Here is a 62,432-nt window from a genome sequence, read left to right as displayed (position 1 = left end):
ATCCATTCCATCAGCATGAATTGATTGCTGATTGCATTCCCCATCCATTTTGGATTGCTTCTCTCATAACAATGTTTAGGTTATTTCCTTTATAAGTTTTAATTAATGTCAATAAGGAAATGCAGTCATGTATCCTAATAACTAAAAACTTGCTGAAAATTAGATTAGGGCTTCAAATTGCTTGTTTTAAAAAAAAAATTTTGGGCCCACTTTGGATTTTGGGACTTCTGGGGATATTTCCTAAGTGTTTAAGAACAACTTATTTAGAACAGCTGCTTCTCTGTGTTGTAGCTGCACACAATTTTAAACCATTTAGCCATATTCCAAAAAAGGTTGCAAGAATCAAAGTCAGGAACCCACGGAAGAAAAGTGTATTCTTTAAATACTACGCCAAAGTTCAAGGTGAAACAGTTTGTGCATGAAATAGACTAGAAGGAAAGCATCAACGTTTCTTATAACAAACAATGCAGTATTCTAACCTGCGCTACATGCACATTTTAAATGTTTGGATATGGAAATTCCCAACACAACACATGCACAACACATGAAGGTTTAAGGATAAAGTAATAAAATAACATACACACACATTTTTTATTTTACAAACACAACAAATATGTGATAGAAAAGTGAAATCAGTAAATAAACATTGATGCGGATGTAATAGCGAACAATTCACATAGTACTTTTCTATACACTGTAGAAAAATACTTGGAAGTCATATTAAAAGTCAGATTGATCAGTAATAATAAAGACATACTAGGGGATTCGAACTCATGAGCTTACTATTGCCAGATGCAATGCCTAACCACCACACTACCGTCTAGACTGAATAGTATATATGTTAGATAGAATACATTGAGCCAAAACATTATACAACATATCTACAATCAAGAAACCAGGATCTTTACACACCAGAAACATGTAAATATATTTGTTAATTATGTAATTAAAAAAATCACATACACTACCCACAATTGGTATCGATTTCCAAAATATGCATGTTGTGTTTTATACGCTAAAATAAACACACTCGCTCTCTAAATACACCTGTGTCTGACGGTGGCCTCGCAGTGCGTACTCACCGGCAGATAATTCTGTAATCAGATTTCTCTTTAAAAACGCCTTTGTTGCACTTCAGTGTTGTTGGGAGTTTCAATGGCTTGGGTGAGTACAAGTCAGACAGACAAATGCTGTTTATAGGTGTTTAGACTAATACCTTATACAACCTGAAGTATGTTTTATTTGCTTCAAAAGCATTGCAATGTGTTTTATTGTTTGATACACCAGTGATAATGTCTCTTTTAGCTTCTCTACTTGCTGACGAAAGGGGTTTACATTACCTTTTCTACAGTGGTTTTTGGATGATAGGAGTAAAGTCATTTAAATTAATTTGAATTCTCAACATTTTTGCACTGTGTATACTTTGAAGAGGGACTGCATCAAGACTGAATTATTTATTGTTTGCTTTATTTTGTGTCTCCTATTTTTGTCTCGATTTGTTACCTGCTCCCCCTCCCTAACAGATTAGAGTTGTCAAAGACATTAACTATTAATGATATATTGATGAAACGGGCTTGCCTGTGTTTGTGTCAGTGCCGTAACTAGACATTTTAGCGCCCTGGGTAAGACAGGGCGCAGGCGCCCCCCATCTAAGTGGGAGTGGCATTTGACAAGTGGGTGTGACCAACCTAATGTGTGGGTGTGGCTAGCACTTTACTGAAAGAATTCTTATATATATATATATATATATACATACATACACACACAGTGGTGGGATTCCAATAAATTAACAACCAGCTCTCTGGCCTAATGCTCATTTAAGGTATGCAAAAAATATATAGCAATGGGTATTCTATAGGTATTTATGTAGAGGACAAAGTATATATTTATTTTACATAAACTATACTGGGCATGAATGTAAGGGGGGGGGGGTTCACATATACTTACTCTCTCTCACTATATATTTCTTTATATAATATATATATATATATATATATATTTATTTGTAGTATATGTAGACTTGAATATCTGCACGTAAACAGTTATGATGAGAATAACTCTTGCTGTGGGAAACAAGAAAGATATAGTAACAAATAGATATATAGAACACGGAAACCATCTAACTGATCCCACTGCCTCCGTTCACCAGCAATGTGACATATGAAAGGTTTGTATAGGACATAACATCCACACATGTACAATAAGTTATAACCATATACAAGTGCAATGAAATCTGTGTATCCATGTATTACATTGTGCACTGGATGGACAGTGGTTGGTATGATACAAAGATGCTAAAATGATTTGAACTAAAAGTGCAACTAAGTACATGTGAGCGACATGCATTCTTATGAAAGTGATCAACGGGTATTTAATATTATGTTTTATGACTTCTGCGATTAAATTGGAGCAGCCATGATGGCTGTCCCTCACATAATGCAGACAATAAACCGAAATATAATAAAAGCAAAAAGTAACCATGTAAAATGGTAAAATAGAGAGAACAGATCACCCTCTACAGAATATCCAGCTAACACTTTTATCATGACTTAATACAGTTTCGGCATCGAGAGAGAGAGATATTAACTTACAACAGTGATGCTTATGCCCTTAAGTTCCGAGAGAGAGATTGATTAACTTAGAACAGTGATGCTTCAGCCCTTAACTTCCGCAGTGGAACTGACAGGAAGTTCGGCATTTGGAACGTTCCAAATGCCGAACTTCCTGTCAGTGGAACTGCGGAACTTACGGCTATCGGCTTCCTCCACATGTCATCTTGGACACCCTGCGCATTGTGCAGAGTGACCTTGAGCCAATGTGCAACATCCCGACAGCAGTACCGCCTTTGACCCAACTTTTGGCGGTACTGCATTTTTGTGCGTCTGGATCATTCCAGACCAAAGTGGGGGTTGCGGCAGGTATGTCCCAGGCCAACTTCAGCCGCGTGCTGAAGGTTGTGCTAAAGGCGTTCCTGTCGCGGCTCTCACAGTTTATTCATCTGCCACTCGATGAGGAGTTCCTTGTGAAGATTAAGCAGCAGTTTGCCACCATAGCTGGCTTTCCCCACATCATAGGGGCAGTATATGGAACGTATGTGGCTTTGGTTCCGTTAAGTGGAGATGCTTCTGTTTTTTTGAACAGGAAGCATTTCCACTCCATAAACGTACAGGCTATATGTGACCCGTCTCTCCAGATTCGTAACCTGGTTGCCAAATGGGGTGGGAGTACCAATGGCTCCTTTGCGTTTAGGCAATCGGGGATGTGGCGCAGATTACAACAGAGGCAAGGAGGTGCACTCAATTTATTGCTATGTTTCTTTGAATCATCAAATTCAAAGTTACTGTACCCTAAATGTTATCTTTGTCCTCAGATTTTCAGTTTCAACATTGTCATATAGTGCATGTGCCTTTTATTTATAGTTGTTTTTTTTTAAATTGACCATGTTTCTAAATGTGCCTGGTAATGTAAGCATCTTTCATAAACAGACCTAACATTTAAGGTTACATGATGTTTGTAAAGTGTTAGTAAACTTTACAAGGCCATGTAAGTAAGTCACGTTGTTTGGAAATGTCTCTTTAGAAAATGGTCCATAATATTTGTTTGCCTTTAATTTTTAAAAGGTCGCCAGTTTACAATGTTTGGTTTCTTTTTGGTAATATTCCTCACTTACCTGTCAATTTGTTGTGGATATAATGTAGTAGACATATTTGACAATGAAAGGCTTGTTGGACGGTGTTGATTTGTTAATGTTAAACTGTATTAATATTTGTTTCTTATGTCTTTTCTCTCATCCTACATAGGAGACAATGCGTATCCCTTATGCCCTTGGCTCCTCACTCCGATGTTGAGCCCACCCACAGAGCGTGAGGTTGCATACAACTCGGCTCATGCAGCCACCAGATCGGTCATAGAACGGGCTTTTGGTGTATTAAAGGCACGATTTCGTTGCCTTGACCGGTCTGGTGGTGCCCTTATGTATGGGCCGAGTAAAGTATGTGACATCATAGCTCTGTGTGTGGTGTTTCACAATATTGCCATACGAAGGGGGGCTCCAGGGGTGGTGGACGAGGTTGCTGGGATGGACGAGGAGGGGGATTCGGAAGCCAGACGTCGGGAATCAGAGCAAGGGTCCAACTTCAGGCAGTATGTGGTGGACAGATATTTTTGAGGTAAATCCCACTTATTAGTACTGTTTCCTTTAAGACACCAATGCTCTCCGCTGTAATAATGAGCAAGCTCCCAAAAAAAAACAAATATATATTTGAACCCAAGAAATGCCTTTCTAAATATACATGTGGTGATGTCCTAATGAAATGGTTTCCATTTGGCCTGCTTGTAAAATCTATGGCAACCTCTAAGTGTCATTGAAAATATTGTATGAATTCTTCTTAAATGCATCTAAGTTTTGGGTCAATTATTTGTCAACCAACCTCCCAAATGTTGTTGATTCCAACTACTTCTTTTTGCAGTGGTGTTTTGAATCAAGCACAGGATGCAAATCAGTGATGCATTTCCTGGATGAGTTTTTGGTGGCGGGGCCAACAAAGTCAGATCAGTGTAAGAATTGGTGAGAGTTGGAGAAGGTACTTAAGTATTTTGAGTATTGGAGCTTTAGGGTCAGACATGTCAGGGGCAGGGGCAACCTGAAAAAAATATGTTAATACAGTATGTTCTTGAGGAGGATGAACTGTATCTATCATTATTTATTCAAAACAATAATTCACAAGTGGCTCATTATATACCGCTCTATATCTTTGAAAGTTTACCCCACATTTCTAGTCACTGGGCCTGATTCATTAAGGAAAGCAAAGCAAAAAAAATAGTAAAGTTGCTCGTGGACAAACCATGTTACAATACAACAGAAGCAAATTAGTTTATTATTTTGCACATACGTTAAACACTGGCTGCTTTTTCATGTAGCACGCAAATACTTGATAGCTTTATTTTTACACTGAAATTTAAAGTTGATCTAGGGCATGCCCTAATCCAAAAATCTGTCTTAAGTTTACCTCCCCCTCCTTGCAACATTGTTTTGCCAAGGTGCAAATGTAGTCATTTTCTTTTCTTTCTTTCCTTAATGAATCAGGCCCACTGACTTTAAAATATAGTAGAGATGTGTGCAGACCCCCATGTTTCGATTTCTGCTCTAACGCCATCTTCATGTTTTGGTCAAAACTCCTCATGTGCTTTGGTTTTGGATCTGTATTTAACTAAAAATTGAGAAAAACAGGTAAAATCATGTGATTTTCAGCGGGATTTTGTTCCTATATTAATATTTATAGCATTAACATTAAATAACAGTCATTTACCGTCTGTCTTCTAAAGATTTTTTCACAACTGTCAATTTTCACCAATTGTGGCCAAAGACTACAGTGAGCTGGCTGGCTAAAATTAGTGACAGAGCAGAGGCACAAATACATGGCAGTTTAAAAAAAGATGCTATCCATATAAAACATCCTGGCAGAGCAGTGTGGAATTCCATGTTGTTATTACTTCTTTCAGTTGGTGGCCTTGCAGGACATTTTTCTTGAAGCTGCTGCAATGATCTACATGTAAGCACTGAATGCCAAAAATGCCCACAAATTGTATGGGCCACAGATTGCATCTCTTGCACTGACCTCCTATTTTTTAAGAAATTCAGAGCAACCAAGTTTTTTGTGGAAAGCATGCTACAATCCTTATAAAGTATAGTGGTAGATTTAATGCAAATCCAAGCATCATAATTCATGGAAGCCATAAGGGAACTCAGGAATCAGATATCACAAACTACCAACCAAGTCACTGTAAAGGAGCAACACCTAGGTGAACATATGCAAGATATCTTTACTCCAAAATAACAAGTTGCCTCATTACACAAGAGGCAAAAACATGCTAATTAAAAGTGATGATTGGAGAACAGATTGCGTTGTAATAACCTACGTCTAGTTGGTGTTCATGAAATTGTCAAAGGCCCGGCTCCCCTTCAGTACCTTACGATAGACCTTCATAATATTTTCAATATTTTGGTGGACACGTGGGTCCTCGAAATTGAATGAGCTCATTGGCTAGGTGTATTGCTGGACAACACTGAAGTGAAACCACAGACCGCCATCTTCAAATTGATGACTGATGTCCACAGTCTTTATCGACTGCCACTAAACAAATTGGTAAAATGACGTGGATGGACAACTATATCCTACTATTTCAAGACTACTCTTCGGAGATCTCCAGTGTATGCAAAAAGATGTCGCCTGTCTGCACAAACCTTGTACAAATGGGTCGGAAATTTGCACTCTTATACATGGTGAGACTGCGCATCTTCAACAGCAAGGACTTTAAGGAATTTTATTCTGCAGATGATACTTAGGCCTTCCTCGACGAAGAGAAATCTGAGAGGGATGCTTTATCTCTGAATGTGTGATACCTACTTGATTTCCAAAAGAAAATTGTACAGTGTTATATTTCTTTGTGTATCTGCAGTTGGAACAATTACCAATTGATGCTCATTCCTTCTAGAGACTATTTTACAGATGTTCTTTTTTTTGTCCCTTCAACTGACATATTGGTGCTGGCAGTATTATGGCAGTAGCAGTGTTTAGTTACCTGACTTTTTCTCCATCCATGGTACTGCTATTGACTGCACCTGTTAATTTGTAGTTCAAGTCCATATTAAACACTGATCCTTTTCCTATTTCTGACAAAAATTTTCATTTATGTAGCCGATCTGATCTCATACTGTTTGAATTTTTCGCTAATGTATTATTTACATTAACTATGTTGTATTACATATTGTGGTTCTCTACTGTTATTGCTTTAAAATGTTATAATTCTTTCATACACGCAATATATGTGTTATTTTTATTGTGGTCAGGACTAGACCATTCTTTAAACTTTTATTGAAGCCTTATTATCTAGTTCAGACAACAATGTTATTTCCATTTAATTTTGCTTCTCCCTTTCGTCCTCTCCCTATCCTACATTTTTCTATTCCCTGACGCTATTTCTTACTGGAATCTTTTTCATTCCTGTGCGGAGCTATGTCTATTGTTTAAGAACTGGGTGCTCGATGGGCTGGGGAGGGTAAATGGATCGTAAACTTTAATTTCATATTGATTATGATTTAGATCTGAGACATAACTTGAAATTTCTCTCGTCGAATGTTCGGGATGTCAATTCTGCGGTTAAACAGTCAAAAATTTTAACTTATATCAATTAACTGAGTTCTGATGTCCCTTTACTCCAAGAAACCCACCTCAATAATTCAAGCATGAAAAATGGAGTATGTTCAAACATACACATCTAAATCCAGGGGAGTGGCTATATTGATACGCAAAGGTATACCAATTGAAATCCACAGCAAACACATTGAGCTGGAAGGGTGCTATGTTATTTTAGAAGTTTCAATCTCAAGATCTAAATATACTTTATGTAATCTCTATGCCCCTAACAAGTATCATAATGCCTTGGTTTTAGAAATAGCAATTAAACTCTACACACATCTAGAGTCCCACATATTTATCGGGGGCGATTTTAATACTGTTGTTTTGCAAACAAATGGTCAGGGGAAGTTCCTCCCATGGGCAACTGTACCAGTATAAAATAGGTATTTAATATATCTCTAAACAACTGAATGTTATTGACATCTGGAGATTAAATCACCATATTGATTTAGAATACATGTACTCTTCTTCCATATGTTATGCCCTATCTAGAAATGACTATTTCCTAATATCCAATATCCATTGACTAATCAAACCATTCAGACAGAAATTTAACCTATCAGCTATTCTGATAAAGCCCCTATTTGGGTTAAAATAGAGACTGACAATAAAGCTGGGAAATATAGGCAGTGGCAATTTCCTACCACGTTAGCTTCTTCTCATGTACGTGCAAAACAATTTGGATCATCTGACTAATCCTATTTTGTACTGACAAATAGTGAAAGTAGTCCTCAGAGGGGATATTGTATCTTATTCTACTACAATTAAATTAGACCAATCCGAGATGTACAAGGCGGTACAACAAGAAATTACTCAGGCTTTTCAAATTATAAAAAATAAACCTTTTTTCATGCACTGACTTTGCTCTTTTAGGGGTGACATACATAAAATATGAGGTGAAGGTGGTGCATCGGAAGTTAAGGAAGATGCATGTCTGTATTGGGCACTCACTTTTGCAATGGGAATTCTAGGACCCCTGCTAGCAAAAAGTGGGCATAGCCTGAGCCTTTTCTTGCCAATGCGGATGGTGTATGGAATGTTAGCTATATTCATTGTTTTGGAGGAATGCCCACATTTATTAGGAAGTTTTCCCTTAATCCTTACATCAAGACCTGAGATTGACAAACAGTGTTTGCATTTTGAGCATGGTTTATTACACTTTCTTCCCGCATGACCTTTTTATACTAGTAGAGGTTGAAAAAGTACTACTGCTGCCTGGTACTGGGATGCTCCTGATCTGTAGACTCGTGGTTGACAAGAGTAAATCCCAATGAGATAGAAAAATACCTTACAATTGTTCTTGTGATGTTTCAAAATATAATTCAGATTCATGCAATTTGTTGTTGAAAAAAAAAAATTGTTTGTGAGTCAAAGAGCTCACTGTTTTCTGGCTGCTTAGTAGTAAAAATGTCATGGTAGTGCCTCTCACAGAATTGCATTCAGATGACATACTTAGGATTTTAAAAGCAAGAAATATTTTTGTTTTATTGGGGTGTAGTGCTTAGACTGAAAGAGCACCCTGTTTTTTGCCCCCTTTTGCCCGTCCTTTTTTTGGCCTCTTATTATAGATCTCACTGATACTGTTCCTTACAAAATTGCATTCAGATTGAAACACTTGGGATTTTAAAAGGAAAACAATTTATTTTGTGGGTGGTATGCTTAAAGTGAAAGAGGACCTTTTTTTGCATCTTAGTACTAAAGATGTCACTGATACTGCATCTCACACAATTGCATTTAGATTGAAACACTTGGGATTTTAAAAGCAAGAAAAATATTTTTTGGGGGTGGTGTGCTGCTTAAAGTCAAAAAACACCTTGCTTTTTGGCCACTTGCTGGTCTAAATGTCACTGATACTGAACCTCACACAACTGCATTCAGATTGAAGCACTTGGGATTTTTCAAGCAAGAAATATATTTTTTTAGGATATGCTGCTCAGAGTTAAAAAGCACCCAGATTTTTGGCCACTTAGTACTAAATATGTCACTGATACTTTCACTCACACAATTGCTTTCAGAATGAAACAAATGAGATTTTAAAAGCACTCAATTTGTATTTTTTGCGCTATGCTGCTCACAGTCAAACAGGACCCTGTTTTTTTGTCCACTAAATAGTTTAGATGTCACTGATACTGCCCCTCACACAATTGCTTTCAGATTTAAACACTTGGGATTTTAAAACCAAGAAATATATTATTTTTCCAGGTGTGCTGCTCATAGTCTTACAGCACCTGATTTCTCTATATTAAATAGTTCAAAAGTCACTGATACGGAGCCTTTCACAACTGGCTTTTGATTGAAACACTTTGATTTTAAAAGCAAGAAAGAATTTTTTTTGTTGACTCCTAATTAGTTTACTAATAGCCTATTACAGCCAGTAGCCACTACTTGACTACTCCTTTACTCTCTCACACCCAACTGATCAGCACACAGTTCCAGCAGACTGTTCTCGAAATAAACTCTTAAGATTTGTGCAGTAAAATCACAGCTTTTGCAATATAAATTGCCTCTTTCACCCTGTCAAGCCCTCTACAAGTGACTTTCTGTCCACAGAATTGCAGCAAACGTCCTACCCACATGCTATCACTTCTAAAAGGGCAGCTGAGAACAGGGGGAAAAGCTATATATAGAAGATATCGAATCAAAACTCGCAAGATTTGACATTTTACCGAACATTACGTTTTGTCTCATTTTTTAGATCTGAATTTGGCACAGCAAACCGAGTCATGACTCGGTATCCCAAAATTCTGATCTGTCGGATTTCTCTGAATCTGAACCGGTTATCTCTAATAAATAGAAAAGTATCCTGTTTGTAGAAATGTTTGCATTTATTTGTTTACAATTCACAATTTAAAAAATAGATGAGTAGAACATTTTCAATACTTATATATACTGCAAAGTACAGCTGTCTTTGGGAGAAATCATAATGGCAACTCCAGCCAGATAAATCATAAAAAGCTCACTTATCACTTTTATCTTAAAGAATGTAGACACTTTGCATGACTTTTTAAATTAAGCTTGCTTTTTTTCTTTTTTCCGGTCCACTTTCATATTTTGGAGACTCTTTTCATATTATCGCCAATTTTCTTATCATAGCTTTGTTTCCTCTATCACACTTCCCACAAGTTCCGCTACATTAGAAGTGTTCTTTTTAACCTCTGACACCAGCACTGAGATAGATGTGTTGGGATCCAGAAGTGTTACAAGAGGAATATTTACATTCTTCTCACTAAAGATACGATTTTGTAAAGTCATGGCCAACATTGAGTCAATCCCCAGAAAACTCAGAAGACTGTTCATAGTGATGTCACATGAGCTGACACTGGTGAGCTCACTAACCAATAACAAAATATAATCCTCTAATGTTTCACAATTATCTTTGGAAGATTGATTCACTTTTGCCGAGTCCTCCAAACTTTTAATTTCTTTCATCACAACATTGTAAAACCTCTTCTTAAGTGCTGGGATAAGTGAAATCAGGTTTTCATACATGTTTTTAAAATCAAAATTGACTATTGCCTGACTGGTATTATTTAGTATAAGACATATTTTCAGATACTCATGAATTTCCTCTGAATTCAATAGACGTATTCCTTTCGCCTGTAAAAGTTTATGAATGTGGAACTGATTTAGTAATACTCCAAGATTGAGCGCCCCCCAATTTATTGATTGTCCAGGAAGACCAATGTTTCTTCTGTATTGACAGAACATATCCAGAAAGGAGTTGGCAGCAGCATAATTTGCTTGTCCTGTATTTCCAATAAATGAAGCAACAGATGAATAGCATACAAAGTAATCAAGTTTTTGGTTTAATGTAGCACGATGAAGATTCACTACTCCATCCACTTTCGGGCTAAGAACTTTCTCAAACAGTGACAAGTTTAGATTCTGCAGAATTACATCATGGAAAACGACAGCACTGTGAAAGACACCTCTGATTGGAAAATTCGGAAACATTTTTTGTATTGAATCTATGGCATTTCTCACTTCAGTGTAATAGATTATGTTACATTGCAGTGTGATTATCCTAGTATGCTCCCTTTCATTCTGGACCTCAGATATTTGTTGTTTCATTTCTGTGTTTGGGTTTCTTCTGGACAGAATCACAATGTGGCCGCCTCCATTCTGTACAATAAATTTCACTGTTTCAAACCCAAGACCAGTCAGACCGCCTGTGACAATGTAAACAGCGTTGTGCCTGAAAAGCATTTGATGAGGCGAAGACAATGGAATTTTTGAGATCATGCTGTTTTGAAGTTCTATAAGAGGTATGGATTGAGCTGTAAAGTAGCTGGACATTTTATCTGTTACGTTGCTTGTACCACATGATGGTTGAATCATGTTCTTTGGAAGAACAAGGTTGATGTCTGCTGATATTGACTTTAACCATTTATATATGTTTTTTGCAATTTGCTGTAAATATGCCCTTTGAAAAATGGCATCAAGATAAAGCAGGTGGACATGGATGTCTTCTCTGCAGTTTGGTTCCAGGTTCTGAAAACTTTTATGGTTTTTCTGGTCACATATAACCATGTAATGTTTAAGGAGTGGCAGCTCAGAAAGATCTTCAGTTGAGACAACTTCCGATGGAGGGAGAATAATAATGGCACTGCACTCTTTGAGGTCCACTGTACTTCCTGGAGATATCACTGTTTCCCAGCCTACTTGTTTCGCTGTCTTGGATAAAATTGTGCATAAAACTGACTTTACTTCAGTAGTTATTATAGCTATCTTTGGTTTATTCTTTGCACGTGGTAGTTGATGACAAAAAACTTCCCAGGCTAAAACATATAGTGAAACGCAGGGAGTATTTCTTAATATCGGAACTTTCTTGACTAAATAGCAAACACTCTCAGGAAGCCTCACTTTTGACATTGCAACCGTCGGATAACATGAAGAGACTCGATCACCAACTTGTATTTTTTTGACATCTCTTCCGATAGCAGTTACAGTACCAGCAAAGTCCAGAGCAATTAGTGCATGTTTATCACTAGACAAGTCACTCCAATACAAAGTGCTTCCATACTTCCAGCTTGAAAGACTAACAGGAAAATAATCTTCAGTGTGGGCGCATATTTGATCAATAGTAATCTCAATCCATTTGTTTTTAAGTTGACTGTGTTTGAAATCGGTTAGTTCAGCGGAAAGTTGTTTTACTGTGTAAGGTTCTGAAGTGTACAAGGTGAAATAGTCTGATTTTTCTAAAGTTGCTATTTGCTGTCTCGGATTTTCAATGTTAGTGGGTGTTATTTCACTGGTAAGAATACAGCCATCATTGATCCAAATCTCTGGATAGTCATTTGGTTGATAATTAAGAAGAACTTGGGCTAGAGCTTCCACATCTTGGGGATTTGAAGAGCTGATATCAATCAGTTGAAATGTAATATCAGACATTTCAATCACACAAGCTCTTGTCATACCAATCAAAGAACAGTCGGGATTAATGTGATCCAGGGTATTTTCTGTTGCCCTGAATGTGACTGTCCTGATAGAAGCCTTATGGGTCTGTTGTCTTACTGCTAAAATCACCTGTCGATATATCTCACAGCACTTTGCTAGATATTGTGTGAGATTGTTTGGAATATCTTTGCTCAGTGTGTGGACTCCCCACATGAACACAACATCTTTACAGTCACTATTGAGTATTTTATGCACTTGAATATCAGAATCCCAGCTTTTAAAGATAATGTAGCTCAGTCCATCATTTATGTATTTTGATAATTGTTGGCTTACTCCATAATTGTCTGCATAAATCAACATGTTCGGCTCTTGTTCTGGTATGTTCATGGGTTGGTTAGGCTGTATCCATGTAACTTGGTAAAAGGTGTTCTTTTGTTTGGCCACTGTGTGTTTCACAAATGCCATCTTCACATTTTTCAGTTCCACTAAAATCACACCATTGTTATCTAAAAAGCATCCACACAGTTCAATATAGTTCTCTGTTGTTTTTATCATTTGTATGTAAATGACCATTTCTTCTTGGAAAGGTTGATAAACAGTCAGGCTACCTATGGATGCTGGGAAGATTGCTGCAGATTCATTGGCTCCTCCTCCCACACAAACAGCCATTTGAAGAAAACAATCTAAAATGACTGGGTGTATGTGGTACTCATACATTGTTTCTCTGACTTCTTCACTCACTCTTATTCTGGTAATCCCTTCTTTAAGAACATCTCCACAATGAATATCATCACAAAGCTGTGTGAAAGCCTTGCCATACTCATATCCAAATTTAGATAGCAGCTCATAAATATTTTCCTTTTTGAAAATTAGTTGACATCTTTTGAAAATACGATGAATAGAGATTTGTTTGCTTAAATCTAATTTACCACTATTTTTTTTATTTTTCCTGTGGCATAAACATGTGATGTCAGAACATCAAAATGAGTTATTTGATCTTCTTGGTGAAGCTTGATGTTTAGATCTAGAGATTCTTGGTGTAGAACACAGGGATTAGAAAATGCAACACTGATTTCCAGAGAACCTAAAGAAACTTTGGGTTTTAAACTGGTAACTGTAGCTGCCAGTCCAAGTTCTACATAAAATGCACCAGGAACTAAGACAGAGCCCAGGTTCTTGTGCTCATAGACATATGGGGTGTTTGCTTTGGATACTGTACATTTAAACTCAGTGAAACTTTCACTTATACTGTGCAGCAGTGGATGGTTGGCAATTGATGTCATCAGATTTCCTTGCCTCATTTTTTCAAAATTAATATCTTGCTTCCTGTGCTCAAATTGGTATCTTGGAATTTCAGATGGGGAAGATTTATATGCGTTGTAGACATTGCACCAGTCTGGATTGTAGCCTTCTGTAAAAAGTGTACTCAACATCGAAAATATTGTCTCATACTCTTTTTTCGGTTGCACAGCTGGTAAAATGATTGTATTTGATCCTAAAGTTTCCATTATATTTCGTTGCAATGCTCTTCGGGGTCCTATTTCAATAAATACTGGGTGTTCTTTATCCTGTGCGGAAGCTTTTACAGCTTGTTCATAAGCAACTGGTTTGCGAATATTATTAGCCCAGTACTCACCAGTTGTGAAATCTCCTTTTGATGCTGGTTTTCCAGTCACTGTTGAAATTAGTTCAGTTTCTATCCTTTGTGTTTGTAAATCGTTCAGTGTTTCTTTTATCTCATTTAATATAGGATCCATCAAGTGGCTGTGGTATGCAGCAGGGACATCTAGTGCATGGAGAAATATGTTCCTTTTACTGTAATGTTTGATCAGTTGATCATTAAGACGTTCTATAGACTCTCCATCCCCAGAGATTGTACATGAGGTAGGACTGTTATAAGCAGCAATACATACTTTTCCATTGTAAGACTCAATAGCTTCCAATATTTCAGTCACTGGTAAATTTCCAACTACCAACATTTTGCCCCCTGTGACTTTACATTGTAGTGTGCTCCTGTAATAAATAACTTTAACAGCGTCTTGAAGTGAAAGAAGTCCAGAACAATGTGCTGCCGCAACTTCTCCAACCGAATGTCCCACAATGCAGTCTGGCTTGACCCCCCAATATCTCAAGAGTGCCACCAAAGACACCTGGAGTGTAAAGAGCAGCAACTGTGCCACATCTGGTCTTGAGAAATCCTCACACTCATTCTCTAACAATTCCACCACAGAAAGAGATGTGTAGACTCGTATCATCTCCTCTATCTCTAAACATTTGTTTCTGAACACTGGCTCATGTTTCAGTAACATCTTGCACATCCCTTTATAAAGGACTCCATTTCCACAGAATACAAACACAATCTGAGGACTCCCTGTGGCCGGAGTTGTCTCTGTTTTCACAGACTGAAGTTGTTGTTGTAAATGGGTTAATGAAGTGGTCAGAAGGGCTGCTCTGTATTTATTATTAAGATGACTTCTTCTGCAAGCTGCTGTGTAGACCAGGTTTTCCAGAGACAAAGTAGTTGTCTTATTCACCTTATAACTTGTATCTTCAATAGACAAATTAAGTGATTTTCTGGAGGCTGCAGATAAAATAAATATTTCAACAGGTCTTTCTGAATGACATTGGGGGTATTTTTGTTTATATTGCTTGACAACAACATGGGTATTAGTTCCCCCAAACCCAAAGCAATTAATCCCTGCCTTCCGTCCAAATTTTACATCCTCCTGCCATTTTTCTAGCCTTGTTGGTATCATTAGATTGGATTCCTCTATGTTTTCAATACCAAGTTCTTTACTGTAATGTAAAGATGGAGGAATCACTTCATGGTGCATCATGAGCAAAACTTTTATCAAACCAGCCACCCCAGCAGCTGATTCAGTGTGACCAATATTCCCTTTAACTGATCCAATCTTTAAAGGCTTCATTCCACTCAAACGCTTTTTCCCAATGATGTTTCCTAAGCTGGAGACTTCTATTGGGTCCCCAACAGGTGTTCCAGTGCCATGAGCCTCAACATACTGCACAGAACATGGGTCTATAGATGTGTATATGCTTTTTAATAAGTTTTCTTGTTGGTGTTGAGAAGGTTTGGTGATTGGAGTTACTGACCGTCCATCCTGATTAACGGCACTAGCACATATCACTCCCCAAACTTTGTTATAATCTTCTTTGGTCTGTAATAAAGTAGAATTGGTAATTATATGCACATTTTTAATCTTTGTATATGTAACACATTTTAATTGTTATTTTAAATGCCTTATTAATACACTAGTTAAAAGCCTGTCAAAATGACGGAAAAACATGAGAGTAATATCATGTTGAACCAAACAAATGGATAGAAAATCGAGTCAAGTTTGGAATAGCAAAGTCCATTATAAATAGTTAGTGCCACACAAAACCATAAATAATCCAAACAAAAAAAGTTGAAGAAATGAAGAAAATCTAGTCAGTAGGAATAGTCAAGTGCAAAAAAGAGTTATTTGCAAACATGTTATCAAATGTATGGAGGTGTGTGTGGGGGTGATGTGTGGAGGTGTGTGGTGTAGATGTGTTGGGAGGATGTGCGGAGGTGTGTGGTGTAGATGTGTAGGGCTGATGAGCAGAGGTGTGAGGTGTAGGTGTGTGGAGGTATGTAGTGTAGATGTGTGGTGATGATGTGCGGAGGTGTGTAGTGTATATGTGTGTTGATGATGTGCGAAGGAGTGTGGTGTAGGTGAGTGGTGGTGATGTGCAAAGGTGTGTGGTGTAAATGTGTGGGGGTGATGTGCGGAGTTGTGCGTGGGGGTGATGTGCAGAGGTGTGTGGTGTAAATGTGTGGGGGTGATGTGCGGAGTTGTGCGTGGGGGTGATGTGCGGAGGTGTGTGGTGTAAATGTGTGGGGGTGATGTGCGGAGTTGTGCGTGGGGGTGATGTGCGGAGGTGTGTGGTGTAAATGTGTGGGGGTGATGTGCGGAGTTGTGCGTGGGGGTGATGTGCGGAGGTGTGTGGTGTAAATGTGTGGGGGTGATGTGCGGAGGTATGTGGTGTAGGTGTTGGGGGGTTACATGTGGAGTAGTGTGTGGGGGTGATGTGCAAAGGTGTGTGGTTTAAATGTGTGGGGGTGATGTATGGATGTGTGTGGTGTAGGTGTTTAGGGTGATATGCGGAGTTGTGCGTGGGAGTGATGTGCGGAGGTGTGAGGGAGATATGCGGAGGTGTGTGTGGGGGAGATGTGCGTGGTGGAGGTGTGTGTGGTGTAGGTTGTGTGAGGGTGATGTGCAATGGTGTGTGGTGTAGATGTGTGGCGGTGATGTGCGGAGGTATATGGTTTAAATGTGTGGGGGTGATGTGCGGAGGTGTGTGGTGTGATATGCGGAGTATTGCGTGGGGGTGATGTGCGGAGGTGTGTGGTGTAGATGTGTGGGGGTGATATGCGGAAGAGTGCGTGCAGGTAATGTGCGGAGGTGTGTGGTGTAGATGTGTAGGGCTGATGAGCAGAGGTGTGAGGTGTAGGTGTGTGGAGGTGATGTGTGGAGGTATGTAGTGTAGATGTGTGGTGATGATGTGCGGAGGTGTGTGGTGTAGATGTGTGGGGGTGATATGCGGAAGAGTGCGTGCAGGTAATGTGCGGAGGTGTGTGGTGTAGGTGTGTGGGGGTGATGAGCAGAGGTGTGTGGTGTGATATGCGGAGTATTGCGTGGGGGTGATGTGCGGAGGTGTGTGGTGTAGATGTGTGGGGGTGATATGCGGAAGAGTGCGTGCAGGTAATGTGCGGAGGTGTGTGGTGTAGGTGTGTGGGGGTGATGAGCAGAGGTGTGTGGTGCAGGTTTGTGGGGGTGATGTGCAGAAGTGTGTGGTGTAGATGCGTGGGGGTGATCTGCGGCGGTGTGTGGTGTAGGTGTGTGGGGGTGATATGCGGAGGAGTGCGTGGGGTTGATGTGCGGAGGTGTGTTGTGTAGATGTGTGTGGGCGATGTGCAGAGATGTGCGTGGGTGAGATGTGTGGAGGTGTGTGTGGGGGAGATGTGCGTGGTGGAGGTGTGTGTGGTGTAGGTTGTGTGAGGGTGATGTGCAATGGTGTGTGGTGTAGATGTGTGGCGGTGATGTGCGGAGGTATATGGTTTAAATGTGTGGGGGTGATGTGCGGAGGTGTGTGGTGTGATATGCGGAGTATTGCGTGGGGGTGATGTGCGGAGGTGTGTGGTGTAGATGTGTGGGGGTGATATGCGGAAGAGTGCGTGCAGGTAATGTGCGGAGGTGTGTGGTGTAGGTGTGTGGGGGTGATGAGCAGAGGTGTGTGGTGCAGGTGTGTGGGGGTGATGTGCGGAAGTGTGTGGTGTAGATGCGTGGGGGTGATCTGCGGCGGTGTGTGGTGTAGGTGTGTGGGGGTGATATGCGGAGGAGTGTGTGGGCGATGTGCAGAGATGTGCGTGGGTGAGATGTGTGGAGGTGTGTGTGGTGTAGACGTGTGGAGGTGTGTTGGAGATTTGCTGTAAACTGATATTTCCGGAGATAATGGCCCTTTCGTAGAAAAATATAGCAAGCATTCTGCTTTCAGAACGAAAATAGTAGCCATGCTGCAGGATGTGACTTCCCTAAACAGGTTACACTGTAAATTTAATCATAGATCTAAAATAAAAACCCATTTATTGGCTGCCTGACACACAAACACTGATTACTTAAATATTGTAAACTAACAATATGTCACCGGCACTAGGAGTTGCTACCCGAGTTTCACCAGATGGAACTCTGCTAGAGAGGCGGGGTTATGGCACGCACCTCAAAGCAGGCAGGTGAATGATTGGAGCGACACAACAACAGGAGAGTAGAGATAGTCTGAGGAAGTCAGCGACTTGCAGCTATGGTTGGAGGAAAAGTCAGCGACTTGGAGCTGTAAACTGGAGACTGAAGATAATGTAGACACGAGGAGTGGACGTGGATAGGTGATGGTAGGTAGAAGAGGAGTCAGTGATCTGCGTACAGCAAGTTGTACCACTGCAGTGATGGGAAGAATAGTACTGGTGCAGGTAGGAAGCAGGGTAGTCGGTGGTCTGCGTTCAGCAAGTTGTACCACCGCTATGGTGAGGAGTCTGGTCCAGGTGTAGGTAGGTAATAGGAGAGTCAGTGTTTTGCATATAGCAAGTTGTACCACCGCTGTGATAGGAGGACTTGTCCAGGTGCGGGTAGGTAGCAGGGAAGTCAGTGGTCTGCGTGCAGCAAGTTGTACCACTGCTGTGAGAAGGAATGAGGACTTGTCCAGGTGCAGGAGAGTGAAGTTGAAAGGCAAACTGTGGCTGTATGGAAACAGCGCGAGTAGAGCAATGTCTTGTGAGGCAGAGATGGAAGGCACAATGAATAGTCTGTATGGAGTAGATGCCTTGCAGTGAGGGGAAGCTGGTCACAGCAGATATGCACAATAACGCTAAGTAGTAGCGTGAGGAGATATCATAGCTTGAGTGAAAGCTTGTCCTAAATGAAGCAATGCAGTAACACAGTCTATATGGGTACTTGTACCCTGTGCAGCAAACAACAATGGATACAACTGGTATGCGAGCAATAGACAATAGTCAATAGTCAGTAGAGCATACCCAGTTGTGTAGATCCGGAATCAGCTGAGAAGTGAAGCGTTGTAGCGGTATGGGGACCGCCGCTGAGTTGAGCGGGGAGCAGCGTGGAAGCTGAAGCACGAGTATAGCTGGAAGCAGTTTGGAAACTGTACACACGAGTAGATCTGGAAGCAGGTTGGAAACTGCACACAGGAGTAGAGCTGGAAGCAGTTTGGAACTGCACACAGGAGTAGAGCTGGAAGCAGTTTGGAAACTGCACACAGGAGTAGAGCTGGAAGCAGTTTGGAAACTGCACACAGGAGTAGAGCTGGAAGCAGTTTGGAAACTGCACACAGGAGTAGAGCTGGAAGCAGTTTGGAAACTGTACACAGGAGTAGAGCTGGAAGCAGTTTGGAAACTGCACACAGGAGTAGAGCTGGAAGCAGTTTGGAAACTGCACACAGGAGTAGAGCTTGAAGCAGTTTTGCAAACTGCACACACCTATAGAAGTTCACTGGGAGTGAGACTTCAAGATCAGGCAACTACCTAAGGCTGCAGGTGCCTTAAGTAGGGAGGGGTGATTGATCCATCAATCACATTAGTGGTCAGGTGTAGTTATTAAAGGGACCTGCGCATGCGCAGTGCGACAGGATGGCGGACGGCCGCGGTTCAACACAGGTGTGAGCAGGAAAGATGGAGAACCACGTACCAGAGTGGAGGCACTCACACTCCGGTGAGTGATACAATATCAGTGTCGGACTGGGGCATGAAGGGCCCACCGGGGAATGCAACACTAGGGGCCCACCAAAGGGGGTGTGGTCAGCAACCATACAGGCGGGACCAGACACTAGAGGGGGAGTGGTCAGTCCACGAAGGACAGCTAGCACCTTAGTGCAGTATATAAAGAATTGGCCTGACATGCAGTAACTCACGTCTTATCTGCAAAGGAACTCTGTTTACTTTGATCAAATCAATGCAAAGCCCCGTGCAGTTTTACCTGTTTGTTTTTATGTTATGCTGGATTGTCTCCAGGTTAAAGCAAAGCTGCTGATCAATTTTGCTGCCTGTAATTTGACATTAAAGCTTTGTTTAGAGTTAAAGTGCACCCAACACCTACACGCAGAGGGAGACGGCCATTTTGTAATCCAGAGCATACAGACCAAAATGTTTCCTTCCATGTGTCACAAAACACTGCTCCCAAAATCCCACCTAATTTATTATTCCAGTTACCTGTGATAAACACTTCTCCTGACAATATAAGACTGTTGAGGTAAAGCCAGACAGCCGGCAACCCCACACAGCACTTCAGAAACACCACAGAATTCATGGATGATCACCGTCTCTGGTATATAAAATACTAACACTCAAATCTTCAAACTTGTAATTCTGTGGAACTGGATTACTATTAGAGGTGCTGGAGATGCCATTGGATCAGTCACCTTATCTTCTCCGTTTACACCCTCCACCCACTACCAATACTTGGGCAAACACTATTTCTAGATGCTCTTAATGGTAGCTAATGCCATAAATATACTAAACACTGATTTCCCTTTAAAGTGGACCCTTCACCTATCAGTTCTCTCGCTGGCCATAGTTCATAGTTTGCATAAGTCAATGCATATTTCCATTTGTAAACTCATTTGTAAATTTGACTGAATGTTTGCCTTAAAGCCAAACATAATTCTACATTTATAGCCATAGTTACTGCACTAACAAAAGGACCCTGAGAATTGACATCCACTATTCCCTAAACAAGTATGTGTTAGTTTTGCATCATCAGGAGTATCTCTTTTTATCCCTTTCACAGAATATATTTCTAGTGCAAAATCCATTTGAATGTCCTGTCACACAGTTATGGTACACACATATATATATACATATAATATACAAGTTACTTAAGGTGTTAAAAAGGTTCTTGTCATGCATTTGGGCCATAGCCCAGGCCTTAACCACCAACCACTCCCCAATGTCACCCCTGGCAACCACCAACCACTCCCAACTGTCACTTCTCCTTCAAGAAATATATATATATTTTTTTAAAATCTTTATAAACACTTTAAACAATTAACAAATTAAATGAACAAATTAAAAACATCTTAGTATACCAAATTTCAGCCCTTTCTGAATTTTTTTCCCCACACACACACTAAGAATTTAGTAGGTCAGTGTATAACTCCGCCCAGCAGGTGGCGCTGTAGCTTGGTTTTATTTTTTACACACACACACAGACAGACAGACTAACACACGCCACTAGACATTTATATTTAGACATGGTGGTCTCCATTTCACCCACACCCCAGACCAGGAGGCAGACAAGGAGGGGGGGTTGGACTACTACTCTCCCCACAGTGCACATTCACAGTTCTACCTAGTGTCCCATCACTCACATTCACATCTTTTGAAGTACATGCTGTTAGGATTTTTAACCCATTCTCTATGCGTGTTGCTGTCATCTATCGTCCCCCTGGTCCACACCATCAATTTCTTGAACACTTCTCTGCATGGCTCCCTCACTTCTTATCTACTGATATCCCCACCATCATCATGGGTGATTTCAACATCCCTATTTCTAATCCACGTTCCAATGCTGCTTCCAAACTACTCTCTCTAACCTCCTCACTTTACCTCTCCCAGTGGATTGAATCCGCTACTCATCAGGATGGCCACTGTCTTGATCTTGTTTTCTCTAGACTATGCTCAGTTTCTCATTTCCTTTCCCCCTCTTGGATCATCACCTTATTAGCTACTCGCTCACCCCCAGTTCTTTACCCTCCCTAGTGTCAAACTCTTCCAAGCCTCCTCGTACATGCAGGAATATCAGCGCTATTGATCTTCAACAGTTTTCCACCTCTCTCCAACACCTTCTCTCCCCAATTTCTACATTCTCCTCCCCTGATCGGGCAGTACCCCATTTTCATCAAACCCTAGCAACTGCCCTGGATCAAGTAGCTCCAGCGACACTACATACTTCGCGTAGAATTCGTTGCCAACCGTGGCACACTACAGTAACACGAACTCTACAAAAACTTTCTCGTAAAGCAGAACGTCACTGGCGTAAATCTTGTGCCTCTAATGATTTCATCACATATACTGATGTCTACCACTCCTACAGAAATGCTCTGGACACTGCTAAACAAGCATACTACCGATTTCTAATCTATGCTCAGGCTTCTAACCCCAAACGCCTCTTTAACACATTTAACTCTCTTCTGAATCCTCCTGCCCCAAATCCTCTAACTAACATTAGTGCACAGGATCTTGCTTCATAATTCAAGGACAAAATTGATAAGATCAGGCTTGAAATGGTATCTCCCTTGACAAGCAATCTGTTCAATTCCTTTGTAGCACCCTCTGACACACTCTCTTCATTTAATCCTACAAATGAAGAGGAAGTTTCTACTCTCTTCTCATCTTCCTACTCTACCTTCTGTCCTCTTGATCCCATTCCCTCGCAAATTGGTATGTCCCTGTCTCCTGTGCTCATTACCCCTCTAACTAAAATCTGTAATCTCTCTCTTTCTACTGGTATTTTTCCATCACTATTCAAGCATGCAGTGATTACTCCCATTTTAAAAAAACAGAATTCTGACCCTAGCTCTCTAATAAATTACCGCCCCATCTCCCAGCTCCCATGCCCCTCCAAGCTTCTCGAGAGAATTGCCTACACACGCCTCACACACTTTCTTACAGCAAACAACCTATTGGATCCTCTTCAGTCAGGCTTTCGCTCTCAACACTCCACAGAGACTGCGCTGACCAAAGTTGTCAATGATTTGATCACAGCAAAAAATAACAACCAATACTCTCTTCTAATTCTCCTGGATCTCTCTGCTGCATTTGACACTGTTGACCACTCTCTCCTCATACAAACGCTACAATCCCTAGGTCTTGAAGGCACTGTTCTATCCTGGTTCTCATCCTACCTATCAAATCGCTCTTTCAGTGTTAATTTCTCTGGATCCACCTCTGCTCCGCTTTCTTTATCAGATGGAGTACCACAAGGCTCAGTCCTAGGTCCTCTGCTATTCTCTATCTACACCACTTCTCTTGGAAAACTAATAAGCTCCTTTGGAATTCAGTATCATCTCTATGCGGATGATACACAAATTTATCTAGCCTCTCCTGATCTTTCACCATCTGTGTTGTCTCGCGTTACTGATTGTTTTTCTGCCATTTCATCTTAGATGTCTTCTCGCCAACTCAAACTCAATCTTTCAAAAACTGAATTAATAATATTCCCACCCAAAAACAGAAGCTTCCTGCCTGACATTTCTATTTCTGTCGATAACATGACCATAAATCCCACCCCTCAAGCTCGTTGCCTAGGTGTAATCCTTGATTCACAACTGTCGCTTATTCCCCACATCAACTCTATATCTAAATCATGTTACATACACCTAAAGAACATTTCCAGAATACGCACATATCTCACACAAGACACCGCAAAAACATTAATTCATGCACTCATCATCTCCCGCATCGACTATTGCAATTCCCTCCTTACTGGCCTTCCCAAAGTCAGACTTGAACCCCCACAATCTATTTTGCATGCAGCGGCTAGACTAATTTTCCTTACAAACAGTTGTTCCTCTGCTGAGCGACTTTGTCAGTCTCTACATTGGCTGCCTGTATTTCAACGAATCCAATATAAAATTCTTCTACTAACATACAAGGCCATCAACAAAATTGCACCAACATACATTTCCTCACTTGTCTCGAAATATCTCGCTACTCGACACCTCCGTTCTGCACAAGATCTACGTCTCTCCTCCACTCTCATCACATCCTCCCATTCTCGGTTACAGGATTTTTTCCGGGCTACACCTACTTTGTGGAATTCCCTCCCACGCACAGTAAGACTTTCCTCTAGTCTTCAAACCTTCAAGCGTTCACTGAAAACCCACCTCTTCAGACAAGGTTATGATATTCCTCAACCATCATCTTAATTTCCCTAGATTACCCTATTACTATCCACTACACTGCTAACGCAAGACAACAACCTTCTGACCAACATTGCAACACACACAACCCACTCAGTACATTTACCTTTGCAGTCTGGATGGTTCATTGTGCAATATGATGTAGCACATGCCCTTGTGTTTCTAACTCCCATTGTCCTATAGATTGTAAGCTTTCAAGCAGGGTTCTCTTACCTCTCTGTCTGTATGTATTACCCAGTATTGTCTTATTAATGTTAGTTCCCAATTGTAAAGCGCTACGGAAATTGCTGGCGCTATATAAATAAATGTTGATGATGATGATGATGATATCATAGATTTTATATATATATATATATATATATATATATATATATATATATTGATAGCACAAATAAATAAACAATATAAACAACTGGTTAATACTTACCCAAAAGTTGATTGCTGAAGCCTTTCTGCTCTTCTCCCTTCAGCGGCGCGGGAACATCAGTTGACAGGGTGAGGGGGCGGGTCACATGATCGCAGCTGCGATCGCATGTGAGAGATGACTGGCTGTCAGTGACAGCCAGTCATCTTTCAATTGCGATCGCAGCCGCGATCGCATTTGAGCAGGGGCGACGCAGCGGGGACGATGTGAGGGGCCTCAGGGTAAGCTCCGCCCACTGGTAAAATGGGGTGTGGCCGTACGGTAGCCGGGCCTACCGGTGGTTTAACCAGTAGTCCGCTGGGCCAGTTCGACCCTGAACAATATAATGATACATTCAGGGTACATTGCTGTACATACAGCAACACTGCCCTCTAATGGAGATGTACAGAGGTGTGTTATAAAGGTGATATATATATATATATATATATAAAAAATATATATTTATATATATATATATACACATACACAAATATATATGGATAAAAGTATTCGGACTCTTGACCATTACACCAACAGGGACTGCAATGGCATTGTATTCAAGTACAAGTACTATAATATGGAGTTGGTCCCCCTTTTGCAATCGGTGCATATGTATATATATATATATATATATATATATACATATATATATATGCAGTATATATATATATATATATATATATATATATGTATATATATATATATATATACATATATATATATATATATATATATATATATATATGGCATTCTCCTGATGAAGTCTTGTGATTGTAAGAGACAAAACGCGTAGAGATACATTACTGAACTACATTTAAGCTGCTGGGTTCGGGCTCCTGGCCGACTTTCGTTTCGGTGATAATACCACTGTGCACCGTGTCTTTGGAGTAGACAGATAAGCCCTTTTATGTTTTTTACAGTGTGAGTGCATATATTGCATTTTATCCACTAAATCAACTGTTTGTTACATATCACACTATGGTATCTACCATTCTTTTTTATGTATCGAATGGAGGAAAATTGAGTTAAGTGAGAAAATTGTGCCTATAAGGCAGCAAGTGAACAGTCAGTTCTTGAAGTTGATGTGTTGGAAGCAGGAAAAATGGGCAAGAGTAAGGATCTGAGCAACTTTGCCAAGGGCTCAATTGTGATGTCTAGGCGACTGTGTCAGAGCACCTATAAAAAGGCAGGTGTGGGGTGCTCCCGGTATACAGTGGTTAGTACCTACCAAAAGTGGTCCAAGGACGGACAACCTGTGAGCTGGCAACAGGGTCATGGGCGCCCAAGGCTCATTGATGACCGTGGGGAGCAAAGGCTTGATGCAGGACACCTTCAAAGGTTTTGTGGAGTCCATGCCTCAATGTGTCAGATCTGTTTTGGCAGCACGTGGGGGACCTACACAATAGTAGGAAGGTGCTTTAAATATTGTGACCTCTGGTCACTTATCCCCACACCCAAGAGCTAGCCAGTGCAGAGAAAGGTGTGCCCCTGTCCCTGGCGTCCCGGCCGTCTCCATGACGACCGGGACGTCACTTCACTTCTGATTGGCATGCCCCGGCAACACAGGGCAGCGGGGCGTGTGCCCAATGACATTTATAGCCTGCGGACTAATTAATCAGTGCCTCAATTAATCAACAGTGCCTGTGGATGATTACAGGACAAAGCCCTGATTGGCTACCTTCAGTATTTAAGGCAGAGAGGGTTTAGCCTCCCTGCTGGTTATAGCGTGGATTCTGTCTGTTGCAGACCTGCTCCTGTCTTGTTCCTGCCTGTCCCAGTTTTCCTGTGGATACTCTGTCCGTTAACAGGACCTCCTGTTGTGAAATTATTGCTTTGCACTTGGACTCTGCTGTCCCGCTGGTGACCCTGACCCTTTGGCGTATTATTTGACCATTCTACTTGCTTGTGACCCCTGACCTCGGCTTACGTCTGACCATCCATTACCATCTACTCAGCCTCCTCTGGCTTGCTGCTGTGGTGTTGTTAATGAACTTGCACTACGCTAGGAGTTAAGTCCTGGGGGCATCCGAGTACCTGTGAGCACATAAAGCTCTATAGTAAAGGCGGCTGCTATAGGTGAAGACCTCTGTCATCAGTTCTGCAAGTTCGTTATCAGCCCAGCAGCCTAACACTGAGGAAGTGCGTTACCCACCTATTCACACCAGGACCACGTAGTAACAGGCGGTAATAGCAAATATTAAAAATACCACAAATAAGATTATAACGATATCTTAAAAATAACATGATGGGTATTACACTGCAGAAACTCATGTAATTCTTAGATTCAACTGCTTAACAGCCTAGTGCGGCGGTTCCCAAACTGTGCGCCGCGGCTCCCTGGGGTGCCGCGGCGCTGTCACTGGGGTGCCGCGGGCCAGACATAAAAAAAAACCCAAAACACAGAAACTTACCAATCCGCCGGGTGCCAGGACCCAGCAGCCTCCTCTCTCCTGCAGCTGTCACTGAATATCGACGTCAGTAATAAGCTGCAGGAGAGAGAAGGTTGCTGGGTCCGGGCACCCGACGGATTGGTAAGTTTCTGTGTTTTTTTTTTTTTTATGGCTGACGCTTGGCGCGGGGCAGAGTGAGAGGGATCGTGGCAGAGGAGGGGGACAGAGGATGGTGACAGCGGGACAGAGGAGGAGGACAGAGGATGGTGACAGCGGGACAGAGGAGGAGAGCAGAGGATGGTGACAGCGAGACAGAGGTTGGTGACAGCGGGACAGAGGAGGAGGACAGAGGATGGTGACAGCGGGACAGAGGAGGAGAGCAGAGGATGGTGACAGCGGGACAGAGGTTGGTGACAAGATGGTGACAGCGGGACAGAGGAGAGCAGAGGATGGTGACAGTGGGACAGAGGAGGGGGACAGAGGATGGTGACAGCGGGACAGAGGAGGGGGACAGAGGATGGTGACAGCGGGACAGAGGAGGAGAGCAGAGGATGGTGACAGCGGGACAGAGGTTGGTGACAGCGGGACAGAGGAGGAGAGCAGAGGATGGTGACAGCGGGACAGAGGTTGGTGACAGGATGGTGACAGCGGGACAGAGGAGGAGAGCAGAGGATGGTGACAGCGGGACAGAGGTTGGTGACAGGATGGTAACAACGGGACAGAGGAGGAGAGCAGAGGATGGTGACAGCGGGACAGAGGTTGGTGACAGGATGGTGACAGCGGGACAGAGGAGGGGGACAGAGGATGGTGACAGCGGGACAGAGGAGGGGAGCAGAGGATGGTGACAGCGGGACAGAGGTTGGTGACAGGATGGTGACAGCGGATAGAGGAGAGCAGAGGATGGTGACAGTGGGACAGAGGAGGGGGACAGAGGATGGTGACAGCGGGACAGAGGAGAAGAGCAGAGGATGGTGACAGCAGGACAGAGGAGGAGAGCAGAGGATGGTGACAGCGGGACAGAGGTTGGTGACAGGATGGTGACAGCGGGACAGAGGAGAGCAGAGGATGGTGACAGTGGGACAGAGGAGGGGGACAGAGGATGGTGACAGCGGGACAGAGGAGGGGGACAGAGGATGGTGACAGCGGGACAGAGGAGGAGAGCAGAGGATGGTGACAGCGGGACAGAGGTTGGTGACAGGATGGTGACAGCGGGACAGAGGAGGAGAGCAGAGGATGGTGACAGCGGGACAGAGGTTGGTGACAGGATGGTGACAGCGGGACAGAGGAGGAGAGCAGAGGACGGTGACAGCGGGACAGAGGAGGAGAGCAGAGGATGGTGACAGCGGGACAGAGGTTGGTGACAGGATGGTGACAGCAGGACAGGGGAGGAAAGCAGAGGATGGTGACAGTGGGACAGAGGAGGGGGACAGAGGATGGTGACAGCGGGACAGAGGAGGGGGACAGAGGGTGGTGACAGCGGGACAGAGGAGGGGGACAGAGGATGGTGACAGCGGGACAGAGGAGGAGAGCAGAGGATGGTAACAGCGGGGCAGAGGAAGGGGACAGAGAGCAGAGGATGGTGACAGCAGGGCAGAGGAGGGGGACAGAGGGGCAGAGGAGGGGGACAGAGGGGCAGAGGATGGGGACAGAGAGCAGAGGATGGGGACAGAGAGCAGAGGATGGGGACAGCAGGGCAGAGAAGGGGGACAGAGAGCAGAGGAGGGGCACAGTGGGGCAGAGGAGAGGCACAGCGGGGCAGAGGAGGGGGACACAGCTTGAGAGGGGCAGTGGAGGGGGACACAGCGTGAGAGGGCAGAGGAGGGGACAGCGTGTGAGAGGGCAGAGGAGGGGACATTGTGAGAGAGGGCAGAGGAGGAGGGACAGCGTGACAGAGCAGAGGAGGGGGGACAGCGTGAGAGAGGGCAGTGTGTCTGGATGCAGAGGGGGCAGTGTGTCTGGATGCAGAGGGGCAGAGTGCCTGAGGGCAGAGTGTCTGGATGCAGAGGGGGCATTTTTGCATACAACTAAATAAGTATTTCTGTCCTGACCTAAATACTTATTACAATTTTTTGACCCAACTACTTCTAAAACAGGACTGCTCAATAATTATTTTGGAGGGGTGCCTTGAAAAAATTTGGAGACTCTAAGGGTGCCGCGAACTGCAAAAGTTTGGGAACCACTGGCCTAGTGGTTAAATTAAATTGTTGACAACGGTCCATAAATTAATGCATTTTAAATAAATACTTTATACCTTTTTCAGAGGCTTTAACAGAACAATGCCACAGCCTTCCCCTCTTCCATATCCATCTGCTTTTTTGGAAAATGGTTTACTTGTTCCTTCAGGGGAGATCATTCTTGCCTTACTGAGTGCAACATAGACACGTGGTTCAATGGTACAACTCACACCACCGCATATCGCCATCTCACAATCACCTGTTTGTTAGGAAAAACATGAATGTATTAGTAATCATAAAATGTAGGTTTTGTACAGTTTAGGGCAATCCCTCTGTCAGCCTACAGTTCAGATATGGTGCTTTCCAGCCCTAATTTACTGACAACCTCCATAAATTGTATAAAATACTTTTTTAATGGCATCTGACCTGCTTGCATGTGGCTGTTACACATATGCATCCTCTTCACTAAAGTACTGCTGTAGCTAATAAAAAGTTATTAATAAATCCCAGAAGATACATTTTCCTCACAATTATTGATATTTGTAAACCATATAATTCTGCTGCAGCAAAACACAGATATTTCATATAAGGTACCCATTTATTAGACACTTATTGATTGGCATGCTAAAAGTATCTTAGTTACTCTAAATTATGTTTACCATTAACCAATATTGAAAAAGCTATGTTTTAGGCCATGTGCATGTGGCCATTTTTAAATTCATCACCCCTCTATTACTTGAGAACCGAGGAGAGTTGGATACATTCACACAGCATTTTACAGAAGTGGATGACAGAGCAGATGTAAAAAACAAGTGAATGTCTACTTTACCCCATTTATGTTCTGTCATTCATCTCTGTAGAGTGTCCATGTGCACTCACAGCTCATCTATCATGGGCTGTGAAAATATATGTTTTTCCTACAATCTTTTGTTTAAAAAAAAAACGGAATGGAGGGGAACTGATATAAAAATAGTCTGTGACTTAACATTTGTTTGTATTCAGTCTAGTGGCCTAGCTAAAGATCCTTGGGCATACTTGCCTACTCTTCTGGAATTTTCGGGAGGCTCACAAATTTCGGGGAGTACTCCCGGACTCCTGGAAAAGTAGACAACCCTCCCGGATCCTAAAAAATGCTGAAATTCATGGCATTGAATATCGGGGGGGGGGGGGGGGGGGGGGGTAGGGGGCGGCTTCGTCACATCATTAAGTGAATTTAGGTATTTTATAGTGGGGGGCGTGGCTATGGTGACGCAAAGACATCACTGCGCTCTCTCCCACCCCGGTCACGTTACATGTCTTCGCGGAGGACAGAGTCACAAAGTTGGCAACTATGCACTAGTGCAATACCTGACTCATATTGAGCAATAACATGTTGAACCTTGTAATCTAAATTTTTTTTTGTTTTTGTTTTTTTTGTTTTGTAAGCATTTTGTAAGAGTTTTCAATAAAGAGTTTAAGTGGATCCCAAGGAAGGCTTTCAGAACCTTTCTCTATAATAAATTTTGAAAGACAAGCAAAATCCCAACAGACAAAGTTGAGCAATTTACTTTGATGTGGTTGAAACCAATACAACCTTTGTGTATTAATACATTTAGCTATATAACAATCTGCATGTATGAACTTTATTTCACACAGAGGTGTGTTTGACACCACAATCTTGTCCCATTATTTTGACAGGAACTTCACATCACTACTCTGTGCTGTGCTGCTCTTTCCACGGTCTCTCATTCTGTGGCTTCCTGCTTACCTCTATTTCCCTCCTCCCGTCATGACACTGCCCACACATGCAGCCCTGTCCTTATTAATATAACCAGGTTCTTGTCTCCTATAAGATCAGCACACTTTTCTGCTGCTGTGAGAAATCTGATTTCCTTTCCGAACTCCATGGCAGCCCTTACAATGGGTTAATACCCTGATCAGCTTAGTGTAGAAAGGAAGAATTTGCTCCACCTGAACCCTATATAAGGCAGCTCCTCCTCTTCCTCAGTGTATTTTCTTCCTGTCTCAGTATGTGTATGACAGGGTAGTGTAGAGTAGCGTTTTTTGTTTTGTTTATTGTCTTTTCCTAGAGGGCTTACCTGAGGTTTCTGGCTCTCCTCATAAGGCTGGCTGTCTCACAGTTCAGCCGGGTGTGTGCCGGGACTGGACCGTTCCCTGCCGTGGAGCTCTGCCTAGGGCATCTGGAGCAGGACCTCAAGGATGAAAGAGGACGCGTGCGCGCAGAGCGTGCATGCGCAGTACGCTGCACAGATTGCTGGCAGCGCAGGCTCTGTTTATCATATCACCTGTCGGAAGGAAGACAGGTGGAAATGGTTACCATGCTATGGACACACTTTGATGATGTCAGGGCAGACACCAATCTTAAGCAACTGACGCCCATTATATGAGGCTTATTGTTGGCTATAGGTGGATGTATGCTGCAGGACCTAGCAGCTATCTGGATACAGTGCCCTATGGACCAGAGACCTGCACCAAAAAAGCTGAAGGACACCCCAAGGTAAACCCTTAGAGTGGGTGTTTGTGTACTTTAGAATAGCTTACTTAGTACCTTTTCGTCCTATTGTTTACAGTACCTCTGTTGAGCTTGTGCTGGGAAAAGGAAAATGTAAAGTTAAAAATCGGGTGTGTGCAGTTTGTGATGGTTGATTGCCGGAAAGTTAGAGCCCTTAAGTTGTGGGCCAGCACGTTGCATACAGATATTGAAGATAGAATAAATAGATTGTACCTTCTAAAGTTCTTAGAGGTTATGCAGAAAAGAAATGATTCCTTCTGTGAAGCCTCGTTGGATACGATTGTGTTCTCTTCTAAGAGCACGGACTCTGCAATTGTAGCAAGAAGGGCGCTTTGGTTACGTCTATGGGCGGCAGATCACCAATCCAAAAGCCGTCTGACAACGCTTTTGTATGAAGGTAAATTCTTGGTTGGGGAGAAACTGGATAATCTAAAGGATAGGCTAGCAAGTGGTAGAGTTAATTGTCTACCACAAGACAGAAATGGGAGACGGTTCCACACTTATTCTCCAAGGCAACAGTTTAAATAAGCCCGTGCCTATAGGCCTGGAAGACAGTATTCCATACACCAAGATAATAAGGCAAAGCAGTCCTTTCGGCCCTTCAGATCAAAAAGGGGGAAACAAGGACAGCAAAGGACCCAATGACTATCTGCAGATCTAGTCTCCACTAACTCCAGTGGGCGGCAGGATATCACGCTTTGCAGAAATTTGGAATCAGACTACACAAGACAAATGGGTCCAGGAGATATTCACCAGGGGTTATGCCATAGAATTTCATACCTGGTCAAAAGGAAACAGATTTGTCCAGTCAAGAAGTCCCACGTCTTCCTTAGAACAACAAGCATTGGAGGAAAGCCTAAAAAGCCTGGTGAAAACAAAAGCTACCAGGAAAACATGGGGTTCTATTCCAAGCTGTAACTCGTTCAGAAAGCATCAGGTGCCTTCAGAACGGTACTAGATTTACAAGCCCTCAATTGCTATGTGCGAGCAAAACACTTTCGAATGGAGTCTATCAACTCAATCCTCAAGGCAGTAGAAACAGGAGTTTTCTGACGGCGATAGAGTTAAAGGATGTATATTTTCATATCCCGATCACGATCCATCACCAGCAGTTCCTGAGGTTCTGCATTCAAGGACGCCACTTCCAATTTACTTGTCTTCCGTTTGACCTTACCATGTCTCCAAGAACATTTACCAAAGTCCTTATAGTTCTCATAGCAACACTCAGAGAGAGAAGAGTATCTTTGTGGCCGTAGCTGGATGATATCCTGATTTCGGCAAAGTCAGAGGAAGCGGCCTTAGAGGTTACATCCCAGGTAATCCGGTTCCTACAACAGCACGGTTGGTTAATCAATGTATCAAAAAGAAATCTGATACCCTCACAACAGCTAGTGTTTCTAGGAATGCAAATAAATACAAGAACGGACAAGGTCTGTCTCTTTCAGGAAAGACTGGACAAAAGCCAGCCACTGCCGCACCAAGTCCAGATTTAATATCGAATTTAAGCACGAACGTGTCTTTGCCTTCTAGGAATGTTTTCCTCAACAATAGGAATCCCTCCTTGGGCAATATGGCATATGAGAGAGCTTCAATCAAACATCTTTGTGTCTCTAGATTCCAAAATCAACCTCTCAAGGTCGGCAAGACAGTCCCTGGATTGGTGGCAGCTCCTAGGCTTGAGAAAGCAAGGTGTGTCTCTCTCATCATCATCATCATCATCATTTATTTATATAGCACCAACATATTCCGTAGTGCTGTACAATTGGGGACAAACATAGTAAACTTATAAACAAACTGGGTGAAACAAAGAGGTGAGAAGGCCCTGCTCGCAATCTATGGGACAATGGGAGTTTGACACATGAGGTTAAGGCTACATTTTGCAATGTGGCCCAGCCAGACTGCAAAGGTAAAAGTGATTCATAAGCTAAATGATCCTGTCACACAACAATGTTGGTCAAGGGGTAGTATATCAGACTGGTGTGTTATTACCACAGATGCCAGTTCAATAGGTTGGGGCACTCACATGCAAGGAATGGTCGCACAGGGCACTTGGTGAGACGAAGAGAGATTTCTCCAGGGGAATATATTAGAGATGAGAGCGGTCTGGCGTGCAGTCCATTACTTTCAGTCCTATCTACGAGCCAAACATCTGCGAGTATTCTCCGACAAAAGGACTGTTGTAGCCTTTATAAACAAGCAGGGTGATATCAAGAGCAGAGCAATGCTGACCGAAATAATCACACTAATGGCATGGGCAGAGACGAATCTGAAATCTCTCTCAGCCCTTCACGTGGCAGGTAAAGACAACGTGGTGGCGGACTATTTAAGTAAACACCAAGACCATCCAGGAGATTGGGAGCTGCATGAAAAGGTCTTTCAGCTCATACGACACAGGTTTGGGACGCCAGAAATAGACCTGATGGCCACAGAGAGCAATACCAAGGTACCCCTATTCTACTCCCGTCACAGAGAAAACAGGGCCCTAGGGATAGATGTCCTGTCAATGCAGTGGAACTTCAAGCTGGGGTACATGTTTGCTCCCTTTCCAGTCATCCCTCAGGTACTCAGGAAAATAAGGAAGGAAAAGGTGGGGGTGGTAGCAGCCGTCCCGGGGTGGCCCCGTCGCCCTTGGTTCGCAGTAGCACTGAGGATGCTGCTGGAACATTCATGGCCGTTGCCGTTCAGACCAGATCTCATACATCAGGGTCTGGACTCCCTCGGTTTGGTGGCGTGGAGACTGAGCAGCGACTATTGAAATCCAAGGGTGTTTCAGACGAGGTAATAGACATTCTAATTCAGGCAAAAAAAAATAATTATTTTATAATCTATTACAGAATTTGAAGAAAATTAATTTGTTGGGCGGGGAACATGGCGAAGGATCCCATGTCCGCCAGTGTTCCAGATGTATTAGAGTTTCTTAAAGATGGTTTTGTTAAAGGACTAACACCATCTACATTAACGGTGCACATATCTGCTCTTAACATCCTTCTTGATACCAAGCTGTCATATCAGGATCTCGTCTTCCAATTCTTTCAGGCTCTAAAGAGGTTACGACCAAGAGTCAAACCATTCTTAACCCCTTGGTACCTTAATATTGTCCTGGAGCCTTAACCACTGACCCCTTCGAACCATTACAGGATATTTCTCTCAAATGGCTCACTTGGAAAGTGCTCTTTCTAGTGGCAATCACTTTGGCTCATCGGATTAAGGTATCTACCCAAGGTTGTCTCTTCCTTCCACATCAATCAAGAATTGGTACTACTGTCTCTCTACCCTCATCCCACTAATAGCGAGGAGAGACAACTCCATACTCTAGATGTGGTGAGAGCCATATCTACCTACATTGTCAAGGCGGGAAATCTTCGGAAGACAAAGCAACTATTTGTACTTCCTAAAGGTCCTCGCAAAGGACAGGCCCCATCCCAACCCACATTGGCGAAGTGGATTAGAGAAGTGATTGCACAGGCCTACAGGGGGAAAGGGGCGTGAGGTACCTAAGATACTGAAGGCACATTCAACTAGAGTGGTAGCTACCTCCTGGGCGCATAGAACCCATGCATCGGCAACTGACATCTGTAAGGCAGCCAGATGGTCATCGATGCACACTTTTTCTAAGCATTATCTGCTTGACATTTCAGTCTCTAAGGAGACACAGTTTGGGAGAAAGATTCTCCAGCAAACGGTGTAAATCAATTTTCTGTTTGACTGTATTAAGGTGTTGGTTTTTATTGCCCTCCCGACTAATGTACTGCTTTGGTATATCCCATTGTAAGGGCTGCCATGGAGTTGGGAAAGGAAAATTGAGAATTATACTCACCGTTAATTTCCTTTCCTTGACATACTCCATGGTAGCCCTATATTTTCCCACCTTTTTTCTAATAGTTGTGTTATAGGACAACTTGGGTAGCTACAAAAGACACTGAGGAAGATGAGGAGCTGCCTTATATAGGGTTCAGGTGGGGCTAATTCTTTTTGTCTACACTAAGCTGATCAGTGTATTAACCCATTGTAAGAGCTGCCATGGATGCATGCTATGTCAAGGAAAGGAAATTAACGGTGAGTATAATTCTCAATTTTTCTGATTAACTACAAGTTGTTCTGTATCCACCAACTTCAAAACTGGAAGCACTTGGATTTGTAGGAAAAGAAGAATTCTTAAAGTTGCTTTGACACCAGTCAAATCAATCTTAAAAATGAACAACGAACTCAAATTATTAATTTTTATCTCAACATAGCAGAGAATGTCCTTTTGAATACAGAAGATTGTGATTCTGACATGCTCAAATCATTCATTTCTGTCAAGTGGCTTATTTATTCATAGTTGCATCAGTTTTTTACAGTCCAACTGGCCCACTTGAGCACCAGGGAAGTGCATGGTGGCCTTGCTACTTGAGTGCCTGACCCTCTATCTTTCAGATGGGATGGGGGAGGCAACCCAACTCACACCATGCATTCCAGCACAATGTTTAGTGGCGCTGCACCTTTAAGCATCGCAGACAATACATAATGACATTGTGATGCTGCAAGTGTAGAGTAGCCAGACCTCAAAGAAGGCAGGTGCAAAGGACCAGGGGGTTAAGATAAGATATAGTATGGCTTTCCACGTCTAAACAAGTGGCCCCAATCTCAATAAGAGAAGAATTTGTCCAGACAATGCACTATTTTACAATACCAATGTCAATCTCCAACAAGTTTACATGGTAAAAACTGGGGTGGAGATTGTGACAAATTGCAATTTAGGAAATGTACCTTGATATATAACTCATACTCTATCAACAGTACCTACATCAAATGTCAGTGTGCCTGCAATGTCCTAACAGCCACAAAGACACCGCATTGTACCAATTAGCATTACAATATGACAACTATTGCAAGATAAGCTCAAAATGATGGACCTTGCAGGGCATGGGCAGTGAAATGTGTTTTATATATTACATGCAATAGAGAAAACTTAGTTAAGCAAAAAAACAAGATTTCATTTCATGAATGAGATATTTTAATGGCCTAAAAAGGGAGGAAGCAGCATTTGGGGGCAAATCCGATTTAGTCCAAAAATGTCTTTAACTTTCCAAAGGGGACCAACTTTTACAATGCAGATATTTCTACTCAGCTGCTACATTCAATGGGACACCTTTCACTCATTATACGTGTATGACACATTTAACATGTTAAGTTGTAACACTTAAAGACAGCCCAAGGTTCCCTATACATAATTTTGTGACATACACGGGCTTAAAAAGAGGGATTATGGAAACTTTTAGTAGGTAGTACTTTGAAATTAGGTTTTAAGATTTGCAAATGTACATTTTATTCATGGACCATTAAAATGCAGAATAGGAGAGACACTTATATATGCGATGTGCAGCTAATTGACATTTAGGAAGCAAATCTATTATGCACTAGATATAGAGCGAATTATGAATTTTACCAATCCGAGTTGGAACTCATATTAGCAAAATGTTACTTTCCAATGATATCGGAACTTTGGGCTGTCATTTTGTGTTGAGAAATGATGGGGCTAAGGTCTACATGAGTGATCGACAACAGGTGGCCCTCCGAGCATTCACCTGTGGTCCCCAGTTCCTTCCTGCTTTATTGTTATATTTGTTTGTTATAACTTGCAACACTTGTTTAAAATACTTGCTGATATGTTTTTAAAGGTAGGTGTCTCTTTCTTTGATTAAATGTATTGTTTTATCTTATTACTGAGATTATTGGTAATGTGTGGCCAATTTGAAGATTAGAGGTCCACCCATGTGGACCATAAAGTGTATAAGTTGGCTATCACTGGTCTAGATCCTGGAGCAGACAGCAGTGTAATTCTAAGCAATATTATTATATTTTTATTAAAGTTAATAATTAGCAAATATTAATCCATTTAATGGAACCACGGTCCTATTATTAATATTTGATATTCAAAGATCTGTCCTTCTGTCTGCCAGGCAAGTTATGCTTGCTCTAGTGGAACCGCAAAAGAGAAAAAATGAATTTCAAATGAGCTGAAGGGGTAAATACAAGCGCAGCCAGAACAGTTTTTTTTCCTACTCTCCAGCTAATCAGACTCTTTTCACTTTGTTTGGATGATTTAATATTGTGTGCAATAAGGTAACAAAATTCTGTAGTCCTCGTTTCCTAACTCATTGTAAATTTACCTGGTGAGGTGGCAGCTAAAACAAGAAAATACTGTCATTTGTTTTATTTTGCAGTGACAGTGCTGTACATGGTTTTAAAGTCTATTGAAAAGGAGCATCTTTTTACTATAGCTAGCAGACATATTAGTTATACTAGTAAAGGTCAAGTAAGATATTCTTAGCCAAGGCCCTCAGGGGCAAACGCAGGATTTGTAGAGGGGGGTTTACACACCACGCCACCAGTGGGCGTGACCAGCATGCGTGGGGGCGTGGCTATAATTTTAGACAATGCTTGGCTGCTCTTCAATTCTTCTTTTCCCCACAATATACATGGGCAATGCTGCCTGCACTACTGTTCGGTGCACGCAGCTCTCCCTTTTCAAGCAGAGCCGTGTGAAGCGGAGGCAGGGTCCAGCCACCTTAATTATACAGTGCCCCAGGCTTGGAGGGGTTTTCAGGCACTAGGAAACCCCCCCCCCCTCGGTTTGCCTATGGCCCTCCAAAAGCATTTGATATATCCCAATACAATAGACCTTTCAAGCACTAAGGACAAACATAGTTATAATAATAAGGATTGGGATGAATTTGGTGAAAAAAAGAAAATAGCAATATCCCATATACCATCCACAGAGTCTGTCACTGTACAAACAGATGGTAATGTTGCACTCACTAACAGGTTATCGACAGCACCAGTGTTCGCCCAAGCAGCACAGGCGTTAATGGCAGGATGCCTAATCTGTGCACAGAATAACCCGGGTAAGAGGCAGGGCCGTCTCTTCCATTGGGCACGATGGCCAGGTGCCCGGGGACCCTGCAGGCAAGGGGGGCCTGTCCGAATCCTAATCCTTTTTTTTTTTTTTTAAATACTTACCTTGCGGTCACATCAGTGTTGATCCGGCTCCCTCCCTGATCCCCTCTTCCGTGCTGTGCTTGCAGTGAATGCTGGGTGTGATGTCACGCCCAGCATTCACTGCAACCACAGCACGGAAGAGGGCAGAAGAGACTCAGCGGCGCGGAAAAAAGAAGAGGATCGGACTTAAGGTAAGTTAAGGGGGCCCCTATATATATATATAATGTAAAAAAAAAGTGATTATATATATAATCACGTTTTTTTTTACATACATATATATTTTTTTTACACACACACACACACACACACTATTTATATATATATATATATATATATTTATTTTTAGGGGCCCGGTACACTGCATTGCCCGGGGGCCCATAAAGTTGTTAAGGTGGCCCTGGTAAGAGGATACAGGTAGACTTTATACAACTTCCCAAATGCTTGGGCTTTGACAATGTGCTCGTCTGTGTCGACCTCTGTAGTCACTGGCCGGAGGCATGGGCGTGTAGAAAAGCAAATGCTAAAACAGTAGCCAAGAAAATTATGAGTGAGGTAATCTGCAGATATGGGGTAACAGAAGTCATTAAAAGTGACAGAGGGACACACTTTATGGGGCAAGGATTCAATGAGCTGTCAAAAGACATGAGAATCATATCTGCCCTTCACACCCCCTACAGACGCCAAAGTTCGGGTTGTGTGGAGCATCTTAATGGTACTCTGAAATTAAAAATGCAGAAAATAATGGCTGAAACAGGCCTGGCATGGATCACATGTTTACCTATGGCCCTGTACTCAGTAAGAAGCATTCCTAGGAAAGACACAGGTTTAACACCATATGAGATACTGTTTGGCACAGCAAACAGAATAGGCTGTTATTTATCACAGCAACTACAGCAAGTATATGGTGATGTGTTGAACTATGTTGTCTTATTACAGAAACAACTAACTGAAATACATGGTCAAGTGTTCTCTTCCATTCCAGACCCTAATTTTGATACAGGTACCCACGGACTGCAACCAGGGGATGGGTGGTCATGAGAAAGCACATCAGGAGAAGTATTGAACCCAGATACGAGGGTCCTTACCAAGTCCTGTTGACGCCTCCCATGGCAGTGAAAATACAGGTAAAAGACACCTGGATTCACATATCACACTGCAAAGTCTTCAAATCAGGGGAGTCTTGTTCTGATAAATAGAAATTTACTGTCTTATGGTATTGATATGTCTTGCCAGAATAGTTGTGACTGAAGTAGGGATCAAGGCCTCCCTAACCCAGTGTGAAACAGACAATGAAGTGACAAATTGCCTATGCCACTGTTAGAAACAGAAGAGTGCTCAACAATTTGCACTCATAGGGGAGTAAAATCTGAAAATGCCTTTGCACATGCATAACCTCATCGGCAAAGTTGTCAGTAATGATTCATGTTGGATATTGGGATTATTGGCATTAGTAGCAAGGGGTTTGGCACTCCTGTTGATTGTATATGGGATAATAAAACTAATTATAGGGCTGATTAAGAAGTTACTGACACTTGACTGTTGTCTCTCCAAAAAGGGAACCACTGAACCTCTGATGATCACAGAAATTACAGCTGAATCCAGACCTGACGATGAGCGTCATGAATAATTTCCACTAGCAAAGCCAAATAACTGCACAGTTTGTGACAACTAAACTACTAAAGACTGAACGAAGAACATGCAAAGCTTGCAGAACTACCATAAAGTCATTGACTACTTATTAAGAGATTTTTTTCCTAGATAAATCCTCACTGCAACTGCAGCTCCTCGCAAATCAAGTTAGGACAACTAGGATAACAGGTTTATTACTAATAGGGAATGGGTTGATAACTTCCTAAGAGGAACAACCCTACACGTGTGGCCTGCAGCAGAATACATGTTTATAAGCACTTGCAGGATCGACAATAAGAATGTGGTTCTCAAGATAGGGCAGAAAATTGAATAAAAGATGGGAAATGTTAAATATGATTTTTTGTTAAGGCCTCATAAAGCCTTTGTTCAGCCATTTTTGTAACTCGCATAGATATTTCAGCTGCTTAAAAGAGGTTATTCATTTTCTGCTGAAAGTAAGCAAGATAGATTAGGAGGCGATGTGGCAAAGCCGCCAATAGAAGAAAAAGAAAGGCAGAGCAGGAAATAGAAAAGAAAGGGGGGGAAGGCAGGGGGGGGGGAGTGGTAACGGATTGAGAAGGGATATCAAGTGAAGTGTTGTAGAGGAGTCATAGGACAAAAGGAGTTTGGACTTGAAAAAATTATATCCACGGCGCCCAGACTTTGTTAAATGATTTAGAAGTATTACGCAGTATGCATGTCATAAACTCCATTTTGTATGAGTGCCAAACTCTATTAATAATTGCCTGCATAGTGGGCGCGGTGGGTTAATTCCAATTAGTGGCAATTTGACACAGTGCTGCAGAAACTATGTGACGGTGCATTTTTGTTTGATGTGTCGTAGCAGATGGAATTCCAAGTGGGAGAAGGAAAAATCTGGGAGAGATTGGGATGTCAACCTGCAGAATCTGAGACGCAAAGTCGCGTAGTTCCAACCAGAATGGGGCAAGCTTGGGGCATTGCCACCACATATGGAAGAAGGACCCTTCCGACGAACATCCTTTTCAACATGAGCTGGATGAGTCCTGAAAGATTTTTGCTATTTGGTTGGGACCAAGTACCATCAATAAAGAAGCTTATAGGCGTTTTCTTTCAGCTTCACATAGATTGAACTAGAGGCCGTGTTGGACTTCATCCCACTCCTCTTTATCCAAGAGGCCTCCCAAATCTTCTTCCCAGGCTCACTCATGGGAATCTTGGATGTCTGAGTCAGGGACTCTCAGCTCCCCATATAGCAGAGATATAAGGCCATTGGTAGAGGACCGCCGGAGGAAAAGTGACTCGAATGAGGTCAACGGCCTGATTTTCAAAGATAATTTAGTCGTGGAATGAAAATTTTTTAGTTGTAAGTATTATAAAAAAACAAATTCAATATTCCCAATACCTTTTTTTTCCGTCTTCGAATGAGGGAAAAGAAGTATCTGTAGTGATATCATTAAGATAATAGTCATCGTTCTTTTTCCAAAAATCAAAGGACGAAGCTATACGACTCGGTGGAAAATCTGGGTTATCAAAGAGAGGAACAATTGGACTAGGAGCAAACTTTGTGTTTTTGCTCGGTCCCAGATAGAGAGCAAATGCAATACAATTGGGTGATAAAGAGCGGACCGAGGACGTTTAGTGCGAGGGAGTCACAGGAGAGAGGAAGCGGAAGAAATACCCAAGCTCTCAGCTTCAATTGAGACCCAGACTCTGGAGGAGCCTGAGGAATTCCATAAAATACATTGGGCAAGTTGCGCTGCCAAAAAATAGTTTCTGAAATTGGGGACCCACCATCCCGTGTCGATCTTTGTAGGACAAGGAGCCGGACTCTTGGACGTTTTCTACCCCATATAAATTGTGAAGTGTAGTGTTGCAAAAATTTGAATTCATAAGGGGGGATGCATATGGGAAGGGCTTGAAAAAGATATAGTAACCTGGGCAAAATGTTCATGATTAGTGATGGTGATTTACCAGAATGATTAGAATGTATGAGGTCAATAGCCCGTCTGGTGTTGTCTATAGCTTGGCGGCCTGGTATAAATCCAACCTGATCTGGGTGGATCAGGGAGGGGAGAAGAGTATTCAAGCGGTTAGCCAAAATTTTGGCATAGATTTTGAGGTCAACGTTTAGTAAAGATATAGGTCTAGAACTGGGACAGGAGGTAGGATCTTTATTTGGTTTTGGTATAACAACGATAGTGGCCAAGGTCGTCGCCTCATTAAAAGGTGAACCCTTTAAGATGTTGTTATAAAAATCTGTCATATGTGGGGCAAGGTCTCTAGCAAATTTTTTATAATATTGCGCTGTGAATTCATCCGGCCCTGGAGCCAATGATGATTTCTTCATTTTTATTGCTGAGATTTCTCTCTGGGTGATATCCGCATTCAAGAAAGTGATATCAATGTCCGAAAGATGTGGTAGTGAGAGAGATAATAAAAAAGATGTAATTTCTGTGTCAAGAGATTCGACAAAGGATGAAGTCTCGGGGAGATTGTATAATGCTTTGTAATAATCATGAAATTCTTGAGCGATTTGCACCGGGTCATACATAGGCTGCAAGGAGATTTTTTGGCTTTGTAATCTGTCCTCGAGATTTTTTCTGCCGCAGTTTGTTAGCGAGCATTGAGTCAGCTTTGTCAGCCTTTTCGTAGTATTGCTGATTTAATTTTTTGAGAGTATTCGCTGCTCTGCGAGAAAGAATTGCATTTAGCTGGCCTCTTACTGCAGAAATTTGTGTGAGTAATGTCATGGATGGGTGAACTTTATGCTGGGCGAGGAGGGAAGTTAATTTGACTTCAAGGTAAAGAATTTCTTGAGATGCTAATTTTCTAGCTACAGAAGATTTGCTAATCAATCTACCTCGAATGGTAGCCTTATGGACTTCCCATAAAATGCCTGGGGTATCCTCTGAAGTATTTAGTTCAAAATATTCTTTGATTGCGTCCTTAATTTCTTGTTGGGCCGACTGTACCAACAAAAGGGAGTCATCAAGGTGCCAACGCCGAGAACGCGGAGCTAACTTTATTAAATCAAGAGTAATGTGAACTCCGGCATGGTCTGTCCAAGTAAGCGGGGAGATTCCTGCATCTAATATTGTTTGAGTGAAGGATTAAGAGACAAAAATCATATCTATACGGCAGTAACTACCGTGTGGGGCAGAGTAATGTGTAAAGTCTTTTGCATCAGCGTTTTTTCAAACACCAGGTGTGTGAAGGACATTTTCTTTTATCTCTAAATTGATGATCTCTCTGAAGACACCTTTCACATGTGCTGCCTCCTAGTGTCAGAAAGTTTGCTATAAATGTTCTTATATTTAGCATCTATATAAAACTCTTTTCTTAGGCTTCTCCTTTAGATATCAGATCATTCTCTATATCTCATCATACAGTCATTGTGGAGAATATGGAATCAAATTAAAGGAATCCAACATAATAAAGTTTTATAAATAAAATCTTGAATTTTTGAATCATATAGCTAATACACTCACATTTAATCAAACAATAAAAACATATGCATAAGGTATGTGCAGACACTCCTACTAGAAAGGATGGGAAGACAAAAGCAATGTATAGCAGATCTTTTCAAGGTAGCCCTGGGGTGATAAACACACTGGAAAATGTTTCCAATCTTTGATGTCATGAAGAAACGGGAAAATGATCTGTTCCAAATCCAAAAGTGGATCCACCTTGAGAAAGACTATGTACTATTCGAAACGTGTTGGAGGAGCTGCGTGTCACTTTTGGATTTAGAAAAAACACTATAACATCACAATAGTTTTGGAAACAAAAGCCAAAACATGACGTGGATGACTTATCTCTAGTATGCACCCACATTTTGCTTTTGTAAATGACCATTTACATAAAATGATCATTTTGTCTTTCAAGTAAATTTACTTATCAATTTGAATCTTGTTATAGAGCCTTCATACCTTGTCTGATGGCTTGGCAGGCATAGTGTAAAGCAACAAAGGAAGAGGAGCAGGCAGTGTCAATTGACAAAGATGGTCCAGTCAAATTGAAGCAATAAGATATCCTGTTGGCTGCTATGCATGTTGAAGTGCCGGTTCCACTAAAATGATTGATGCCTTCTGCAGGATTGTTAAATATGTTTTCTGTATCTCTGTTCATGAGACCTACAAAATGAGGGGCAGATGTATAAAACATGACTCATTTTAAAACCAGTTAAGGACAACTATCAATATCATAGTTAAAAAGTGCCACTTAATTTGAATATGTAACTTACTGCTTTATTTGGATATTTTCTAGAATGTGTTAGATAAATGATAGCTAGAATCTGATTGGTTCCTATGGGCAATACCTCCACTTTTCTGTTTTAGAATTTTTAGTAATTCTACCACTTTGCCTCCTGTTTAAATAATATCTTAATATTTATCACTGTACCTCATGGCAGGCAACATGCTGAAGGGCTTCAAGAGTGGCCCTCCAGCCTTCAAAGGGGCCATTGCCGCATAGAGGAAGGATGGTGTGCACAATGAACTCCCTCCTCCTACGGGTATGATGTGTGAAGTCCCTGCACTAAGCAAAGGAGGTCAAGTGATGCGGAAATTAGTTGCCACAAGAGGTCACCGTAGTCCTTTTTATTGGTAACATATTGGTTCTCATTGTAACTTCTGATTTCTGCATTAGCAAACTCACTGCATATAAGGTTCATCACTATGTATAATGATAATATTGTGGAATTTGAGATTCTTGCTCTCTCTGACTGGATGTTTTGAATGTACTGTATGCAGTACACAGTGCTTGGCAACAATAAAAACATTTTTTTTTCTATTTTAAAAAGTGCCAGAATTTATTCCCTCTAAGTGGCATAACTATCTTTACATATTCATGAAAGTATTTTAAAAGCTTTTGTTCACTTCCGGCTACAAATTCCTCATAATATTGAAATCATTTCTAAGTGTGGTCTATATGATTTCAAATGTGATTGATTCCTGATTAAATTGACAACATTTCTCTAAGATTAAAAAGTAGTAATTAATATGAAAAGCCCCATGGGGGGAAAATCAGTTCTTAGCGATATGCCATGAACGGTCCATGAAGACAGTCGGTGGAGATGTCTGGCCTGAAATCTCAACTCTTTTTTCCTCAAACACAATAGAGGTCGAAAGAGAAATGACCGGTAGTGTGTACAGCTGGCAGGGCCGGTGCTAGGGTCCTTGGCGCCCTAGGCACACTTTCAAAATCCGCGCCCCCACCCGGCACACTGTCAAAATCTGCGCCCCCACCCGGCACACTTACAAAATCGGGGCCCCCCCCCCGGCACACTTACAAAATCTGCGCCCCCACCCGGCACACTTACAAAATCGGGGCCCCCCCCCGGCACACTTACAAAATCTGCGCCCCCACCCGGCACACTTACAAAATCGGGGCCCCCCCCGGCACACTTACAAAATCGGAATCACCCCCCCTCCCCACATCTTTTCTTACCTTAACTTGCCTCCTCTCTGCTCCGTCTCCTCCCCTCCACTCACTGACACTGTCGGGCCGTGATGATGATGTCACGCCCGACAGTCAGTGAGTGGAGGGGAGGAGACGGAGCAGAAAGGCGGCGGTGGGGATCAATAGCCCCTTCCCCCTCCCCGTGGATTTATCTTAAGCTGTGCGGCGGCCGTGAAAGGTATGGTCAGCGGTCGCCGCACAGTTTTAAAGTGATCTTCATTCTGTGGCGCCCTCCAGAGCCCAGCGCCCTAGGCAACTGCCTAACCTTGCCTAATGGGAGCGTCGGGCCTGACAGCTGGACATCGAGAGGTGTCCAGTGGCACATTGCTATGAACTGAATTCCCCCCTATGAGTATTTCATTACAGCAATTAAAAGAATTTCTGTAATTTTAGATATACTTCCTCTCAGGTTAAATAAAGGTGGAAAGGACCTCTATTGAAGAGAATTTAGACCAGCACAAAAATAAAGACACAATTTTGATTTTAATAGTGAAAACTATGTAATAAATTCATAAGTTATACTTTAAAAGATAAATACTCCAGTTAATTCATTCATATATTTACCTCACTTAATTTTCTTATTGTCTTACCCTGTTTGTCTACCCACCACACATTTTTTGTGCTTACTTAGGATAACCTACTTGTCCAAATAAATACTTAATACTAAGTGAAAGTAAATTGTAAATGGTACCTATAAAGACTCCAGTTTTGCTTCCACTGATGGTTTCTGTAGCATATCCTGCATCTTCCAGAGCCCTGTACGTACATTCAAGCAGTAATTTGTGTTGTGGATCCATTTTCTTGGTCTCTGAATTATTGATTCCAAAAAGTGTATTATCAAATTCATTAATTCTAGATGGTAGAAAGACAAGATATGTAACAATGCAACAAAAACCTAAGGAACTTAGATACTTAACTTGCAGTTAATTATTTAATATATTTCTGGGGAAAAAAAAGATATTCAAATGCACAAAATGATCGTCATATATGAAGTGTGGTGTTAAAACACATTTTTAAGTGTTACCCTTATTTTCCACTGTAGCTGAGCCACTGTTGTGTGTTTACATAATCATTCCCTAAGGCCTTATAGCCACTGGCATTCGCTATGGGTGGAAAATGCATGTAAAACATTTGACATGGGGTTGTTACTACCTTTTATTAGCATTCGGGAGATCATTGGAGATTGCTTAGACTTTTCCAATGTGCGCACTTGGCTAACACAAATGAATGGAGCTAAAAGTGTTTGGAAAAACACAATGCTAATGCAACAAACTCAAACGTGAGTGAAAACGCGAGTATTGATAGAGTTAGTGGCAACAGAGTGTTCCCTGACAGTGCAATGTCTGCAAAATATGTTAATGCTATATTAAGTATAATAAAAAATATTTTACTTAAAGATGCAATCGACATTTTTGTTTGTTTTAATTCACAGACAGTTTTTTTTTTAGTTTTTTTTTAACATTTGCTTATTTATCCAGGAGTTTCTCCATTGACTCAGTGTTCTCTTTGCAAAATCAGTCTGTTTATCATATTTAAATATGGTTAATATTGCACTTGAAAAAAACTTTTTGGCTCCTGGAGGCATTTCGTTTCAGTTTCATCCCAGAAGAGTAGATCTCTGAGTGAGAGCCAGTCAGTCCTGAACCTGCTCTGTGGTCATGTGATGATAGAGGAAGGAGGGGAAGGGTGTGTCTATTAAGAGAAGAAGCATTCCAAAGCCTCTCTGCTCCCTATAGATGTCTTGTGACTGTGGTTGCCATGTTAATGACATGACAATGCACAAACTAAATTAAATTAATATCAGCTTAAAGCAGAATTCTATTGAAAAATTAAAAAAAGTTATCTCTTCTTACAGGTAACCAGAGAGATTTATGTTAAAGAAATACACCTATTTTTTTTTTTACAGAGTATTGCACCTTAAAGTATAAATAATGTAATTATTTTAATTAGTATATATTAATGTATAATAGTGGATTTTTGCTTCACAATACCTGAGTCCATAGTTCCATATTTTAGGATTTAAACAAATTGAACAGTTTAAAGACTCAAAATGTCCCACTATCCCAATCAACATCTGAACATCAGAAATTGAGCGGGAGTAATTAAAGCTACAAGTGTATTTACACTCAGTGTCACCATCATAAAATGTTGTGGCCCAGGAAAGGTGGTTAGAGCAGAGCCCTAACCTTTACCCCCCACCCCCCCTTGAGTGAACATCCTAACGCTGTCACCATAGTCCCTTACAGTTTTCACCATTCTTGTACCCTCCACTGCCCCAACTTCGATCTTGAAAGCAAGCTTGAAGGTATAATGACTTTGTCCTCCATGACAGATGGTTTGAGAGACAACTGTTTGGATAGTGCGAAGGTCATGGCACCTTAAGCATTTTTGAACCTGAAGGAGGTTAACATACGAAACAATATTGTGAATGCTTAGTTCTTTTTCTAATTTGTAGCACATAATGTCCCAAATTTTGCTGGTTATGGGCTAGTGGTCTGGCATGGCTCGTCTCATGCCGGTATCTATTTAGCTCTCCAATCAATCACTGGGTTGTGCAGGGGAAACCCAGGATTGTTGGCCTCTTTGGAGTGTGAATGGTGCTGAATGAGAACAGCTCCCAGTGACTGAAATCGAAAAGCATCAGCACCTGGACAAACTTGTGAGTTATTAATGCTGGTGTTATCAGTTGTCACAGCTTCTACAGCCATCTGCCTGATTTTCAGGAACAAGGGTAGTTCCAAATTGCGGGCAAAGTCCAAATCTATAAAATTCTTTCTGGCTTTGAAATCTATAAAGGCTTTGCTGTCCCCGGAGCAAGCTCCACAGGAGATGGTGATGGATGATGTAAATTGCAGAGAGGAGCATGGAGAAAGAATTGCCCCTATGCTCACCAGATTCACCTTTTGTTCCAGTAAACAAGGGTATTTTCCAACAGCTCAGATATTAGCAATTTTGGGCACTTTTACTTCCAGTGCCCTTAATAGCCACAATAAAAACATTTCTCAACAAGGAGTTCTCTCACCCCCATCAGAGAAAACCCCCTTAGTTGCATAGGCTCCCTGAAGCACTAACCTGGCACAAGCAACATGGCATGGTGCTGAATGCTCCCAGGTGGGAATTACTTGGCTGGAGTTGCTATCTGAAACACATCCTGACTGGCCAAGCCACTGAGAGGAAGGGTCATGAGGGACAAAACTGAAGGTGGGGTGTAGAAGGTAGAATCGCGAGGGATGAAGCCGAAGTTGATGGTTCAGTGCAATGTTTGCCAGAAAATTCCCAATAAACCTATAGAACTATGTTTGGTCTTCCCCTATACCAGCCCCTATTTTTAATAAAGAGCTATGTGCTCACTGATGCTAAGTTGACCCAGGACTTGTGTGCAATAGTATAGGTTTAAATATGGATGGAGGCAAATAGATAATATAAGAGGATAACTTTTAATAAGGTAAATTAATGCAAATAATTGGGCCTACTAGGAAACATTAGTATAAACTGGCAACAGTAATCACATACAGTCAAAAATAGTGGCATGTGGCTAACAGAATTGTAGGAGTAAAATACCCAGGTTAGACAAGCATCAGACAAGGGTAAATGGTAACAAGCAGAGGTTAATATGGGCTGCAAACATTATAAGTAGTAGTAAGCAGAGATTGAGGCAGGCAGCCTGCACATCGCTGATAAGCAATGTCTACACCTGAGTGAGAGAATGTCTCGGCAACCAATATACACCATTTAACGGCTGAGAATTAGTGGAACATCAGAGTCCGCCACTGCATTTATCCCGCCCCTTTGAAGCAATAGCAGAGAAATTAAATTCCAACTTAGATTGTTCAAAAATTGGTAGCAGTGAGGTTAATTTAAAGGCTGCAGGTGTGGTATCTTAGACCTAATTAGCTTGACCTTTAGCAAAGTGCTGATTGCAGTAAGTGAAAATTAATTACATAAAGGGACAATGGCCCTGGACCTCAAGATAGTGGCTTACATCCTTATTAAAGGAGTATGGAATGAAGAGTTTCTGTCTGAATCTCCTAGGAACACAAAAAAGCCTAAGTTTCAAAGAGGAGTCTCTATTTTAAATGAAATCTAAAGTTAATAAGTTTGGGTAAAAGAAAAGAATACTAGCCTCAACCACATACTAACACTTATCCTAAATTTTTGCCTAATGTCCTAGTCCTAAATTTGAACCTGCATCAAATTTTAACATAGGAACCACTTAAGTTAAGGCATCCTTGATTTTTTGACACTCTGGCTGATTAACCAGATCTGCCTGCGAATGAGCAGTTTAATCTAAACGAGGCTAAACATAGTATGATAGATATTTTGACATATGCACTTACCCATCGACAAGGGCGCTTTTATTTGTCCATACTTTGCCTGGCTTGTTATAATCGGCATTGTACCATTTTTTTATGTTAAATCGTTCTTCTGGTATCTCGACTGTGCAGTTTCTCCCCTCAACAATAACTTTCCAAAAATTATCAATTCCTTCACCTATTCAAAAAAAAATACAACTGTTTGGTATATCATATGCAATGCAAAAATCTGTGATTCATACAGTTTTGTAGCAGATATGTTGGAGAATTTCTAAGCAGCTGTAAAAAATAAAACTATCTCTAAAGATATCCATACATAGATAACCAGTAAATAATCTGCAAACCACATTATAAATATTTATTTACAAATTTACAAATACAAATAAAGTAGCTTTTCTCCAAGACCTAGCAGCGCTGGCCTCCACCACCTCAAAGGTGGCAGAATATTTCAGTACAGGGAGAAAGGGAAGGATCAGTGCAAGAGATAGCATAGTAATGGTTAATATCATTACCATAGGTGCTCGCTCTTCCACCACTATAAGTCCTCCTCCAGTCATGCTCCCTGCTAGCTGGTCTCAGAATGTGGACATCTGAAGGCAAATATGGAGAAAAGAGTGGCAATGTGACACTTTTCTCCATATTTACCTTGAAACATGGACATCTCTGTTTTTAGATCAGAGGGGCGCTATATGTAACATTTGGTTATTACAAACACCACAGTTCTGCACGAAAACTAGACCATGTCTGGGCACTGTAATTTCAACCCATCTTTTTCTTTATGCACTCCTCCTAGTAGACAGCTACGCAAGTGTCACAAAACTTACCTGCTCCACATTCCTGTGCTGCCGATTCCTCTACCTCTGTGTACAGGTCAACATTTCCTGGTCCGGGTGGTCACATGATCCTGGCTGGGCGGCTGCATTTGCAGAGTATGTAAAGTTCACTTTGACACTGCAGCTGTGTCAGAGCAACAAGTTGCCACTTGGTGTCTGGCTCTCTCTGTGTACCCTTGTGCTGCCTTCTGATATTTCCCTGAGTATGACCTTTGGCTTGTTAGACCTCTGCTTCTGGACAGCCATCCTGCTGCCTGTGTTCCTGTGTATCTGACCCATCTATCCATATCGACCACTCTGCTGTCTGTGCTCCAGTGTATCCGACCTGGTGACTCCCCTGTGTGTGGTGTTTCTTCAGTATATCCAACCCAGTGCTCCACTGATTACGACTTAGGATTCTTCTGTGTGTGCTGTACCACTTCAGAGAACTAAATCCTGCTTTGCCTCCCTGTACTACACTACCTCTTCAGAGTCTGCTATCCCTGGTCCAGCCTTGTTCTCTTACCAGCCGTCTATCATCTATCAGGTCAGTAGGCTAACCTAAAAGCCACGACCTGCGAATCTACAGCAGCAAAATACTGAAGACTGAGGAGATCTTTAGACTCCTCACATTGGAAAGGCCAGCGCTAACACTGATTGATAGAAATCCCCTGAGAATCGTAACAACAAGGCAATGAGAGACAAATATGGAGGAAAGGGTGTAAATGCACTGCTCTTACCTCTATATCCGCTTTGAAGCAAAGCTACATTAAATATAATACCTCAGTGTTACATATGAAGCTGCATTCCACAGAAAAAGAATCAGTAGGATTTGTACATTAGTGGAACTGCAGTGCTCAGACATTGTAATGAGATTTAACATTACCATGCTGTGTGTGCACTGCTCTCTATCCTCCTCCATGCCCAAAATTCTTCTTTGGAACATCACCTCCTTACTGAGGTCAGCCATTAGACTCTACACCTCAGAAGATCCTGCCATAATCACTAGCCCAATAGATAATCCACAATGTTACCTACCATCTGATTCATGTTTGTTGCCACACTCAGAGCAAACTATTTTACTTTTACCTTAATTTAATGCTTTCTAAATGTATGGAAACATATGAATTGTTTCTCTGCAATACATCATTATTTTAGGCACATACCTCCTGGAAAATTACATCCGATTCCAACTATTGCTATGGCATCATCCGGTTCATCCATTTTTCTGAATATGTATTCCTGTAAAGTAAACATAAAAACATTTGCTAGGGGTATGTAATTTTAATACATTCAATTAAATATGCAAAAAGTGACCCACATTGTAACCCATTAAACATTGTTGTTGCCATTTATTTTTTACATTATGAAAATTAATAAAAGTCCCTTTACTACCCCTGTAAAGTTTTTCTTTTAATATTTATTCCTGTTATTTCCAGTCTATTTATAATTAAATATCAGGAGATAGCTGCACATGAACCAAGTAAGGGAATTCACAACTGTAGTACTATGTGATGAGAAATGCTGTGGGCATATTCTTCTCTTCCAATATGGAATACTCTTTATGCAAATTATGTATTTACTTCATAGAACAGCCATAATCAGGGTATGGCTGCATATTCTTGCCCCCGCAGCCAGGCACCTATTCTGATCCCTGCTCAGGCTAAGGGAGAAAAGGCGCCCAAGATCGAGAAAAAAAACTATATTAGGTGCAGACGGGCTGGCTGGGCGCCACATGCTTAACGTGGTTAAGTTGCAGTTCTCCTAGCAGGCTCTAGAACCTGTATAACAACAATAAGAAAAAATGGGAGAGCGCAAAACTTAATACCAAACAGTGTTTCTTTAATATAATAATTCATACATATAGACAAATCCTAATAAAAAAACAAACAAAAATTGGTTGAATATAGCTAATCAAATTATAATGTTTGCCACAGTAGCACAATCCAACTCCAGACACTCTTGATTAGAAATTAAGAACCACACTAGGGAACTTCCAAAGTTAATATGGATGTTGGAATACCACTGACATATTAGGTTTGAAATAACAGATAGAGATTGTTCAAAGGCTGCAACACTCAAATAGCACAGCTTTGTGTGCATCTGATCTTCAATAAAATGAAAAATTCAGGGTGTATATGAGAAGAAATTTCCAAACAACTTATCCGTTTTTCTCCAGCCTGCAGAATAGAAATATTGAATGATTGTCGCGGGTCACTGGAATGGATCCTATGGTTTGCCTAGATTAACGATACTCAAGTAAGGTGCAGAGTCTAACGAGGAGACGGAATTCACCATGGAACAGCCACAAGGCGGTTTGGTCTTTGCTGCGTCTATCTCGCAGGTCACGGCCCTTACTAGGAGTTCTAGGCGAAACATCTGAGAGGGTCAGCGGTAGTGGACAACTTGTTGAGGAGAGCAGGAGAGACTGGCGGACACCTCAGGAGTGGCGGAGGGAGACAGAATGAAGTGTCAGCTCTGCAGACAACAGGTTACCACTGGAATGGTGGCAGAACACTAGGAAGTGTCAACACTGTAGTAAGCAGATTATACAGGAATGGAGGTGTAGCACTGTAATAGAGTGTCAGCTCTGCGAACGACTATTAACCACTGGGCTATGGGCAGGAACACTTAGGAAGCATCAGGTCTGTAGTCACCAGGTTTCAGAGGAGGGAGATGGTTGCTCTGGAGTAGAGTGCCAATTCTGCAGATGACTGGTTACCACTTGAATGGCGGCAGAAACACTTAGGAAGTGTTGGTTCAGTAGTCAGCAGGTTTCACTGGAATGGAGATGTTTGGGCTGGAGTAGAGTGTCAGCTCTGTGGATGACTGGTTACCACTGGGATAGCGGCAGAAACATTTAGGAAGCGCCAGGTCAGTAGTCAGCAGGTTACACTGGAGAGAGATGTTTGCGCTGGAGTAGAGTGTCAGCTCTGTGGACAATCAAGAATCAGGGAGCCACGTCTAGCACCAAGAAGGTAACTAAAAGAACAAGCACTGAGGATTCAGAGGAGGTGCCTTTTAAACTTGGAGCCAAAATCCTTAGCCAATAGGACAGGAGCCGAGTAAATGAATGAAGCTGGTCTGCGCATCCGCAGACCCAGAACGAAGATGGCTGCGCCCAGGATGGAGCGACCGGTCGGCTGAGCAGGTAAGAGTGCCAGGGATCAGGTGTACAACCCGATCGCCCGGCGTGTGACAATGACTGTCCCTCTGTTGTCAGATAACATACAGCTTGGAGTATCTGGAGCTGTTGCTGAGTAGCTTAACCCCGGGGTTTAGTGAAACATTGGTTCACACCAAAAGAAATTGCTGACAGCTGACGCGTTTCTCTGCTCATAACAAGCCGTTTCTTCAGAGGCATAGCTGGAGTACATTACAGGGAACTATAAATAGCACCCAGCCGCAGTTGCCTGATCTTTCCCTAAAATATACTATACCGCTTCCAGACCCATTCATGAGGTATATTAGAATACAGTGCTTCTACATCACAGGTGAGAAAATTATGCCTGGGTTTTCAGTTAACACCCTGAATCAATTTCAAAAAGCCAGTAGCGTCTTTGATATGTGACTTCAATGTGGCAATAAAAGGCTGAAGGTGAGAATCAACAAAAAAAAACCAAATCACTCGTGAGGGAACCCACACCCGAAATAATAGGTCTCCCGGGCAGTGAAAACAAAGTCTTATGCATCTTGGCTAAATGATAGTAAGTGGGTACAACTGGAAATTGAGAAAACAGAAAACAGAGCATCTCTTTAGAAATCGTTCCCTCTAAGAAAGCAATATCTAATAGATGTCTAAGCTTCCGCTGGTAGAGCAAAGTAGGATTGCTATCAAGTTTCATATAGAAGCGCTTATTATTCAGTTGCCTCATAGCTTCCATATAATAGTCTGACCTGTCCTGGACCACTAAACCCCCGCCTTTATCGGCCGGTTTGATGATGATAGAAGTTTCCGTCATCAGATTTTTGAGGGCTTTTCTCTCTTGGGGGGGTTAGGTTATCTCTAATAGGTTTACACATTGATTTCTCACATACCCTCCTAAAGTCTTCCATAGTACTTTTATAGAAACTATCTATATATGGACCATTGCATTGCAAGGGATAGAAATTGGATTTGGTTTAAAACCCCTTAGAGGATACAGAAGAATTGATATCATACAGATTAATCACTGATGGAGATCCCGTAATATCGCTTTCAGCCCTCAAAGATTCTAAATGTACGAAGGCCAATTGATCATCAACATCATCAACATCCAATATAATAGGAGAAGCATCTTGCTTCATTTTTCTAATAGTTTTATATGCAAAATAGCGTTTCCTACTAAGGGTTCTAATATATCTATTGAGGTCTACAAACAAGTTGAACAGATTCGGTTTTTCCGCAGGGGCAAACTTAAGTCCTTCTGTAGGAGTTTCAGTTCAGGCTGTGTCAAACCATCACATAATTGTAGGGAATAAGGCCTAAATCATAAATACAGTGTAAATATGTTTTATTAATTGAATCCATGGATAAGTTGAACTACTGCAGTGTTAAATGTGAAGACAGAAAGTCTGTTGTATTTGTATTTGAAGGCTCTGCATATTCCAGCGTGAGAAGATAGGAGTGTCACCTGTGACAGCTCCAAAGAGCCCCTGCTGTGAGATATATCCTGGCCTGGGATGGAGTTTTGACACCTAAATAGACTTTCAGGAACCGCTCAGCATGGTGTCTGGCTCAAAGAATCCATCTGCTTGCTTGGCTAAATGTGATATAGACAAAAATAATTTGGTTTTAAAACATGCCACTTCAAATCAAAAGAAGTAGTGATCAACCACATATTCCACAATAACATGATGATGAACAGCTCATATGTCAAATTGAGAATTCTGCCCAACCGAAAAGTTAAGGAAATGATTGTAAGCTCTACAAATACACTGTATTTAGGCATGTTTGGTATCAAAATATGGACAAATTCATGGGGGATTTATTAGTAATAAAATTGGGTCTGTGTAACGCTTCACAGAAAATTTAGGTCACATAGTAGAATCAGGTAGTAAATCAGACAGCATGCAAATTGTGATTAAAAAAAGTATTACAGACAACAACCCCCTGGAGGTGGGAAGGTGTAAAGGTGTCTTTAAAAAGCTGAGACCAGTTACAACTAATTGTCAGTCTTTTGGGAAATCAACTATTCATTAATAAGCTGTCCATATTCAAGCCAATTTCCCCTGGCACAGAATATATCACTTCCATGTAAGTTATACTCTGAATCTAATACTTTTTTATTTTAAACTGTTTTGCTTGTGTATGTTATATGACTTGATTATTAATTGTTTTTTCTTTATATCTGAATGCCCTGTACTTTTGTATATTAAAATTATAATTTAATAAGTGGCGTCCTTGATACTCTAACGAATCCATTATCGTGTTAAGAAGAATATAGTTCGACCAAGTTAACTCTTTGTTTGCTGGTAGGGCCTTGTTAGCCTGTGGTAACTAGAAGCCTTGTGTGCCAGTGTGGGACAGTATATTGGGGTCCTATTGCCCGTATTCAATAGGTGGTGGCAAACCTGAAGTGTGTAGCGGTGTGAACACTGTCTGTGGGCGATTCAGTAGGTCTATAACCTGTGTGATAGGTAGAAAGAGACTGTGGGCTGGAATAGTGTGTAACCTCATACAGCGAACACCCAAAGTCACGGCAGCTGGGAGCGTGTTCATGACAGTCACCATTCCCATGATTTTCAATTAAAAAAATCCTATTTCTCACTGAATTAGTCTCAGACTCAGGAGTATGGCCCATTGAGCCCATTCTTTGTTCCCTAGGAACAGGTTCTCTATCAGTCACCCTTCTTCCCATGTCTCTACGGGAACCCGATCTATGGGCGGGAAGTTAGGACAGTGCTACTTCCATTTGAAAAATGACATCTTCTTTGTCCAGACTGATGGCAAGGGTATTTATAGATACATATTACACTACTGACATAATATATTATTAATATAAAGAACTTCACCCAAAATGTAAAGTGTAGTTTTAGCTGATGTTTGTTAAGTCATGAAAAATATACATAGATCCCCAGTGGGTCCACAGAGAAGGCTGCAACAGTCCAACAAAGGAATTCAACCCTGTTGTTGATGTCTTTCTATCTTCCCATCCTCATGGACTATGTCAACATTGCTGAATGTTTAAAAGCAACAGTAGTACAGAAGAGAGCAAGTAAGTATATACTTACCAGGGAAGTATAAATCTATATTTTCAGATATCAAAAAATATTGGACCGCACCTAAAACGAAACTTTATCCCATGTTGATAGAATATTTGGCTTATAAATACAGTATTAATGAATGAATTACAAAGGCAAATAAAATCTGCTTCGGCCACACATACTGGTTTTCTGACGTTTACCAGTGTGTCTTGTAGAATTTCTATATTTATTATATTACTATTAACAAATAAAAAATATAGCTACAAAACATTGTTATAAAGATAGATTTTAGGCTTTGTTTTGCAATTTAAGCCAGAAAAAACACTAGTTTTCAGGAATCTATGACTTGCAAACAGGATCTGTTTAGGTAGCAAACCTCTGATCCTCTCGGAAGACAGAGTAAGTGAAAGAAATTTATCTTTTCTGTAGGTTCACAGGTCATGTGACATAACACTGATGGAATCCAATCCTAAAAAAATCTTTCATAAACCCAGGATGGGACAGTAATAGTAATCCACTGAGCAGGGAAAAACACATGTTTTGTAATCATTAGTAAGTGTTTACTGAACTGTAACTCGTAAAACATCAAAAAGTGCGATCTGTGAAACTGGTGGGCATATTTCATTTTCATGTTTGAGTTGAGATTGCATTGAAGAAGAATAAAAATTAACTTTGTGTCTTTAGTCACGGTCTTCTGAGTCTACTTCTGGACCCTTGTTGTGCATAGTGGTAATGAGAGGGAGGACAATATTATCATATGTCAACTATTTCTCCAGAGGAAACAACAGACCTAGCAATAGGTGTTGGATGGGTAGGGTGGGTGCTGTTACTAGGTGGCAATCATATTCCCTAGGAATAATCCAGTTTTCAGGTCATATATTCCAGCAAACTAGCAAAAATTGGTGGACAGATTTCCACTCACCTAATGGTTGCTGTGAAAAACTCAATCTTTTGTAGATTGGTTGGTCTTCAATATTGCTTTGCAATGGTTTGAGATGTGGTCCAACGAACTACATGCATGATTGCTTGCAAAGGTATGGCTTTACCAGCTGGTTTGGTGGTAGCGGCATCCCCAAATGAGTTGCCCCTGAACTGTTTAGTATCTATAACTGCATCCTTCATAGACACAACAATTCATCCCCTAATAGTAGAGAATCTGGCAGGTTGGAGGGGCTTTCTGCTGGTTAAAAACAGTTGAGAGATATTACCTCTCAGAAGAGCAGGCAGGGCGAGATAGGCTGACAGACATTAAACAACAGATCAGGGTCTTGGATAAGATCGAATTCCACTATGGGATGTCTCAGAGTGTCCTTTCAAATTAATTTGGTATCCACCAGGAGTCTGTGTTAACCAAGGGTTTGAATGTAGGTAAGAGTCAATTCTACACCTCAAGCGGCAAATCTAATGTCAACAAATATACAGATATTAGATCTTCTGTCTAGTGAAGCCAAGAAGGCAAGAAATGATCTATGTCCAAAATGTTGATGTAGCTGGAGAGATATGGAGAGATATATGCAATGCAGCAGGTGAAGGTACAGCTTGTTTTCAATGAAACTGGCTACTACTAAAAAAAGCAGAACCATAAGATTTAATGGTAGACAAAGCTAGGACTGCTTGTATATAGTGGCTTATAAGTCCAAAGCTAAATGCAGAAGGGAAGAAATGTGTCCGGAGTTCCCTTGTGCATACCAAAGATGAAATTCTTTGATTATAGAGCAATATCTAGCCATAGTGCAAGACCTCAAAGATGGATTCATCAATGCCTTTGTGGGTGAATGTTTTAGCAATTTAGTAATGTTGCCTTCTACATGCAATGAAGCAGTATCTCCAGCGGATCTAGAGTACCCTGGAAGCAGTCTTTGGAGAAATAAATATTGTCTAGACAACTATATTTTGCTTGAATTAAAGCTCTTAGGAGACTCTGAGATTCTCTGCATAGGAGACACATGTATAGAAAAACCTAGGGGTAGAGGTAAATAGAATTTTCTTCCTTATCATGAATTCCAAAGGGATATCTAGATTCCACTTGCATTTAAAATAATATACCAATTATATACTTTTATATTCTTCTATTAATTCCAAATTATTAGAAAAACAATTGAAGTGCTTCTGAGATCTAGCAATTCTCAAGAGAGAAGTGAGGGGTGACAGACACTTTGCAACTTTGTATTGTTGTTTCATTTACAGTTTTACCTCTTATTGTAGATATATGATCAAGTTAGACAGCTAGTCTCTATCACATAATTCCTAAAAGTAAATGTTCAGTATTATGTATATGTGACAGGATGGACCACCTATGCCACCCTATCTGTTGTGTTGCTGGGGACCAGCTGGGTTTGCCTTGACACCGTCCCCTTTCTTTATCCCAAATGCACCCTCTCACCTCCTACCCCTCTAACAAATCCAGGTGCTTCATGCAGCCTGCACATAACTCAACCTGGAGGGGTTTAACACCTTTTTACATTACTACTAGTGATGCCACTACGTCTGAGGTTTTCTATTGAATGTTTACCATCACGATATAGCATTTCTATAATCTTGCTTTTAACACAATTTAACTTGCAAAATTCACATTCATCTGTGATGACTTGCATCCTGAGTCTTAGAAACATAGGGAGTCTACTAGCAAGTCTAATGACCCCCTCCTGATCTTTCAGGCTAGACAGATGTGTCGGTCACTTCACATGAAAAGATTTAATTAAGATGAGATTACCTGTCTCCAGACAGTTGCAAGACCAAATATGACATCTGTCTCCGAAGTCAATACATTTCCATACCAAACACGTACCAGTATAGAAATATTAGTACACTTGCAATGATATACATTGGCACAACGTGCTAATAATTTAAATATATTTATACAATAAGTTATTTATAAGTGATCCAGCCACAATATATATATATATTATTTTAATATATATACATAATATAATATATTATAACATTAATAATTTAATGTATTAACTTTATATTAGTGTCTGCTGTCTGCTTAAGTTATTCCTCGCGGTCACAATGGTGCACTCTAATACTGTATCTTATCTATCTAGATAAGATGGAGAAATAAACCTATGTTAAAGTAATTTAATTAGGACAGGGACACCCAGCGTACATTCCAACACGTTTTTCACTGTAGTTTACTTTATCAAGGCAAAATAAAAAGATATTCTGACTATATGGTTGTTTGTTATCTATAATATAATTTCTGCTAATTCATGATTTCATGATTTTGCAATAATATAAATTCATTAGGGGGTATTTAAGTTGGTGCACAATAAAAGTGAACAAAATTTGATATAACCCAATGCAGCCAATCATACATTAGCTGTCATTGTTCTACTATATTAAAAAATATAAAAGTTATATGTATTAATACCATGGATTTACAGCACCCTGTTTGCAGTTACACTGTACTGACTTTTGTTAATGCCCCCACTATATCTGAGCAGAGCATACAATACAGTTAGCAATTCAGAATTTAGTTAAAAAGTAAGCGATTTGTCAAAAGAAAGATAAAAAAAACTGAAGAGACATATGTATTTATTTAAAAGACTTGCATTTAAATCAGATATAGGAAAATATAACATGTTAAGTGCGTTCGTTAGTTTGTACCAAAAACGCTACTTTTCAGGCTAGATGATACAGCTATAGGTAGTGGCTAATTAATCTAAAGTGGGCCTTGGGTGGTCCTGAAGTTACAGGCCCCACACCACATCATGTGCCGGATTACCCACTAAAAAAACCTTAATACTTTAATATTCACTTTCGATGACGTATTAATATACTCAGGAAGCCTTGTATTCGAAGTAATTGCAATAAACCGTGAGAACATTTCCCAAGGACATTGGAATATGCAGCAATGCCAAAACTCCAAGTTCACTTTTTTACTACTTTGTACCACTGACTTTATATAGGAAAGGTCTGGGCAGATTTATGAGCTTATTTTGAAGGTGATGAAGTAGGAGTTAAAAATAGCATATGAAATGGAATGACATGTTAAGGCTATAGTGATTTACACTGTGCAGAGCAGTTTGGCTTTAGTAAAGCACAGTTAACAAATATAGCCAATTTGTTCATTTTAGGCCAATATGATCTAAAATTAGTGTCTGTGGGTGGATCTGGCTGGTCATATCATTATTATCTTTGATCTGGTTGATCTGAAAACCAATGACCCATCTGACTAGACTGCATGGAACCACTTGCAATTCAGATATTTCACCGGACTCCGGAACAAAACTAGATCAGTCTAGTTTGACTGTCCAGGTGTCTGCCTTAATTGTTCATGTAAGCAACTCTTTGATAATTAGGTTAGTGGCGTGTGAGTATGGTCAGCATAGAGCAGTGTTGGCTAACCTGTGACACTCCAGGTGTGGTGAAACTACAAATCCCAGCATGCTTTTCCAATATATAGCAGCATATTCCTGGAAGGGTATGCTGGGACTTGTAGTTTCACAACACCTGGAGTGTCACAGGTTAGCCAACACTGGCATAGAGTATAGTGTGAAATGATCTCAGAGATGTAACTAACACTAGCAAGTGGAGATGTAGACACCTGTACAGCATACAAAGTAAATAGAATGTAATTAGATAATTTAGTTGCAAAGATTGCTGAGCCAGGAAAAATTTATTCTTTCCTATATCAAAAAGAAAAATTAAATAAACAGTAAACAGTGTTTTCTAAATAGCAAAAGGAAAGTTTGCAGAAACTTGAAAGTGATTAAACATCTTAAAGTGAATTAGAAATGATTGAGCTGACAAATATATGTTAGGTTAAATAAAGGATGATCAGTAAAAAAAAATGATATATACCTTATGTCTGTCTTCTTGAAAGTAGAAAAAGAAAGTTGTAAATTAAATTGAAAATCATTCCTTTTATATTGTAAATAGTTATTATTATAGCATTGTGTTAACCAATCAAAATTATGATGTGTCATTTAGAGCAAATGATTAATGGTGACACAAAAGACGCATACTTTAGCAATCAGGAAGCATTTTATGAACTTTGGCTGGAATCTTACTTTGGGAAAACACTGACACATCTAACAGAGCCTTTACCAATTGCATCAATATTAAAATATCTCTACGCAAACAACTGATATGATTTGAAGACTTCCATGAAAAAAGATAATTTCATGTCTGTAATATACCTATGTACTGTGAGGTGTTTAAATAAGTTGCTGATTTGTACAGTTTATAGGCTGTTCCTCTGATTAAACAGATATATCGTTAGAGATAAAAGAAAACTGCTACATTTAATTTTAAATTGCATCTAAAACATTGTTGCACTTTATTGTGCTGTGATCAGTGGTTAAAGTGGAAATGTAAAAATGGCAGTATGGAACATACAACTTGAGTTTGATGAAATTATCTTTAGAACCCCCCCTCAGTTCCCACATAACATTACCATTATAATCATCATCACCATTTATTTGCATTTATTCAGTATAGTGCAAGACAGATTCTGTAGCAGCTGACATATGTATACAGATAAAACATACATGAAAAGACATACATGAAAAGACATGAAAAGA

General features: G+C 41.1%; 1 protein-coding gene across 1 annotated transcript; it reads right to left on the bottom strand.

Annotated features, from left to right (window-relative positions):
- Window positions 1-10,286: 10,286 nt before the first annotated feature.
- On the bottom strand, window positions 10,287-51,942 carry LOC142157980 (mycocerosic acid synthase-like polyketide synthase). The gene is given in 7 exon segments (XM_075211475.1): window positions 10,287-13,537; window positions 13,540-15,772; window positions 29,107-29,288; window positions 44,063-44,266; window positions 46,285-46,445; window positions 49,931-50,084; window positions 51,885-51,942. Coding segments are annotated over 7 exon segments (6,243 nt in total).
- Between the last annotated feature and the right edge of the window lie 10,490 nt (window positions 51,943-62,432).

The sequence above is a fragment of the Mixophyes fleayi genome, chromosome 5 (assembly GCF_038048845.1).
Source record: "Mixophyes fleayi isolate aMixFle1 chromosome 5, aMixFle1.hap1, whole genome shotgun sequence".
NCBI lineage: Eukaryota > Metazoa > Chordata > Amphibia > Anura > Limnodynastidae > Mixophyes > Mixophyes fleayi.
The sequence above is the reverse complement of the archived record's forward strand: the minus strand, read 5'-3'. Positions and strand labels throughout refer to the sequence as shown.